Genomic DNA, 72089 nt, shown 5'->3' with positions numbered 1-72089 from the left:
GTATTACAAGACCCACACTGTTCTCCTCTGTGTGATTGTTTGACTATGCTGGGTCCCAGTTGATCTTCCAGTGCTCACTTGTTTGTACCTGTCGTGTTGCTCTGCTCGTCTTCCCAGCATGACACCCTGTAGCTCAGTATCAGGACCCTCAGAGATCAAACGCTTAGGGTGATTCTTATCAGGTCATATTCTTGTCCACCTTCCCTTTGCCTCTCAGCGCTGCGTTGACCTGAGCTGTGCACACTGCTCCTGATGGCATTTTGGCCTTTCCTCTTCTTATCACTTTGAAGAGTAGACTGTGATAAGGCAAGTCCAGCCTGGGGATAGAGGGAGGGTCGCTGCTTGCTCTCCTGACCCTGCTCAGCCACATAGTTAAAGCTAATTTAAGGTAATACAGAGGTTACCTATTCCATGTATATGGTCGCGTCTTACACACTCTCTATTAGGCAAGTGAGATATTTCTCACTTTGACTATGCAAGTTCATGTTAACAAGCAAATTGTAAAATTCGTAACATTTGTGGGATGTTTTTATGGCTTTCTTTTGCGTCAAGGGAAACAGGAGAGTGAGGACAGAAATGACGGCGTGCTCCCTGATGTTGAGGTTACACGGTCAACATTCTTAGAGAGTGGGACACCAAGGCACTCCAATAAGAATTATTGAATGATAATCCAAGCTGAATATTCATATTAGTGATGGATTTATTTTCCCTCACACGCATTCCCTTTCTTACTTTGTTAAAGGTATACGTCAGGTTTCATCAGTCAAAGGATTTGAGTCTTTTGGTTATTTCTCGCTTGGTTCCTCAGGACTCAGACGTGGGGCTCAACCTGGAACCGCTACCCTTTTGAAAGTGAAACGTGACAGCAGTCCATCTGTTTCAGTGTTGCGTGTATTTATGAGTGTGCAGACCATAGGCAGACAGACAGGAGGGGGGAAACGGTGTCCAAAGTCATGACCCTGTCCTGACCTGGATGAAGGAAATGGTCACGCTGCTCGAGACAAAGCAAGACTTGGAGAGAGTCTGAGGGGCTGGCCACCTAACCTCTAAAACAATGGAGCCGCGCTCTCAGACTGTGGGCCACACAAAGGCCAGTGGACCTCCCTCCTTTTCGCTCCCACATCGCAATAGAGCTGGCATTTCACACTGGCCTGTGAACAGCCATTCAATCAAACTACTGTTTAACCTGACCCCCGGGCCTACACAGAAATCAAGATGAGTCTGGCGGGATGTATTTAGGTAAATGACCTCATCGACCCTCCAGTGAGCCATTCGCCGGTCACTCTGCACCCTTTTCTTTCCGCAGTCCTCACTACTTTTGGTGTGGTGACGTGAAACATAATGGATCTATATGCTCTTCTTTCTGTTAGGTCTAGAGAGAATTCAAATAAATAAAAAATGCTTGATTTTTGTATTCTGTGACGACTGTTAGGAATGAATGTGAATATTATATTCATCAATACCTTGTAATCAATAGGCCGGCCAATAAAAAATGTGTCTAGTGAAGAGTGCAAGAGAGGGCAATTGCTCCCTGGGGAATAAGACATCACCAGACCTTTCGTCTGGGTCAACTGGCCTGAGTGGCCTCGAGCCAGGGCTGAGGTGAAACCACATGACCCTCTCTCCTCTGAATGGGCTGCTCCTCCCTCTACCTGTACCTAGCCTGGATCAAGGTGGGGGGCTGCATATCAAACAGACTGGAGCCTTTGATGTGGATGGAAACACAAACACTGATTTGAGCAGAGTCGTAACAGCTTATTTGTCCCCTTTAGTCATTCACATGGTCCCTGTTGAATCTGTATACCTTCAAAGGCTAACTGGCTGCATTGAACAGAGCTACTGTAGCAGCCATGGAGGCTCAGAGAGGGCTCTGGCCTACAACTGTTGAGGGTCCGCACGGAAAGGCCATCTGGCTTCCTGTTCCTTAGATTTGATATTGATTTATTGGCTGTACACAAGAAGATAAGGAGACACCAGCTGCCAGTAGGCCAGAGTTCTTAGTTCTCCTAAGGATCCTCAGAGACAATAGACCTCCTTAATTGTCATCTGCATCACTAAAATCATTAGACATTGTGGTGTTACACAAGAAAAAAGAATGAAATCAGTTTGATACATTTGTTTTTAGAAATTCACAATAATTAGAATCAAGACTCGAGAGACATTTTCTCTTTATAGCTCTAACACCCTTAATGTGATGAAAATAATCAATTACAAATTGATTTAACGATTTGTTGTGTTACTACATAAGCTGCATAACTGTTAACGCCTGTTCTTAGTTATTTTTATTGGTATGCAGGACTACAATAGGATTAACAAGGATTACAATAAAGCATCTTCTCGCTATGAACACCATTCCCTGTAATGAGGTGCAAAGTTGTATTGACTATTCCTAACAACCTTTACTGGCAACCATTCACAGTTAACCCATTATAGAAACAATTAATTCAACTTTGAGCTTCTGTGCATAACACGTCTCCCCTTCCTGTGAAGTGGGCCAGAGACTGTGTGGCAGTGTGGCCCGAGCCCCACCGGAGGACTAGAGGTGTCAACATAGTGCCACAATGAATTCTGCTTTGGTCCTGCTTCTCTCACCAAACTCATCCCCCCACCCATTCACCACCCACCCACCCCCCATCCATTCTTCCCCTTCCCCTCCCCATCCAGCACAACCCTGTGATGTTGCTGTCTTAGATAATGAGGTGAGAATTTTATTGCACCAGTCTGTGTGCCTGGCACCAGTCTGCGAGGAGGAGGGGACAGGGGGGGCACAGATTGTGTGCATCTTCACTGGTCACAGGCGCCCTCTGTTGGGTGCAATACAGCTCCACACTGGAAGCGCTGCGGATCAGATTGTATCAGGTCTTCTTAGGGCACTTCACTTCAAAGTGGGAGATCAAGGCCTGATCTGCGCATGACATCCACAGCATGACAATGCCTCAGCCAGCCTCCACCTGCTGCTACAGTATATGCCAGTCCCTGGGACTCAAAGACATACAGGCTGCTCCCACGCCACTCTCTAGAGGAAATACTTATTCGGGGAGATGGGCTGAGAGACAAGAGAGAAATATACATACAGGAAAAGGCAGTGCTCTATCTGCATTCCATGTAAATAGTAGTGGGCAAAGACAATGTAAAGGGCAGAGGAAGGTCACCACATGACACTTGGGGGACACTTGAGACAGGGTGGCAACACATTCTATGTAATGTGTCTGTCCTGTTAGTCCGTTCGGGCACTAATTGATAAGACACAGCAACATGAGCACACTTCACACCACTTATCTTCAAGACAACCTTCCCATTATCTCTTGTCGTCGGGACCACATTATGACAGAGAGATCAAAGGGGCTTCCAAAGCTCTTTCAAAGGAATCACTGAGTCATTTATTGCTCCAAAGAAAAATCTCATTCCCTCTGTAACATTATTTAGTTGCTGCACGGATCTAAAGCTGGGTACATTGTAATGTCAAATTCCACTGATTTTCTTTTTCTGTTGTGAGTTGGAGGTTTCAAGTGGGCCATGTGAACCTTAAAAAAATGTAAGAAAAAATATCTTAAATATTCTAGAACAATTGCTGCAAATGTGTTTAATTACTTTTCTCTTTGCACCCCAGGGAGCAGAAATTAGTTCTGTCCTTAGATTTATAACTTCAGCTTCAACTACTGCTAATAAAGTGATTCTGAAAAGTGTGTTACAACCCAACCTTGATTTTGGTTCTCTTATTTTATGGACAGTATCATGAACAGTTGGGTACATATATATTTATTTTATTTATTCATCCTTATTTGTCTCCTTTTTTGTCTGTTTGGATTGATTCTATCTAAAAGTTCAATAAATAAATGTTCACAAAAACCTTTGAAACAATCGCCACTATAACCCCACTATGTCAAGGGCACTAAAATTGATTTTTAGAGGGGAAAGCTACTAGGTCTGTCCCATTCACCACTACCAACCACATCCTTTTCCACCCCCAATTGGCAGACAGTGCAGGAGTGAGTGAAACCTCTTTTGAACAGGCTGTCATTTCCTCTGGTGGGCTCTGTTATTCCAGCGGCCTTTGTGAGTGAGTGAGCCAGCCAAGTGGTCCAGCCAGCAGCCATAGACTGGAGGCATATGATGTCAGCCCAGCAGGGGAGGGAGGCACTATATCGGCAGACAGAGACAGGCACAAAACAAACACTTGTGCTGTAACATGATATGAACACCAAAAATACTCAACTTACACTGTAAATGATATACAATCAAACACTAGAAGTTTGTAAACTGTCAAGTAGTATCCAAAATGTGTCTCTGTGAACTGGTGCACAGATGTATTGACAAGTCAGAAGATACTGTCAGGATCTCACATCAGTGGTCAAACGCAAGTCTGTGCATTTACTCAAGTACTTATATACATTTCATGCTACCTTCTACCAACTTATTCACTACATTTCAGAGAGAAATACAGTACTTTTTACTGCACTGCATTTACTTGACACTTTTAGTTACTATTTTCAAATTGAGATGATTAATACAAATTATAAATCAACTAATAAATAATAAATACATTAAAATGAGCTCCACCTTTACTAGCTCCAACATTAAAGTGGTGATTCTGAACACGTTAATGATCAGTAATTAGAGTCCAATAATATATAGGATTCTGAAATGGACAAGATGCATAAAGTACTTTTACTTTTGCTACTTAAAGAATATGTTGCTAGTTGCTACTAATACTTTTGTACTAAGTGAGATTGTGAATGTAGTATATTTACACCAAGGAAATTGCTATACTTTTAAGCTACTTAGTTAAAGATCTGAACCTTTTCCACCACTGGCAGGCAATTGACATTGTACAATTTAAAAGTTATATAGAAAAATGCTTTTGTTAAATTCAGACTAAAGATGAGTGATTAAGAGTGTGAGATTTCTAGCCTTGGATAAGCATGTTCCCTTTTTTGGTACTAGCTGTTTGTGAGCCAACATGTTCAGAAAGGGCATCTCATCAGGACCATACATAACAAACAAACAAACCAACCTTGGAAATATGGTTGCCTGTATGGTAAATTGAGTGGTTGAAAGATTGTGCCTGGGCTGCCTCCCATTACAAGTGCCAGACTCAATTCATGGTTTATATCTCCCTCTGGTGGTTGAAACTGATCAGCCAGTAGCCACTGGAGTAGTGTGGTTGTGTTTACCTAGCCTGATTATCAGCCTGAAGCTGCGTGGAGCTGAGAGTGGGCGGGGTCTAGGTCTGGAACCAGGCTAGTGTTTACCTGCAGAAAAGCACAGCCCTCTCCCTGGATTTTGGTTTTCACTGTTTGTTTTGGTTGACCAAAAACATCTCTGCACCACCACACTACTCCACTGGCTGATAACTGCTGGTATAGAGGGAAATAATTGTAAACTAGAAAATGTGCTCCTCGGAGCACAAGTCTCCGCCAGCAGACCCGTGCTATTTTAATAGCACGGGTCGTCTTGGTAGAACGGGTCGTCTTGGTAGAATGCGCGTGGTTTTTGGTGTTCTGCAGGGGCGACTGAATATGTAGTGTCTGCATCTAAAAGATGTTCTTCTTGAAGCAATGTGTCATATGGGAGTCGTTGTAATTGACTGGTTTGTTCAAATGCTTGTCTGTCTTCTTCATCTTCATTGTCTTGAACAGTTTCAGCAGTTAATAATAATAATACCTGTGATTTATATAGCGCTTTTCTAATACTCAAAGTCGCTTTACATGTTAAACTAAGTAGAGCAAAAATAAAAACAGAACTTTAATAATAGAATACAGAGAATAAAGTTAAAAAGTTAAAAAGGCTGCAGAAGGCCAGGGAATAAAACCAACAAAAGTTGAATGGCAGTTGAAAAGGTGGTAGGAGATCAGGCTAGGTGGGAAAAGCAGTTCTGAAGAGGTGGGTTTTGAGGGAGGTTTTGAACACGGCAAGGGTGGGGGCGGTTTTGATGTGAGGTGGGAGTGGGTTCCAGAGGGTGGGTGCTGCAACGGAAAATGCCCTATCACCCCAGGTGTGCTTGGTTTTTTTGGTGGGGAATATGAGGAGGTTGGCATCGCTGGATCTGAGGGAACGGGTGGGGATTGTTGATTGGTGTGTTTGATCTATGTCAGTTTTCTCTAGTGCTACATAATGTATTTGATCAAGGCGGCCAATTGTTACAGTATTAAGACTTCGGCCTTGTTGTGGGATCAATTCAACTCTATAGTCCTCTTCTGTGTTACTGTTGTAGATGAGTATGCTTTCTTAGCTTTGGCCTTCTGCGCCTTTGCTTGACCAATGTTAGGTGTTCTCAGAGAGACACACACACGCACGGACGGGTGATTTGGACTGGAAGGTACTGTTCCAATCAAGACTGATTGATCCTGTCTTACCTCACTTCAAAAACGTAAATGGCTTTTTGAAGTGACACACCTATTTATAGGATTTTATTTCGTCATGCATCCCTCTAGCCAATCAAAGGCAATGGTGTCAACATATTGACACGTGTCACGTGGAGCTTGACCAATGTTAGCTTGGCTAACAATGTTTGCTCACACACGGCGGGACGAAGCGAAAACATACTCTCCACCTACGGCGGAGACAATAAAATCACACCCAGTGTGAAGTGGGCGGTGTGGTCATCACAGTGGTCATCATAGTGATGGAAGCTCACTTCAAAAAAATATGCATTTTTTGAAGTGCATAATCCTATGCATCCTATTATTAATGTCATCATGTGTCTCGCTAGCCAATCACAGTGCTGAATAGAGTCAGCCAATAGAGTCAGCCAATCACAGTACAGCTAGGGGTGTACTAATGAGCCAATCACAATACAGCTAATGAGGTGTCCCAACCCCACTTATAGGGGCGGCTACACCGCCCAAAAATGTGTGTGTGTTGTGTGTGTATATATATATATATATATATATATATATATATATATATATCAATCAATGAAAAGTGCTGTATAAATAAAGTTCATTATCATTATCTTCGCAAAAAGTGACCATATTTGGACCAGGTGGTGGGGGTCGGGATAGCTATACCCTGATTACCTGTAGCAAATCAATCACAAAGTGACCATGCCCTAAAAGCATACCCTGCTTTATTGTCTATCTTACTCTAAATGGGACCATCATATAAATGAACATCATGTTGTAATGAAGAAGACTTGAAACTAGTGAGTGAGAACATAAACTCATTAGGAAAATGTTTACTGAGGTAATAAATCAATTGAGAAGTAGTAGCTGTAGAATACAACTCTCGTAGACGTATTTACGATTCTGACGTTTTCAATCTACGAGAGTTGTAGGGTTCACGCCCCATGGAGACAGGGACTTTCTGCACTATGCCCCATAGACACTCCATTCCACAGACGGCATTAAAACACTTCTTTATTGAAAGATATGGATTATTACATTAAACTACTACCACGTAGAGACAGTTAACAGTTGGGGCTTGGGGGTAAGCACATTTATTTTCAATTTGTACATGTTTGGACTGGAGTGTCTACGGGGCATAGTGCAGAAAGTCCCTGTCTCCATGGGGCGTGAACCCTACAACTCTCGTAGATTGAATACGTCAGAATCATAAATACGTCTAGAGTTGTATTCTACAGCTAGAGAAGTAGGGTCATTTTCTCAGTCTTCAACTGACTGTCGCCCGCTGCTGGCCATGAGAGAGAATGCAGGTTTAAAGGTGCAAGACAACATTCAACCACTAGATGTCCCTCTCCACTGCATATCACAACAACTCAGTGGCATAAGCCTTATGCCATGAGAGAGAATGCAGGTTTAAAGATGCAGGACAACATTCAACCACTAGATGTCCCTCTCCACTGCATATCACTTATGCCATAAGGACGGTTCCTTATTCAGGCCATGTGGTCAACCATGAAAAAGTTGCTTTTCGTTCCCACTACTTTTACAATGCATTTTTGCTTATGGTGATTGTTTTGCTTATAGATGTATTAATATTCATTTTGACAACACAAAATCTCTCTCGAACTGTGATTTATAAATACGTGTACCTATACTCAATTTAAACCATGAAATATAACAAAGCTTTAAAAGAAACGCTTCAACTTGAGTGATTGGCACCCAACAAAATTAATCATTATTACACATGGTAAATTTTGCTCAACACATGTTTCATACATTAACAATGTCAGAACCTACTGTGTAGGTGCCCCGCCCCCAAAATTTCCAATAATGCAAAAAATGGACAATACTAGAATAGGTGCATTACAGCTCAGAATGAATACACAATATGGTATACTACAATATGTATTATATGTGTTAATGTCACAGCATGTCTCATGAGTAGATCAGAACCCCCCAACCACCCCCTGGATGATTCTACCGTACAACTCAAACTCAGCCCAAAATTTGCTGTACAATTATGTGTTCACCTTGGAAAAACTGAATCCATTCTCTTTGGAACCAAACATTCCCTCAGTAAGATGAAGGTAAATGACTTCAAGGTCAAAGTCGATGACACAATCATCTCTAGCAAAGAAGAGATTACCTATTTGGGATGTATTCTTGACAAATACCTGACAGGTGAAAGCATGGCAACAAAGGTGGTCAAAAGAGTAAACCAGATAACCAGATTTATGGGCAGAGTTTCCTCTTTTGTCAACCCTCAGGCCCCCAGGACCCTCTCAGGGGCCCTGATTCAGCCCCTTTTTGACTATGCTTGCTCCTCTTGGTACTCCAACACCTCAGTGTCACTGAAGACTAAGCTTCAAACCTCCCAGAACAAACTGATTCGACTACTTCTCGGACTGGGGCCCATGACCCACCTCTCTCCCACTCATTTTGCCAGCCTAGATGGCTCAGGGTGGAAGACAGGGTTAAACAACAAAAAATGGGACTGGTCTTCAAAATTGTATTATACAAAAGTATTATAAATGTAATTGTGTGATGTTTTACATTCTTTTTGCCTAATACAAATTTCAATCAATCAATGTTATTGTCACAGAATGTCTCATCAGTAGATATGAAATCACCCACGTCCCTATTTCAACCCCACCCCTTCTCACCCCACCTTGCCCAACCCACACACAGTCCACTGACAGCACAATAATTTCATACAAATATTTCCTGCTAGGCCTTGGGCCTGCCGCACCTCCCAACGGTGCCCATGGTGGTGGACTATGCATGTCCAATTGTGGCAGTAATTGATGCCTGCAGTCGTACCAGGTGTTATTAGCTCTTGGCACCAGTGTGTGTTCAGCACTTATTGTGATCCATACCTTCTCAGGTTGTGACTCTACCAGCGCCTTTCATGGCAAAGGCAAAAGATATTTTCTTGTGAGAAAGCAGAATACCTGACTGCGTTTAAAAATCAATCTAGCAGTTTTAGCCTGGACCAGTCTACCCAACACTGTCTCACCCCCCAGTCATATTGTGACTTAGAGAACAAACGTCAACATGTGAGTTGAAGGGGGAGCCATTAAGGCACATGTTGACTTTTCGCGACTTCGGCACTCTAGGAATGCGGAAGTCCAGTTTTTTCTTTTTAAAGATTTTTTTTGGGGCTCTTTATGCCTTTATTGACAGGAAACAGGGAGAGAGAGATAGGGAGTGACACACAGCAAAGGCTGTCGGGATCGGGACTCGAACCCGCAACTCGCTGTCAGGCTACATTGGAACCTAGGTGCCCGGACCGGTCCGGGGCAAGGAAGTCCAGTTTTTGACGGTCCGACAAAAACATATAATTGGTCCTCACTAATGAGAAAATTGTAAAATCTACTGGGTCTGTCTCATCAGAGGGCTGAAGGACACTTCAGCAACCCGCCTACCAGTGACATCATTGTTAGGCGAGTTTTTTCCCCCCCAAAAAATGATTTTTATTAACACGAGAACAATGGCTTCCATCATAGCATGCTAACTTTCCGGGAATAGAAAGCCTACAGTTTCTTTCTGTTAGCTTGGATTCCCCAACGATGATGTCACTGGTAGGCGGGATTCTGAACTGTCCACAGCCCTCCTCTGAGACACAGACCGAGTAGGATTTTTTTTTACCATTATATTATAATGAGTATTAGTGAGGACCAATTAAGATTAGATTAGATTAGATTAGATTAGATTAGATTAGATTAGATTAGATTAGATTAGATTAGATTAGATTAGATTAATCAATCAATCAATCAACTTTATTTAGCAGACACATGGTCCAATAAGAACAAGACACATAAAAACATGTATAAGTACAAAAATAAAAGAAAGTACAAAGTCGTAAAACATCAGCTATAAATAAGGAAAGGGTACCAGTGTTCCCAGAAAGGAGACTGATATCGAGTAACACTGTGGCAGGGATTAACCAATAATCCAATAATAGAGTTCTGAGACTCATTCAAACGACACATACATTTATACATTAAATTTCTCCGAAGAGCTTGAAAAGTGCTAATACCCAGGTTGCAGAACAGCTCACTAGCACTGCTCCACCTAGGTTTTCTCAACAGTAGACGCAAGCAGTCATTATAGGCAACCTGAAGTTTATACAAGCTAGCCTGCTTAAACTTAACCCATAGAGGGGCAGTATACAAGGGAGTACAGTAAGCTCTAAAGAGGTTAGCCTTTACCTCAACAGAACAGAAATTAAATTTCCTCCCCAGCATATTAGCTTGAGCATAAAGTGTTCGACGCTGCCTATACAGATCATCATCATCCGTCAACTGGTCTGTTATGACATGTCCCAAGTACTTAGCTTTGCTACACACAGGTAGCACTTGCCCAGCAAGGTAGAAGGATGGAAAGGAAAGGTTTTTGTCTTCCCTTGTCCTGCATGCCATGACCACACTCTTTTTCGCATTGTATTTGACATCAAATGTTACACCATACTCTGTACAAATGTTAAGCAGCTGTTGAAACCCAGCACTGCTGGGAGAAAGTAACCAGGTCATCCGCATACATAAGGTGGTTAATTAGGGTGTCCCCAATCTTGCAACCTGTATTACAGTAATTTAACTGGACCTTGCCGGACCCCATTACTGACAGAAAAGGGAGCCGATACCCCACTACCCCATCTGACCTGCATGCTCTGGTTAGCATACCAGTATGCCAAGATGCGTGTAATGCTATCAGGCACTTTGAGCTTTAAAAACAGTTTCTGGTGGTTGACCCGGTCAAAAGCACGTGACGCATCAACCAGACCAACTAAGACAGAGGAATTCTGGCTTCTATATTTTTCAATGACTTCTTTCAGTGCATATACATAGATCAGTACCATGCTTTGCCTTAAACACATACTGATTGTCTGTAGTATAAAAAAAATCACACCCTGTGTGAAGTGGGCGGTGTCTTGCTAGCTAATCACAATACTGAATGGAGTCAACCAATCATGTACAAAAAATAAATTCATTTATTGAAACACTCTTTATGATGGAAGAAACCATAACTTAAAAAAAAACAAATTTATGTTTTTTTTTTAAAGTTATGGTTTCTTATATAGGACTATGCACATGTGTCATGTGACACTGGCCAATCACAGTCCTGAATAGACTGTGATTGGCCAATCACGGTGCAGGGTTAGGCGGGGTACATTTTTGGCCAATCACAGCGCAGGATTTGTTGTACAAATATCCAAACCTCACTTATAGGGGCGGTTTCACCGCCCAAAAATCACACCCAGTGTGAAGTGGGCGGTGTCTTGCTAGCTAATCACAATACTGAATGGAGTCAACCAATCCACCCACAATGTGTGATTCACTTAAAAAAAAACATAAATGTGTTTTTTTAAGTGCATAGTCCTATTTATAGGGCTATGCACATGTGTCATGTTTCTCTAGCCAATCACAGTCCTGAATAGACTGTGATTGGCCAATCACGGTGCAGGGTTAGGGGGGTACACTGGTGGCCAATCACAGCGCAGGATTGGGGGGTGCAAATATCCAAACCTCACATATAGGGGCGGTTTCACCGCCAAAAAATCACACCCAGTGTGAAGTGGGCGGTGTGGTCACAGTGGTCATCACAGTGATGGAAGTTCACTTAAAGAAAAGTAATATTGTGGACCAACCATTGTACACCCCTAACTTAAAAAATACCATAAATGTGTTTTTTTTAAGTGCATAGTCCTATTTATAGGGCTATGCACATGTGTCATGTTTCACTAGCCAATCACAGTCCTGAATAGACTGTGATTGGCCAATCACGGTGCAGGGTTAGGGGGGTACACTGGTGGCCAATCACAGCGCAAGATTGGGGGGTGCAAATATCCAAACCTCACATATAGGGGCGGTTTCACCGCCCAAAAAGAAGAAAGTCTATCTAATAAGACTCTTTCCAGGACCTTGGACATTACACTAGCAAGAGCTATAGGTCTGTAATTGTCCAAGCTCCCCACCTTGCCAGCTTTGTCTTTAATCACGGGCACCAGGGTGACAGACAACATGGAATTTGGCAGTACCCCGTGTGTCATAAGTCCAGTAAGGCAGATAGCCAGAAGGACCGCAACCTTAGGACTGGCATGTTTAAGGTGCTCAGCAGTGATATTATCAGAGCCACTAGCTTTATTATCTTTTAACTGTTCTATAGCTTTGCGAACCTCATTAGCTCAGAAACCAATGGCAGAACTACTATTAATGTTGTCCAATTCATATGGGTCACTTTTGACACAATTAAATGCCTGGGAGTAGTGTTCCCTCCAGAGCTCTGATATATTATTCTCCCCAGAGACACCCTCCATGTTGCAAGGTAAGATAGCATTATTTCTGTTTAGAGCTCTCACCTCCTTCCAAAACCCATTTACATTATGGCCAAGTAGCTTGTCAGCCATAGAATCTGCTCTCATTTTAGCCTCGTGCCTACTGATATGGCGCACAGCTGATTTAAAAAGAGTATTGGTATTCTTTTTATGGTCCAGGACTGGTCCCTGTCTGGGGCGACCAGCCAGGACCCACGCCTTATGGGCCTGCTTAGCTTCTGCGTGATGGGCTGCCACATACTTGTTCCACCCCGGCTTTACTTTTTTGGTACTATTCTTTTGCAGATAAAGAGGTCTGCTGGCCTCATACATAGCCCCCACTATACAGTCATAGAGAGCACAGAGGTCCTTGCTATGATTATTTACAGTTTACATCGGCACATAAAATTGCATCATAGGGCAACAATACATCACTGAACAGATCATTAGTTCTCCCAAAATAAGTCAGTACATCATTTTTTGAGAGTTTGGACCAATCTAGTTTTGTTTTAACGGCACTATTAACCTCTTTGGTCATTTCAGGAAGTCTGTCCACATCAAGCACTACCACTACAGGGACATGGTCTGACATGGATACCTCATAGACAATCTCCATAGATTCTACAATAGCATGTGCATCAGCAGTACTGATACAATGGTCGAGCCAAGAAGTTGTGTGCCATGCTTCACTTCACACATATAAGTGTAACTTTCTGCAGGCAACAACACCTGACTGGATATTATGAGGTTATTATCCTCACAGAAATTAACCATATGATTAGCAAACATTGAGTGCTTATCAGAGGTCGGCATTCATGTCACCCACGACATAGACACAGGTAGTTTGATTGTCTAAAATAAGAGAATTAATAAAAGCTAATCTGTTCAGGTATTCATCCTCATTCTGTTGACTTTCATAAGGTGTATAAACATTAAGTATAGTGACCACTTTGTTGTTTACTCTACACTCCACAGCTATACACCAATCTGTGTCAAGTCTAATGACCTTAATCATAGAGTCAAGCTTTTTGTGCCATAAAATGGCCACCCCTCCGGGGATCCTTCCCCTCACTATACCCAAGGTGAGGTCAGTTGTTGACTCCCCCACACCATGAAACTCGTCATTAAAACAGTTCAACTGTCCCAAGTCCTGTTTAGGTAGGAACGTTTCCTGCAGGCACAAGATGTCACAGCATTGCAACAGTTTTTCCACTTGTGCGCGTCTGGCAACGTCTCCTGCACTGTTACCAAGGCGCAGCCCCCGACAGTTAAAAAAACCAACACGCATAGCAGACTAGGCGTATTGATCGGCCGTAAGCCCATTCTGCACATTATTACTTGCTTGCACGTTGATCTTCACTGCAGCCCCGACAGTCCCAGCCTTGCGTGGTTCATAATACCGTCGAATGAACGCTCCTTCAGGCCATAGCTCAGGGGCGTACATCTCCCCAACCTCTTTACATTCCGCAGTCACTTTGAAAGATCCAAATCTGCTATGAGCACTGACAATCTTGTGACATGTAACCTCACGATTGAGCTTGTCTTTAAGATACACAGAAAGCGAGTCAGCATCCAACTCAGGACAGAACTTGGTAGCAAACACACTCACTAGTTTGGTCTGCACCGTTTTGATGCTACTCACAGCACTGGTGCCGACGATGGGAGCAACACCTGGCCTCCTGGCCCGTCCATTGGTGTTGCCAGCGGTTCGCGACCCCCTTAGAGCAGAGGCAAGCCCCGACCCCTGCTGGGGCCGGCCCTTTTTCACAACCAGGCTGAAGGATGGGATTTCAGGATCGATAGACCTTTTCACGGTCCCCGAGGCCGTCGCCACCTCTCCGCCCGGACTGCGTGATGATGCCGCTCTCACCGCAGCCTGGTTCGCCGCACTCATCCCTGGTGTGGTCGGTGTTGTCCCCGAACCATTCGTCTCCGGCTCCGTCGCACTCGTCCCAAGCGTTATGCCACAGCTGGATACCTCGCTCCACAACTGCCGCGTAGCAGGCTCCAGCCCCGGGTCATCAAGACCCGCAGCTCGCTCAGCAGGGCGGTGCTCTAATGCTGCCACCCGGTCATTCATATGCTCGCATACCTCTGTCTGGAGCTGGGTGACACGTTTCAGGGAACACACTTCCGCATATAGCTGCTCCATTCTCCGTAGCAGACAAGTTGTGTCAATGCTGGTAAACGACACCGGCGGTAAATCCTCCAGATAATGTGATACAAATCTAGGTATATTCTCCCCAGATTCGTTCAACACTTTGAGACACAGTTTGATGTTATTCACGTCTTTATGCAGCCCTTTGTGGGCTATGTTCCTCTGCGTGGTAGCAGGGCACAACTTAAACAACACTTTCTTAGACGCCTCAATCCCCTCTGTGTCGAACGTATTAGTAGCCAACAGTACGATTTCATCTTGGCTCAAAGTTTTGATCCTTGCATAGAGAAAGTGTAGTAACTCATCCTCCACAATGATTTTGTCGTCAGTTGTTTTGTAGACTTCAGGTTTAAGCCATGAACGTTTGAAAGTCGGAGCTGGCATGCTGCGACCCTCTCCCTCCGCCATCTTGGAATTATTACTTGCCTTAACTTGTCAGATTAGATTAGATTAGATTAGATTAGATTAGATTAGATGTCCTTTCCAAAAGGGACAGTGTTTTGCTCGGGTCAATGCATACATTCAAGACAAGACAATATACAAATATACACCACAATTTAAGTACTTTGATTCTATAAAAGATAAGCTAAATGTAATAGTGTCTTTAAAAGAAGGCAATGTCCTCTGTATGCTTTCATGTGTGTGTGCATGTATGTATGTCCATGGAAGCTATATTAGCACACAAGTCCAGCTCATCCAGGTGCCTGCCTTCGTGTGTGTGTGTGTCTGTGTGTGTGTGTGTGTGTGTGTGTGTGTGTGTGTGTGTGTGTGTGTGTGTGTGTGTGTGTGTGTGTGTGTGTGTGTGTGTGTGTGTGTGTGTGTGTGTGTGTGTATGTATGTGTATGTGTGTGTGCGCACCTGCGCTCACACGCATATTCATGGAGGGCATTAGCAAGCAAGTCCAGTTCGACCAGGTGAGGTAAATCAGGTATTAGGGGGTTTGTGTTTATCAAGGAGCATAATGGCAGAGGGGATGAAACTGACACTGCCCTTTGCCTTCTTGAATAGAGAGGCACCATAGATAGGTTGAAATAGATAGGTTGACAATGGGTCAAGTCGTCCTTTAAGTATCTACAGTATGTCCCCGACTTGTGGTGCCCTGTACCAACACTGCAAATGGGCAAACTACAAGCAGCAATAATGAGACATTCGCTGAAAGGTATAATGTGTGCCCCTTCACCGGTTGCCAGTTGGCAACGGATAGCACATTGAGGATGGGGAGTTACGTGGATGACAGGATGTCTACAAATCATGAAAGTGTGTTGCAGGCATGCCTGGAATTTTGTCATTTTAGGGGCAAGGCCACTTGGCGTTGTACATTTTTTGAGGGCACAAAGGCCAAATGCCAGGGCAGGAAGGCCAGCTAACAAGATTTTAGTCCATTGAAAGAATTAATTGAATTCAAGGGTTAAGGATGAATTTAATATGTAAACTATCTGCAGTGAAATAAATAAATAATGGTATTTACATTCTGATCCATGCTCAGCCCTGCACCAAAGTCACTGGATTGCATTGGTTTAAAGATGGGGACTCAGGGGAGTTAAGAATTCAGAATCACAACAAAAGACACTGGTGTCTACATGACAATAAAGAAACACTGGCTTCTACATATTGACAAGAAAGAGACAGAGGAGAAAGTGGTACAGTCAGCTGGGGCATTAAGGTCATTGTGGCCTCAGGGGCACATTTTTTGAGGGGCACAAGGCCAAACTGAGGAGAAACGACGGCCATGGCCTTTGTGGTTGCAGGTGACAGGTTGACAGGAAGATGTTCCTGTGTGTCTGCAAGACACACACAACACACACAAAAGCATTGCCACGCACAGCTCCAATGTGATCTGATCTACTAATGAGACATGCTGTGACATTAACACACCTCTTTCCCACAAGCAACAGAAAATGTCTTCCTTTTGCATTTGCCATGAAAAGCACTGGGTAGAGTCACAACCTGAGAAGGTATGGACCCCAATAAGTGCTGAACACACACTGGTGCCAAGAGCTGATAACACCTGTTAAAGCTGACTGCAGGCTTAGGGCTCTTGATGACTAAAGAGTCATATTCCTGTGCAGCAGATATACATGTAAAAACACCCTGGTGGGGTCCACCCCACCCCACCTTGAGGTGGGGTGAGATGGAGTGAGATAGGGTGCAGTGAGAGTGAGGTGAGTTGTGTTGAGATGGGGTGGGGCAAGGTGGGTTGGCTGCATATAATTGACCGCAGCATATTTTGGGTTGAGTTGTAACAATCATCCAATTTTGTGAGGGGTTCTGATCTACTCATGAGACATGCTGTGACATTAACACATTGTTGCATTGTAATAAATATTGTATAGTATACCATATTCTGTAACGCATCTATTCTAGTATTGTCCATTATTTGAGTGTTTTTTAGATTTGTCTTCCTCTCATTACACAGTAGGTTCTGACATTGTTTATGTATGAAACATGTGTTTTGAGCAAAATATGTGTAATGTTTAATTTTGTTGGGTGCAAATCACTCAAGCTTTACTATATTTCAAGGTCTACATTCACATTTGAGTATACTAATGCATCAATACTTGTCTCATATGTTAGGTACACATAAATGACAGTTTGAGAGAGATTGTGTGCTGTCAAAATGAATATCAAGAAATCTACAAGCAAAACCAGCAGCATAAGATTTTCGTTTTTTGTGATTCACATTTATGGCTTGTGACAAAAAACTGCAGGATATTTTCGGAGAACTTTTGAACCAAAGTCCACAAGGCGTATTGTCAACGCAAAAATGCATTTAAAAAGTAGTGCCTAGACGTGGAAACGAAATTCATTTCCTAGGCACTTTTTCTTAGTTTACGACACAGCAGTTTGAAGCATTAACGCAGCAGCTGCCTCCAGTTGTCTCTTTTAGGGAAAACAAGACTGTGATGGTCATGTAGGCCTACATACATACCTTCTGCTTATTATACTATTTGTATATTTTACGTCTTTGATTTAGATTTTCTCCTGGCTCTCCGTCTCTTTGCCGCCACTCCTCCCTCCTGAATGAACATTCAGCAAAAATAGCCAATCTACAAGCTCACAAGATGGTGGTTGCCAAATCAGGCTTGGTGGTTTGCAGAGACTGAACCCCCCCGCCCACACACACACACACACACACACACACACACACACACACACACACACACACACACACACACTCACACTCACACTCACACTCACACTCACACACACACACACACACACACACACACACACTCACACTCACACTCACGCGCGCACACACACACACACACACACACACACACACACACACACACACACACAGTGTCAGACCTCAAGCTTTGTTGTGTTCTATCTTGCAGATAATGTATGCACAAATACATGTCCATTTTTATCAATCAAATCAATCAACCGATCAATAAAAAAAATTAATTAATTGGTTTATTCACACACACACACACACACACACACACACACACACACACACACACACACACACACACACACACTCACACTCACACTCACGCGCACACACACACACACACACACACACACACACACACACACACACACACACACACACACACACAGTGTCAGACCTCAAGCTTTGTTGTGTTCTATCTTGCAGATAATGTATGCACAAATACATGTCCATTTTTATCAATCAAATCAATCAACCGATCAATAAAAAAAATGAATTAATTGGTTTATTCACACACACACACACACACACACACACACACACACACACACACACACACACACACACACACACACACACACACACACACGCATCATTTTCATCATGATTTGTGTGCATGGGGTTCTCATCTTAAACAAGCTTAGTGCTTAATGAGATTTCCAGTTTAGTAGACCTTGTATTGTGAATTTGTACTTCCATGTACTGTTATGTACTGTCATGTACTGTTTCACATGTCTTCCTAAATAAAGTACATCAATCAATCAATCAATCAAATTGATGAACTTTTTTGCATACATGATTGATTGATTGAATCAATCAATCATGTATGCAAAAAAGTTTCGACCACCAAAAGTGGACCGATCACTACCATCTAGTGGTCTGTTGCTGGAATGTAACCCTTTTGCTGGCGCCTTGTGCTCTTTCATATTCATTACTGACCAGTGACGTGCACTGCGTGTCCCGTCAGTGTCACATAATACCGCCGCTGGCTCAACTAGTCACAACACGGATACCTGCTTAATCCTATATATAGATGTTTAGGTAAACAACCGCTGTGTCCTGCTCGTTCCTAGACGACGATCATCGAATCACAGTCCTTCGGATGAAGAAGAAGCACTTTTTCGCGCAGCAGCCATAGCAGTAATAACAACAATGGCAACCGTTACGGAAGACGTCCGACTGACACATTATCAAAGCTTGTTGTGCGTCGGTTTCGCCGGATTCTTCAGCAAAACCGTCACGTCGCCTCTGGAGGTGGTGAAGATCAAGAGCCAGGTGGGCACCTTTCACTGCAAGAGGGGCTTTTGGCAGAGTTTTGTGCTCATCTGCCAGAACGAGGGACTCCGAGGACTGTGGAAGGGAAATGTGGTCTCCTGTCTCCGATTGTTTCCTTACAGCGCGGTTCACGTGGCAACGTACAAAAAGTAAGTGAATGAGAGTCTCAATGTATTTAATAAACGTGGTAATACAGTGATGGTCTCATATTATGAGAGACCATCACTGTATTACCACGTTTATTAAAACATATATACAAATATTAATATGTGTAGCATGTGGGACACATTCAAACTGTTAACTACTGGACAAGGGAAAGCTGTATTACCACGTTTATTTATAAAAGATATATAAATATTAAATATGTGTAGCTTGTGGGACACATTCAAACCGTTTGTTTATCTACTGGAAAAGAAAGCTGCAGCCTGCCTGCAGCTATTATTCTTCTGTTGTTAGAAAGTCAGCTGAAAAAGTGGATAATGTTTGAAAAATCACTTTGAACGTGCGACTGCATGATGTTTATTATGTCATTGTGTCTAATTTGGACTAGGGAAATGTATGATGTACTTTATATAACTCATATTATTAGCAACCACTGACAGCTACAGTACAAAAACAACATACTTCCTGTTTTATGGTATGTGTCACGCCTTCACTTTTGGACCAATCAGAACGCTGGATGTGCTCGGACGATTTTGGTGTCATTGCAGGGCAGAATAGAGCGTGACAGCTATCGATCGTAAACAGCCTATAATCAGGGATATAAATAATAGAAAGAGGTGTGACACGCGTCAACTGATACTATGCTATAAATTGAGTAGTTTTTTCGCTGTAGCCCACGTCAACATATAGCACGTGTAGCCTAGTAAACAACACCCACCACCCCACCCACTCTGCAAATGATTGTTCTGTTCTGTACTGTACACAATTCCTGGAGGGAGAGAGCACTTCTGTTTATGAGTATCTATCCCACACGTGGCCTGGATCATATTAGATGGTTAATTAGCATACTAATGAATAATAATAATAACCTTTTAGTTTTGTTGATGCTGCTTTTCAGATACCCAAGGCACTAAATGTGCTTTCTGGATGCATTGTCAGCAAATACAAATAATGATTTTATTTTATTTTATAATTAAATTAAACAGCTGCAGCAAGTACATTAGTGTACAGTTAGCAATATTGCCCCCCCACCCGAACCCACACACATGCCTGAATCCCTCGGCTGTCCCTGCCGACGCCCCACACCCCCGCACCCTGGGAGTCGCTGCAGATATCCCTGCCTAAAATCTCCAGTCATGACCCCGGCCGACTCCCTGCCTGAGAGTCTGCTGCTGTCAGTCCCTGCCGACGCCTGCAACCCCCGGCCTTCTGTGCTGATGCCCCGCCGGAAAACCTCTGACCTCCCGCCTGAAATCCCCCGGCCTTCTCTGCTTATGCCCCGCCGGAAAACCTCTGACCCTCATGCCTGAAACCCCCGATCATGCCCTGCTGCCTGCAAACCTCTTGACCCCCTGCCCGAGACCCCCATCCAATACAAAACAGATAGTATCTCTCGCTATCACCACATTCTGCGGAGTCAGCTTCACTGTACAGGCCTGAACACACAAAGGTTTTTTTCCGGGCAATTGGGCCACCAAGAGGTGTCTGTGCCTGTTGGGGGGTAGTCAGGTTTTATTAGTGGAGCCCGAACACCTGATGCATTACGTTGAATCAGCGGCGTGAAGAGGAAAAGCTTTTCACTCCCATTTTCCCCTAAAAATAGATTATGTGCGAACCGGTAATTCTTTTTTTGACCGCACACATCGAGAGCGAGAGAAAGATGGTGATGGAGAGAGAGAGAGAGACATTTAATAAAACGTGCATATTTTATGCACTAATTTGGGTGGGAAGGGGATACAAGTCAACTTTATACATAATTCATAACAGTAAAGGGAGTTATGTGTCACGCAGGCGCAACACAGTGGCAGTCAGCTGACAGTCATCTGTAGTCTGTGCAGTGTGTGTGTGTGTGTGTGTGTGTGTGTGTGTGTGTGTGTGTGTGGAGCTACTTTTACCCAAGAGACATGACGTCATCCGATCTCACCTCCTGACATAGTCACAGTTATGTCAGGACAAGACAGCTTGGTCTGTTCACAGGCATGAAATTAGGCTGATTTCGTAGTTTGTTCTCTTGTTTAGGTTAAAAACTATACACAGCAGATTAAAACATGGCAAACTAGTAATCAATGCAGCTAATACAATTAATTATGGGTGTGTTAGATATGCCTATAGAGCCGTGGTGGGTGTGCCAATTTAAATTGCAAGTATAGTCAACTGCATTGTCAGAGCACATTGACAGACACACCTAAATCTTTTTAACCTGAACTGGTAAACAAACAGCAAAATCAGCCCATGGTTTAATCCCGCATTAAGAGTGAGATGGGCCTGATTGGCAGGCTTTTGAAAGCAAATCAGGCCCATTATAGTGAGACACATTCCATACATTCCACATTCCACTGCTGCACGGGCGCCACCTCTCGGCCTTCCCCCATATAGCCTCGCTTCACACCACGACCACAACCCACTACCACACAATGATCAGCTGTTAAAGGACCATAGTGTCACTACATGTCATTTTCTATTGCCAGATAATTATATATATTTTTAAAGATATTGTCAATGTGTTTGTTTACATTTTGTGAGAGCTACTTAAGTATGCATTGCATACACAAACATAAAAACAATTATGACAGGGGCTACTAATGGCTAGAAGTCTAAATTACACTGCAATGGCCGGCAGTGGCTCAGAAGGTAGAGTGGCCACTCGGGAAAGGGAAGGTTCCCCGGTTTGTTCCCCCGGCTTCCCCTGAGTTATTGTCAAAGTGTCCTTGAGCAAGACACTGAACCCCAAACTGCTCCCGATGAGCAGGTTGGTGCCTTGCCTGGTTTCCTCTGCCATCGGTGTGTGAATGGGTGAATGTAATACATTTGGTATAAAAAGGCAGTAAGGCACTATATAAATGCACCATTCACCATTTTTAACGTGACTGAATGATTGTCTCTTTCCCGTCTTCTGAGTGTTTATGTATTTTCTTCCTTCCATCTCCAGGATAGTCCACCTGCACATGGATCATTTGGGATACATATCTCAGTGGAGGGTCATATTTGCTGGAAGTGTGGCGGGCATAGCGGCCGCCCTGGCAACATACCCTCTGGAGGTGGCAGAGACAAGACTCATCGTTCAGAACTGCAGGGAGCCCACATATGTTGGTGTGGTTCACACTCTCTCAAAGATCTACCGGGGCGAAGGACTTCTGGCACTTTATAGGGGCTTCTCTCTCACAGTCTTGGGTAAATATTGCTCATTCATTTGTTTCCAATTGGTGATCCTAAGGTTGCCGTGTACCTAGAGATAAACAGAGGTGGAAGAAGTACTCACATTTTGTACTTAAGTAAAAGTATCAATACCACAATGTAGAAAATACTCTGTTACAAGTAAAAGTACCAGTATTAAAAATTTACTTGCGTAAAAGTACAAAAGCATTGGCATCAAAATATACTTAAGTACTAAAAGTAAAAGTACTCATTATGCACAATGTCCCATTTCACAAGTTTCCAAATGTATCAAATCCTTTGAAAATAGCAGATCTACAAGCTCACAACGTGTCGCAAAGCGACGCGTTGTGAGCATGTAGAGCGGCTATTTTCAAATAGCCAAAGTATATAGGTCTGACGTGGTTAATGTATGTTTTACAAAGTAACTAGAAACTAAAGTTTTCAAATAATTGTAGTGGAGTTAAAAGTACAATATTTGGCTCTGAGATGTAGTGGAGTAGAAGTAAAAGTATTGAAAACTGGAAATACTCCAGTAAAGTAAAAATATCTCGAGTAGATGTACTTAGATACTTTCCACCACTGGTGATAAAGATAATTGATTGAAGGTAGACTGTTCCATCGCTGACCATTTATTTTCAGATTTTTTGTATGTATTATATGTAGCTCTATATGTTCTTAAGATTTGCAACCTGCATTTTCTTTCACTACAGGCGCATTCCCCTTTTCTGCTGGGTGCTGTGCTGTCTACATGAACCTGGATAAGCTGTGGCAGCAGCCTCTTGTCCGTTTAACTTCACTCCAGAACTTTATGATTGGCTGTCTTGCTGTGGGAGTGGCCCAAACCTTGTCCTACCCATTTGAAACTGTCAAAAGGAAGATGCAAGTAAGTACTAGTGATCTTGTTCATTGAATTTAGGCTATTGTTTCTCACTCTTTTGCCTACAATAATTTTGTGGCTTTATTTTCATAACGGTGGGTGGGAGTAGCAAAACGAAATCTCAAGAGTTAAACTTATGTCCTCCCATGCCTCCTGTGCTAAAGGAGGTTTAACCTCTTGAACCCCAGCATCCATATTGTGGGGGGAACATTAGCCTCCCCAAAAAAAACAGATCTACAAGCTCACAACAGGTCGCATTGCGATGCGTTGTGAGCTTGTAGATTGGCTAGTTTTGGCCAAGAGATTTGGTGTAGACTGAAAAAAGCGGTCCATGGGCAGAGCCAACTCGGGTCCAGTTTACTAAGTCTAGAAACCTTCCCAATTTCTCAATGTGGTTACATTTTGAAAAGTAGTGAAGTTAGATGGGTTTCAATTTCAGAAAATGTAATGAATACTACCCCATGAAAATTATTCAGGAGATGATGTGTGTCTGCACACGCACATGCATGTGTCTGTCTGTCTTCCCGCAGCTAATCTTACAAACTACTTGGTGGATAAGTGTCATATTTCTCGTGCATGCTATATACAGTATATATATGTATGTAGCACCAGTTGTGTGTGTGTGTGTGTGTGTGTGTGTGTGTGTGTGTCACACACACACACACACACACACACACACACACACACACACACACACACACACACACACACACACACACACACAAACACACACGTGTGAACAAGTATAACTGTGGGAGTATAATGCAGGGTGTTACTGATGTAGAATTTGCATGCACAGCGAGTCCTCCCTGGATAAGCACAGGTTAAAATTTACTCTGCCGTGTCCTCGTCTGTACTACCGACAGCACACATGGTGAACAATAGGTCTTCAAAGGGCAGAATACTACATCCGGTTTTATCAGCCTATTATTAGCTACAGTACCACAAGGTTCAATAGCAGCTGAGAATGCAAATGTACTCTTTGGTCTGCTGAAGCTATAGATAGCCAGTAACTATCACACAGTCGGCTAGTTGGGAGTCACTTGTTTCCAGTATATCAAATAACAAATAACAAAACTACTTTCAGATATGATAGTTACTACAATGATACCTTATCTCATGATATCTATATAACTTGAGCCTTATCCACAGTTCCTCTGTCATCAAGGGGTCAGAGTTAAGTGTCAGTGAGAAGAAATAGACAATAGAAACGCAATCTTTGTAGAAGTTAGTAGATTAACCTAGGTATTGTTTAACTGATGAGTTTGCTTAGCATTCCTGTCCAAACTTTGGTTTTCATTGGCGAAGACCCACGACTGAACGTGTTCTTCCTTTCAGTGATTGTTCATTTTAAGACTGATTCATTTATCTGTGGTGTTTATAGTTATGGTTAACAAAAGGTCATACAGTGTGATTGTAAAACTCAGTAACAGAATGATGCTATTTCCAGCAAAACAGTCATGTGATACCAGTTTTGATCTGTTCTGCCCCCCCCCCCCCCATTCTATTCTGTTCGGTGCTACGAATATTACCCATTCCTTAACAAGTAATATCCTTAAGTGTAATATGCTAGGCTATTAGGCCACTGGTGGTCATCATTATCCATTGAAATATTTTGTATTCTCTTTGTGGTGGTTCATAACTATCACAAATTTGAATGTTCTTAAAGGTAGGGTAAGTGATTTGCAATTATTCAAATAATTGCGAAATGGGTCTATGTTCTGATAGTGCTCGTTACTATAGAGTGTCCTGTCCATATAAAAAGTCTCCATGTCTCTCCAGCTCTTTATAAAACAGAAAATGTATTTTGTAGTTTTTTTTTTAGTTTCATTTCCAATTTTATCCAACCAGGACAGAGAAATCAATCAGGATATAGATTAAACAAGTGAAATTGGAAGTGATGACACTAAGAAATGAGCAGACAAAATTTTAACTGGAACACTATACAAATTAAGCTTAAAAATGGGTACTTTCTCCTGATTGGCTGAGATTTTGACACCTACCGAAAAATGTATTTTCTGTTTATTAAAGAGCTGGAGACTCAGGGAAACATCTGTTACTGAAAAAACACTCTATAGCAATGATTACTATCAGAATATAGTATTTTAACCTTTTAACAAAATACTTTTTGTTTTAACCAAAAAATATCACTTACCCTACCTTTAAGTTATATTGTTACCCACATAAAAATAGAAAACAATAATCATGGTATCTTCCTGTTGTTAAAAGCACATTTTAACTTTTGCATTACTGAAGCCAGAAACTTACATTTTCCTTCATGGCATTGGTGTAATACACAGAGTTTGTCACGATCACATCTGCCATGAATCCAACTGTACTTAATTAATCTGTCTTCTTTTAATGTGCCACCTTATTGGAATTTGGTTAATTAGATACCTCATGACACTTTACTGACTCACACTCACTTTTATTCTCTTCTCAGGCGCAGAGTGCCCGGCTGCCCCATTTAGGTGGGGTTGATGTCCATTTCAGAGGAATGATGGACTGTTTTAGACAGGTGATAAAAAACAAGGGCATCTTTGCACTTTGGAGTGGCTTTACTGCCAATGCAATAAAGGTACGGTATGGTATATTTTTGCTATAAATTGCTATACCTTACATTGTTTGTTTATTCATATTAAGCAAGACACAATTGTACCCATGGCTGTTCATATCATTAGTGTGAGCTTGACGTCTTATGACTCGGCTCAAGCTTTGTCATATGTTACACACAAGCGAAAAGGAACTGATACACAATGAGAGCGCAGGGACGACATCGAAATCGTACTTTGTCTGTTACATTAAATAATTACAACCTCTGTTCCAGACAGCAAACTCAGCTGAATTACACGTCCAGCTGAGTTCAAGGGACGTCGCATTGTTAGCTTGAAATTTATTTTAGCCAAGAGACAAGGCAATTGAGTATAAATTAGACGTGTGGGTGTGGGGAAGGGGTTTGGAAAGCAATGCTCTACGTGTAATTCATAAATGTATGCCACAAGGCAGCTTCTATTTCTGGACTGGTATAGCATGCTATGTTCTGTTATTCCACCTCCAAATGTCATTTGATGGCAGTTGTACGGACCCTGAATCCGCGTTGTGAGGTTGTAGATCTGCTATTTTCACTACTTCAAGTCTTTTCTTTCTCCCTAAATAAGGAATTTCTTGTCATGAAATTCTTGTTTGAAAAATGTTTGAATTAGTTTTTAATTCATGAAAAATTTAAATAATTATAAACAAAATGTAGGAAATAAACAAAAGGGATATTTACTTGCGACCCATACAAATGGGTCCGCGACCCACAAATGTGACCCACAAACCCAGTGTTTGGGGAAACGGTGTTCTAACGTCTACCCTTCCTTCACAGATTGTTCCCTACTCTGGCCTTCTCTTCACCTGCTTTGAGATGTGCAAGCAGGTGTGCCTTTACCGCAACGGGTACATCGTTTCGCCGCTGAGCTACAAACGCAAACCAGGGGTAGACCAAAGCCTGAGGCCTTACGAGTTGGAAGAGGGGAAGCGCTACATGAAAAACAGGAGCTTTCGGTCACAGGAGTCATCTTGGTGAGACACGGCGCGAGAAATCAGGCTTCTACGGAATATACGTACTCCTCACCTCACTGGTGAATATTTTTTAAAGACATGGACTGGCCAAAATGGGCCTTGAATCTTTACTAGCTTCTATGGCAGAAGCTAGTGTCAGTCACAATCCTATTCTCCCGAATTTCGGCTTTCACGTGTTCATGGCAATGATGTTGTTGACTTTGACTTGACATCTACTATCATGTTTTTCTATCATCAAAGCTCTACCTCTATCACAAACAGTTATTCTTCTGACAGTATTATGTCTCCATGTATTAATAATCTTGGTCTGACCATGGCCCTACATGGTACAAAGCACAAACTTTATTACTGTATATTATTTTTTCTTATTTTTCTTAATATGTCTGTAACTACTATTTGTATTTTAACCATAGTAACATGGTTTGCTACGTGGTTGTAATGTGCCTTGGGTGTTATTATTGTTTTATATTTTTGTAGAGTTTTTAGAATAGCACAACGTAGCCTTAATCCAGAAGAGGAGACTGATAATTTTATGAGGTTATAATGCAGTAGGCTAGAAAAACATCCCAATCTAAAGTCAAGGTGCTGGACAAACACCAGTTCAACAGTAAAATAAATAAAGTCTGCACACCAGTTCACAGCTCCACTTTTGTATTGCTGCTATTCAATGTTTCGATCACAAGATCTTCAACAGGAAAAGATCTTGTGATCGGAATGTTGACAAGTAGCAATACAAAAAAAAAGTGGAGATGAGAACCGGTGTGCAGACTTTATTTATATTACTAAAATACTGTAGGCTCCCTAACATTAGTAAGCCTGACATTCAGGCTGATGTTAAAATGAATGAACGAGTGTAGAACAGTAATTGTTCACATTTCATGTTGCTGCTTGCATGTTTCACCTGTACAAACACTGACATTTTTATGTGTTGTTTTAAAAAGATCATCATGCTGGTGAAAAATACATTTCAATATGTTACATTGATTCTTGCCTGTCAAAATATCATTGTGGGGTTCTAATAAACCATCGCATTGCATTGTTGTGAGACTTGTTTTCTTGGGTCCATGGTCACTAGTGGTTAGTATGACTATCATTTTGTTGCCAAATACCAATACCGTTCTTTTTTTATTGTTTTAAAAACGTTTTAAAATAGTGAAAATGGCAGATGTACAAGCTCTCAACGTGTTGCACATTGTGAGCTTGTAGATCTGCTATTTTCACTTCTTTTGTGTGACACTCTTGTATGATGAAGTAGCTAGGGCATTAATTTACTAAAAAACATAAAAAGTTGAAATATGGGAGTTACAAGGTTTCTGCCCGACAGCAGTACTCATACCACCACAGCATTTACCCTCAAATCATTTGTCTGACACCTATGATCCAACTTTTTACACCTGTTCAATGTCACTAATCCTAACTAATCCTATCTGAAGTACTGCACGCTAGTGTTGCATTTCCAACTAACCATGTACAATGGTTCAAATGCATTTTTGCTTTTACACCTCTCAAAATATGTGGTTAAATATTTTTGCAAAACTGTTGATTGGGCTCACAGGTTAATTGGGTTCTTAGCTTTGATTAGTCTGTTCATTTCAGCATGTACAATTTGATTAAGTCATATGATTAAGCCTACCAATTGTGAGAAACTGAAGATTGGAGGTCATCTCGTATTAACTGGAGCATGACCTTTCCTTAATAGGTCTCTGGGACCCTTGGGGGCTCAGCTGCATAAAGCTGACATTTATTTGACATGACCTTGATTGATCCAGTTCAGAACATGACATAGATAAACCCAAATATTCAATATAATGGTATCCTCCAATTCTCAAACCGCAAAACAAATATGAATAGGTTGTGTGGGGCTGCTGGGGCGGCAATTGCCAATTCCAAACTTGCTATTATTTGCCTGACTTGAGAGTCATGAGGAAGACGCCAAATCGGAGTCCCAAGGACACCTTATCCCCGCCCACAACTTCACCAGCTGCACCAATTACGTTTGAGAGTCACCAGCTGCGCCAATTAAATTTGAGCGTGAGGCTTACGTTTTTTTCCTCGACTCCAGACTGCTTAAAACCCTCTGTCCAAGTTGGCAGAGTTCACTTCACCTCTGTCGGCATACCCCACCGGTCGTGAGTCCTTCGGTTGAACGGGAAGACACTTGACATCATCTTCTTCTCCTTTTCGGTTTTGACAACATCTGAAAATGAATGAGACGGTCGTTTCTTTCGCCAAGGACTTCTTGGCTGGTGGTATTTCCGCTGCCATCTCCAAAACAGCTGTTGCTCCCATTGAGAGGGTGAAGCTTCTTCTCCAGGTTAGTAGCAGTGTTGGAAAAAGTACTCGCATGTTTTGCTTTAGTAAAAGTATCAATACTGCATTTTAGAAATACTGTTACAAGCAAAAGTATTGGTTTACAAATATACTTAAAAGTAAAACTACTCATTCTACAGACTGTCCTTTATACAGACTGTCCTATTTCACAAGTTTCCAAATGTATAACATTTATACAAATTGGCAGATCTACGAGCTCATAAAATGATCTTAATCTACAAAGTAACTAAAGTTTTCAAGTTGTAGAGGAGTAGAAGTAAAAGCACAGAAAATTGGAAATACTAGTAAAGTAAAAAGAACTCCTCAGTGCAGTACTTGAGTAAATGTACTCAGTTACTTTACACCATTGGTCAGTAGGCTAGGGGGGGCAATCAAACTTGGGTTTCTTGGCACTGCAGTTAATTGGCATGAGCAGTCAATTAGCAGCACCTGGGCTGTAATTTGACAATAATTGACACCTGTCTGTTGTGGTGGTCTTAAAGGTGACGATAATCATCCACTTACTTGTAGGCTACAGCACATTTCATATACCAACAGGTGCAACAATAATGTGCTTCACAGAAAAGGATCATTTAAAAAGGGCAAACATTTTTAAAGATGTATTAAAAAAACAGGCCAATAACGGTTGTGTTCATTTTTAATTTAACACATTCGCATTGATTGTGTCAAATGACCAAGGTCAAAGTGGTAGCAGCAAGTCTCCATGTTGTTTGAAAGTTTGCCAGTTTTTAGAGGGGCAAAGTCTGTGTAATCTATGCATGGTGCAGCCAGGCTCAAATCACAAGTAGGAGGTGGGGCTTTGAATTGGTGAATGGATGCCATGAACGTTTAGTAGTAGTAGGCCTAAACGTGATTCTTCCAGACAGCCTTGCACAACTCTCCTTTTATAAGAATTGCTTTGAACTATCATATTTAAATTGTTATATTTTGGGAGTTGTCACAGTTCAAACCTCAAATGTTGAGGTTTGAATTGTGATTCCTAAAATGGGATAAAAACAATCTATGACCCTTAAATACTAGGCTGGTTGAGAACAGCCCATTTGTAAAAATATGACTAATGCTGAAAGTAATCTCCAAATCCTTTTGCTTTTATTACAGGTACAACATGCCAGCAAACAGATCTCAGTGGACAAGCAGTACAAGGGCATCGTTGACACATTCGTTCGTCTCCCCAAGGAACAGGGCTTCCTATCATTCTGGAGAGGAAACCTGGCTAACGTCATCAGATATTTCCCTACCCAGGCTCTCAACTTTGCATTCAAGGATAAGTACAAGGCCATTTTCCTTGACGGTGTGGACAAGCACAAGCAGTTCTGGAGGTACTTAGCCGGCAACCTGGCTTCCGGTGGTGCTGCTGGTGCCACTTCCCTCTGCGTTGTCTACCCCCTTGATTTCGCCAGAACACGCCTGGCCGCTGACGTTGGCAAAAGCGGAGCACGTGAATTCAAAGGCCTCAACGACTGCTTGGTGAAGATCTTCAAGTCTGATGGCTTCAAGGGCCTGTACCAGGGCTTCAGTGTGTCTGTGCAGGGCATCATCATCTACAGAGCTGCCTACTTTGGTGTTTACGACACAGCCAAGGGTAAGTTCAAATTATTTATTGGCAAGATGTACAGTAGGGTTTGGGTGCTTTCTTTGTGAATTCTTGAGGACCGCTTTAATCCTCTTGTGTCATTTTTCTGCAGGCATGCTGCCAGATCCCAAGAACACACACATTGTTGTCAGCTGGGCAATTGCTCAGACTGTGACTGCGTGTGCCGGTTTCATTTCCTACCCCTTCGATACCGTCCGCCGTCGTATGATGATGCAGTCCGGACGCAAAGGAGGTAAGTTAAATCTGACTAGAAAAGACAAAACGCTCACGCAAAGTTTGGCTCCAGTTTCCAAAGAATTTATTGCACCCACAAAGTGCCCATGTACACAGGCAGTTTGTGTGCAATACATTCTTTGGAAACCTGAGCCCAACGGTGTGCAAGCGTTCTTTTGGCTATTGTTTTTTGTTCAGCACCTGCCCAACTTCTGGGCTTAGATGTGCGTGTAAAAGTTAGATCTGAAACATAAGGTTGAGCTTTTTTTAAATTTATAAAACCATGTGAGGTTGGAGGAGGTGTGACGTGTCTTTGTCTTTTCTAACCCCTCAGCGGACATCATGTACAGTGGCACCATGGACTGCTGGAGGAAGATTGCACGTGAAGAGGGTAGCAAGGCTTTCTTCAAGGGAGCCTGGTCTAATGTGCTCAGAGGCATGGGCGGTGCTTTTGTGCTGGTCTTGTACGACGAGCTGAAGAAAGTCCTCTAAATTATTTTGTATGTCCACTGTTCATGTTGTGAAGTCTAACTGTAACATACCTTGTACATTTGGAAGGACTTAAAATGCTGCAATATTTATAGGGACCAGCTAGTATATTATTACTAGTTGTACCGGGGAATCTGTTTTGAATTAGTTTCTTGGCCCATGTTTTTGTTTATTTTGTTGTTGCCCCTCACCAGAATGTCATTCCCTTAACACAGGAACCTTGTCAGGAAAAAACTTAATTAATAAAAGCAACCCACTGAGTGAATCTCCTGCCTGTAGCACTTTTGTGTTTTTAAGTGTGTAGCAGAGTAACCCTAACTGAAACCCATTCGACTTCTGCTGGATGCATTGGGTTGTGAGTGTGCAGTCAGTGTTGTGAGTAGTAGTGTTAAAAGTTTGGTTTCAAATCCAGGTTATTACATGGGCATTGCTGCACTGGGTGGCATTTTGCCACACTTACTCCTGGCTTCTTCAGTCTAGTTTCTTAATGAGGCAAACTTTCATTTATTTCTTAAAATGACTCGCGCTAAGGAGTTGCTCCTTGTTTTGGGGCATGAGCCCATGTCAGCTGCAAGGTTTAAATGCTGTTGACTTGCAACCAAGTGGTCCTTGCAGAAAATTACGCATTTTTTGCTAGTTTGAGGAGCTTTTTGTCTTAACAATCATTGTGCATGTAAAAAAGTTGAATAGAATAGTGGTGTGAATGTGCAGCAGAGGCCGTCCAGGATTGCCTGCCTGCGCTGCTGTGGGTGGTTCCACATTTCTAAATATACTTTTATCGCCTGCTCTGACTTTAATATGGTGTGATAAGAAAGGACTTTAACCTTGAGCTGGTGGTGTGCTATATGCCTGCCTGAGTTTTTTTTTTAAAACAGTCACAGGACTTCTGTCGAGCAAGGACAACACACTTTGATATTCATATGTTCTCAGAATGTAATCGACTGTAAAGGATGGCACTACGTGCTAGGTGACATTTGAGTGTCTGTCGATATGTCTGAACTGTCCAGAGTGACGACACATGATCGCACCAGTTGTAAAGTAGCATGGGGATCTAGCCAAATGTCTGTCAACATGGACTAGAGGTGAGTATTCATGTCCTCTCTCAACTATCACAGGGGTCATATTGAAGCGTCATGATCCGACTTGTAGTAGCTGGCTATGAACCTCTTCCTGTCTCGTGACTAAGGATAGGTCTGTGATGACAACTCCCGAGAAGTGCTCTGCACAAAGTAATGGTTACACCTGACAGCGTATATACATCTACTCCAGCAAGCTTCTGTATTTGGAGAGTAGCGTGCAGTGTAGTTTGAAGAATTTCTTGGCATGTGAATTGGCAATTAACACCACGGTTAAGAGGTTTAAGTGTAGGTTTTTGGCATTTTAACGCATTAAGACCTGAGGCCGATTCTACAAGTTCTGTCGGGTGGAAACTATGTCCAAAACTGCTACTTTTCAGGATTAAAATTCCAAAACTGCAAAAGGAGCAGATCTACAAGCTCAAAACACGTCTCTTTGCGCTGCATTTCGAGCTTGTGGATCTGCTTATTTAGATTTTGTGTGCCACTGTAGTGTGAAAGTTAGAATATGGAGATAAGAGGTTTCTACCCGATGGCAACGATATGCCTTCCAAATCAAGAGGTTTCTGAAAAACTTATGTTGAGATATATATATATATAAAATAACAGATGCTAAAATGACCGATGCTTTATAATGGGTTAAGCCACATCATTGTAGTATTTTTGCATGTTTCCAGGGATTTGAGCATGTAAGTAATGCATCAATGTTTTAGAGTTTAACTAACTTTGGATGACTAAATTGATTGGAGATGTTATAAGATTGTTTGAGTGACTGAAAATATATGGGTCTCAGTTACCCTTTATTACTTGAGCAGTAGTTTATTACTCATTTTAGTTTAGAAAATCTCAAATTCAGGCAGAAACGGTCTGTCATGAAGCAAAAAGGTCACTGACTGTGCCAGCTGCCTAAAAATAAGTAACTCACTGTATTTTGATCATGCTAGCTTGAAGCAATTGGAAATGTAAGGTATGACTGGCTGCTGGGCAATGAACCCATCATTTTGCATGTGATGATAATAAGAATAATACAGTACAGGCAAAATCAGTCAATAAAACCTAACAAAGGGTTAATAAATAAATATGACTGCTATTCTGTCAAATAAAGAAAAAATAATCCAAGCAGAGATGGGCAACCTTTTGGGAACAAGCTTGTAGATCTGCAGTAGATGCCCACCCTGGACCTAGGATATCAAATTGTTTGCCGCAGACACATTTTGGTTGTGAATGTAGTACATGCACATCTTTCAGGAAACTTGGGATTAGTTATATAATCACCATCTTCAAAAGCATTTTGTTAGAGATCCTATTTTATTTCATGTTGAATCATGTCATAACAGTAAAGTACTGTTAATCATACTCATGTTTATGTCAATTCGTTCTCACTACTACATCAGTAGTAGCCTGGGTGCGTGATAAAATCAGGTTATTCCTTTTTAATATATTTGTAACATTTGATTCATGTCGATGTCCATGCACAGATAGCCTACAGTATGTGGCTCTGCAATAATGGGGCATTATTGAGAAAGGTTTGGTATGACCTCATTGAATAGCATCAGTAGCTGCATAGAATAGAACAGCCACACTATGGGTGACAGATTGAGTAGAATACATGGAAGAGTGGGAGTAGGTTTTGAAGTTTTGCTCTAGTATTAAAAGTTGGATCCATATTTACAATACTGATTCACAAAGACCTGCTTTAAAGGTTTCTCTAAAATCTCCACGAGGGCAATTTGTTATTTACTATCAAATCTATAAATCAAATGTATAGCTCACCTATAAAAACAATTGTGTGCATAATATTTCCCTACAAACTGTAATTACTCGTTTCTTCCACAAGGTGGAACTGTGGGAATAATAACGAGTGAAGTTCCAGAGGAAGGGTTAGAATTAAAGTCATAGTGGAGCGAAATTCACAGCCTTTACTTTTTAATGACATTCCTAGGAATCTGAATCTCTTGTAGGCTAGGATAAGCATATTTTCAATCCCTTCATCATTTCAAGTGCACCAACGTTGAGAATTATAGTCTTAGTTAAAAACAACTACAACATAAAATTAAATGAATTAAAAAATAGTGATACAAAAAATCACTCAGACTTCCTTAGTACAATGATTTCCATGATTCTTTCCAGTCCATTCATACAGTAGCCTATGTGTATGATAACATTTCTAAATAACATTCACTGGAAGTGGATATTCTATATTGCTCATGGTCTGTTGGTGAGTCTCAATGAATGAGTATTTAGGCATGACACCTCACTCACTTGTCATAATAGTTTATTACAAATATTTGAGTTGTACAAAAAAACATATACAGTATATTCAATCAATTCTTGACAAAACATAATTATCATAAGAAACAATGGTTGACAGATGGTGTTTTCTGATGGAAAGGGAGGCAACCATCTAACCCACTGAAGAAACAACTATGCTATACACATACACAATATGCAAGTTGTACTGAACTATATCTGAACTGTCAATAAGAAAAATATGTTTAGCACCCATTCTTGAGAATTGGGACAAAACCTTTATTTTTATTTAATTGGGAAAATATATTTTAAAAGATCAAAGTGTTGACTATTAAACCATAATGGGCCAACCTCCAACAGTTTTTCTGACGGAGTTCACATCTGACGTAGTCTGACGGATGTTTTTTTCATTCCACAGCACAGTCGTAGTGAGTACGTTTTCAAGTTGCTTAGATTTCTATTAATGCTCATGGAGGGGGGGAGGTGGGGGGGTTAGAAGGACTGATGGAGTTGACATGTTATGGTTGGGACACACCAGATAGTAATATTATTTAGTGCATTTATCAACAAATAAAAAGCTTACCAGAGCTTCCACAGCTTTCCTGCCCTTTTAAACCAGGAAGTGAGACAGGGGACCTTAGGATATAGCTAAACCTGTTTATTATGGAGTTGACATTGATCTTGGACACAACTTTAAAGGGCAAAACCTTTTACAAAAAAACACTTGCAAGTTGTGAATCCTTGTCTGAGACAAGGGTGTTTTCTGGCAGAGTGCAAGTTTAGATGTAGAGGAGTCTATATCACTTGGAGCATTGGCCCTTCTTATCAAAGTAGGTGTAGAAAGCCTCTGCAGAAAGGGATGGGTGGGGGTACCTGTGCCTGTGGAATGGTTAAGGAGAGATGAGAAGGTGGAAAAGAGCTTACTGGGTTAGAAGCAGAGGACTGAATCTTAATATAGTGGAAATAGGAGTTAGCATTAACAGTGGATATTAATGAGCAGGAGAAGTAGAGAGGAGTTTTGTGCCACTTCCTTTTAGCTGCCCTGAGACGTGTTTACTCAGATGTTTCTCTCTTATTCGTCCATATGCTCTTTCATCATCTCCATCACCTTTCATCTCCATTTCCTCCTCGTTATATATGCTAGTTCTCTGTCTTATAACTTTTTGTAACTTCAGGTTTATCTCCTTTTCTCCTCAGGTCCTTATATTGTATATATATTTTTTTCATTCTTACCAAACAAAATTCATCCAGACAGATACCATAGATTTAAATACTCACATATATTCTTCTATTAATTCACAAAAAGATAACAATAAAAAAAAATACATCCGCAAAAAGTCCTTTATAGCTGTGCCCCTAAAGTCTTTATGTACACCAAAAACTATGGTAATTTCTTATGTAAGTTGTATTGTATTGTATTGTAAGTTGTATTGTTGCAATGTATTCTTCTAAGTTGTGAAGTTGTATAGATGATTGTTATCTCTTCTTTAAGAGTGATGTGACAATATTGGATTGATTGTTTGTTTGCTGTATGGGTTGTTTATGGTATATATCTATATGGTGTTCATTTTCTTGCAGTGGTAATGGGCTGATTGGTTGGTTACCTCTAATAGGCCAACTGCCTACTTATAGCCAAGATGGGCAACCTGCCTCACTCTCAATCTGATGTCCAATGTCTGTTTGGACTTCTCTCTTGTTGTCCAGTCTCCATGGTCTAGTCCATGGACAACAAGACCTGCGTCTAAATCTAATGGCCAGACCACACCAATGCAACTAGTCGCAACTCTTTGCAACAAAACAGTTTTAAGGCCAGTCCACGCAAGTAGTTGCATGTTGCAAGGAGTTTTTGATTGATGTAGTTTATTTAGTAAGACATGAGAATATGACAGTACATAACAGTACATGGAAGTACAAATTCACAATACAAGGTCTACTAAACTGGAACTCTCATTAAGCACTAAGCTTGTTTAAGATGAGAACCCCATGCACACAAATCATGATGTCATATAAGAGGCAGACAGATATACACACTACTATACAGAATGTCATACAATCAGCTTTCAGGTTACTGGTATGAAGAGAGAAAAAAAAATAAAAAAATAAAAAAAGTTGCATTGGTGTGGACTGGCCTTTAGGGACAGTCAACAGTCTTTGCCCTCACCTGACTGAGCTGCTTTAAACCAATGGTTCCCAAACCTTTTCTGCTATTTTCACTACGTCTTAAACTTTTTGGGTTCTTTAAAATCTTTACAAATAATATGTATTTTTAAATGTAGGAAACGAAAAAAAGGGGATATTTACTTATGCATAAAAATGTACTTATCCATAAAAATTGGTTTGATTGATTGATTGATTGATGTAGTTTATTTAGAAAGACATGAGAATAGTACATGACAGTACATAACAGTACATGGAAGTACAAATTCACAATACAAGGTCTACTAAACTGGAAACCCTCATTAAGCATAACGCTTGTTTAAGATGAGAACCCCATGCACACAAATCATGATAAAATATAAGAGGCAGGCAGATATACACACTACTATACAGAATGTCATACAATCAGCTTTCAGGTTACTGGTATGACGAGAGAAAAAAAATATATAAATATATACAAAAGAGGAAAATGAAGGAGGGGGGGGGGGGTAGGTTAAGACAGGGGCCATTTTCGAATTGCAGCCTCCTGAAGGTGTATCTTTAGGGCAGTTTTGAAAGTGAGTAGGGTTTTACACTCCTTTACTCCTTTTGGTAGGGTTCACGACCCAAACATGGGTCCCGACCCACTGTTTGGGAAACAGTGCTTTAAACCCCCCTCACTGGTCTGGTCTCTGTCATTTTTGCTGATTTGTTTATTTATTTTATTTTTATTTATTTTACAGTGTATGGCTACAGCAAAAGGCTAAAGCCAACATGTTGCTCTCTCCCCCCCCCCTCTCTCTCCCCCTCCCTCTCTCTCTCTCTCTCCCCCCCCTCTCTCTCTCTCTCTCTCTCTCTCTCCCCCTCTCTCTCTCTCGCCCCCCGCCCTCTCTCTCTGTCCCACTTATCTGCTGTTTTGAGCTGGAACAGCAGCTATTGCTCAGAGCGCTAGTCAGGGGAAAGCATGTCTGAGAAGCGAGTTATCGTCTACGGTGGAAGAGGAGCGCTGGGTTCAAAACTTGTTCAGCATTTCAAATCCAAAGGATGGGTGAGTGACTAACAAACGTACAGTGCTTCAGTATAGCTCCTTTTTGTTGCTCGTTTGGCTATACTCGAAAGATGCGTAAAGCTTCAAGCTCTTATTTCAATTTGTAATTACATTATTTATTTACCCCACTCTGTCCCTTTCTCACTCTGTCTCTGTTTACTCAACAGTGGGTCGCCAGCATCGACATCAATGCCAACGAGGACGCAGATGAAAATGTGCTGGTCAAGTTGTCTGAATGCTTCACAGAGCAGGCGGGACAGGTAGGTTTTTCCTTCAATAGTGTTAATTGGCTGGTATAGGTTGTATGACAGTCCATAAGTAGCCTATTATGCTGGACAACCCTACATCTTGGTATGCCTATTTTTACATTGACAATTGCCTGAGGTGAATTGCAATTCATAGATTTTATAGGCTACATAATTTTCAAGTCCAGTATGGAGTCCTGCATATTTATTATTCTTTATGGCTAATGGCTAATAATGAGATGTGTTGTCTCTCTGTAGGTGACAGCAGATGTGGCCCAGTTGCTAGGGCAACAGAAAGTGGATGCCATCTTGTGTGTGGCTGGAGGCTGGGCCGGAGGAAACTTCAGTTCCAAAGGTCAGAACGTGATGCACATGCCTTCATTCATCAATTATTTTATTAGCCATTGTTCTATCGATTATTGTTCAATGAATCGAATAATCGAGAAGCATATATTTAGTTTATAATTGACTAAATTGATTAGTCTGATTAACCACTTAAACCCTATTTTATATTATTTTATATAAAATAGCAAAAATATTCGAGCTTGTAGATAAAAAAAATGTTCCCCCAAAATTGATTATTGTTATTAAAATCAATTTAGTATTTTTGTATTTGATTGATTAAATCGATTTGTTCGATTAACTGTTACACCCCTATTTGCAGCCATATTAAACTGTACTAAACACATTTCATGTGTGTGTCTCCATTAGACTTCTACAAGAACACAGACATGATGTGGAAACAGAGTGTGTGGACTTGCACCGTCTCCAGCCATCTAGCTGCTCTCCACCTGAAGCCTGGAGGTCTGTTGACTTTACCCGGGGCTAAGGCGTCCCTCGCTGGCACAAGTGGTAAGGACAAGCAAATGTAGCCCACGATCGTGTTAGTGATCCCACGTGATCAGTCTGTCTGGCAATGCCAGGCTAAAGCAAATTTGTTTAAATGTCACTGGTCACGGTGACCAGGGTGCAGCTATTATATCAAAAGAATGTGTATGCATGCGTGCACAATGTACTGTCTGTACATGATATTGGCTACTATTATCAATATGATGACGTTTCTGGGCTTACTATTCGGGAAACCTTGTTAATCAGTTTTCAGTTTCACCCAGCTGATGGCTGCTCAGATGGTTTTGATGAGCGCTCATGGGGGGAGCAATTAGGGGTTAGGTGTCTTGCTCATGGGCACGTTGGCACATAGCCGGGGCCGGCTATGTGTGGGAACGGCAAAGAGATTTGGTGTTGAGGGAGAAAAATTAGGCGCCCATTCCGGCCAAGTATAGAGACCCCTGGGGGACTCCAGTCAACGAAGTAGATAGGATTTAAGTGGTTAAGTGGTTACCTGGCTGAGCCACTGTGCAGAGTAGACACCACCAGCTTTTGATAATTTGACAGACAGTGGTACACGTCCATTGCCAAATCCACAAATAACATCAGGAGAGATGATCAAAAACACTTGAGCGCTCACTGACTATTGAAGCATTGTGGAGTATATGGGTTCATCCTGTGTCCTCTTCCTCTGAAGTTTCCTATTGTCTAGTAGTTCAATAAAGAAAAAGAAAAAACAAATGCAAGTGGTCTGCCCACTTGGAGCAGGTAATAGCCATTGACATACTCATTAGTAGCATGGGAAATTGTTCCAGACTATTAGGAAGAACACAAGACACTTTGACAAAAAACTGATGCTGATGAATCTCTCTCTGGTGGTTGTGAAATGTGGGCCTCCTAGCCTTGTTCGCAGAAAAATCCCCAGTGTTAGTTTAACTCTGAGAGTGTAAACGTTGACCCAAATTACTTACTTACTTACTTAGAGTTAAACTATGATGAGGACTTTGTTGTGTATAGAGAGTAATAGGAGCACAGTGCGTTGTCTGAAAAAATTGTCACCTGACCAGCTTGCACCCTACATGCCTTACCTCAAGAGTAATCCATTGCTACAGTTTAACTTGACACCAAAATGTGTCAAGGATATGAACTCGCTATAATACGATCTAGTTGAGACTGACTCTGTCAAAGCGCAGACCTCTAGAGTTATGATTCCAACATTAATTTAAGTCATAATGTTTATATTCTCTATTGCGTTCTTGACCATTGTAGTCATGTGATATAAACCTTCTGATTTGATTCCCTGCTGCACTCAGGCTGCTGTGGTGTGGACTCATGTGATGGTCCCACCCCCCTCGTAACCAATCCTATCCATGTGACGTGTTTATGTGTTTTGCACATTTAATACACTCAGGAAACTCATTGTGCTTCGTAGCAAAAACACCTAACATACACACCACATGCACAATGCAAATTTATAAGACAGAACACACAACACACAAATATACTGCAGCACATGAGGGGCGAATTGGGGTGGGGTGCGATACAGACCAAGGCCAGGCTAACCATATTGCCTATAAACCCTGATGATGTGCTTAGATCCTACAATACAGTATACGACAATACAATACAAACCCTATCGCTCAGCAGTCACAGCACAGCAGACAATCCCATTGGCTGTCGGTCCTGAGCAGAGGGTGACTCAGCAGTTCTAGTGGATTCACCACATTATCCTCCTCACATGTGGACCCGGTTAAAGGACATGGTGCGGTTGCTTTGTTCAAATGGAGAGCAGCTGTCGTCAGGGGATTGCAGAGCTCCCACTCCATGTGTACACTTCCATGTAGTGATGTTTTGATGTCATGTGAATCTTCACAGTACAAAGGGGCAAATACTTTGTGCTCTGACCCGATGGGATCAAGGCAATGTCAGTAAATTAAAAGGTGCATAGTCTACATATAGAGTAAATGGTGTGGTAGGTGTACTGGCCTGATCTTATTGTGACTTTTCCAGCCCAGTACCTCACCCTGATGTGGGTATACTGTATAACAGTAGTAGTGGGCATTACTTAGAAGTAGGAACACCTGCACCCATTACCAGGACTGATTGTTTTGGAATATGTTTTTTAATATATTTGCATTGAAACATGTTAATTCTTTGTGTATTTATTTACCCCAAATTCATGCAGACAAATTCTGCTTTAATACCAGGTCACACGAGGCAACGTTGAGAGACAAATATTGAAGAAGTGTCCCAACAGACGTTGTAGAGAAGCACAGGGACAGACAGTGCTATTCTGTACTGATCCTCCCCTCTGTAGGCTTTGATCAAACATGTTGAGCAAACAACAATGTTGATCTAATGACCAGATCATCTGTGCTGAGGAAAGCAGGGGAGGAGATTGCGTTGACAGACACCGACTGAATTAGGGCAACATAGATAGACTTAAACTAGACTGTGCTTAAAAAAACATATTTTATATATATATATATATATATATATATATATATATACACACACACACACACACACACACACACACACACACACACACACACACACACACACACACACACACACACACACACACACACACACACATATATATCTTTTTCACATTTACATTGTTTTGGCATTTAGCTGAGTGACGTAGAGTTAGCACAATAATAGAATCAGCCTCACTCATCAAGACATTGCAAACAACAGCAAGTAAGGATCAGAGTCGCCATGCTCTGAGAAATTTCCAACACAGGATTTTACTCTGCAGGATAATGGTAGGGCTGTGTCTTACTGGAAAAGGAGATTTGAAAGTTTTGAAGTCAAGTGAGGGTTAACAAACCATGTGAGTGACCTTGTGACCTTAGCCTAATATGTATGATGTGGAATTCAGCTTGAACCTCATAATGGTCCCCTTGAAGCCTATAGTATGTGAGCTGGGTTCCAACAATTTTGGTACATGGTACCAGTTGTTTTTATTGATTTTCAAAGGGACAGTGAGTTAGTAATGGATGAGCATGATAATGGAAAATACACTTGACACCCTGAAACACATTTTCCACTCTAAGGAAAAATAAACAGTACAATTGTTTCCCCCGCAAGGACCATACTTTCAGACCTAAAACACAGGGACAAGATTTTTACACCATTAAGTGTAACCTAAACCAGGACATGATTCCTTCCTGTCAAAATGAGTCAGTAGTTCTTCATACTGATGTGACTGCTGACTGACTGACTGCTGGCTGACATACTGACTGCATATAAATGATAGAAACATAACAAAAACATATATTGTTTTAGCACAAAAAAAAGAAAATACCTCACTGGCTGTGTACAATCGAAAGGGAATGAGTCCAAATCAAGTGTGCCCAAGAACTGGCAGCGATGAACAAACTGCAATACAAATGTCAGTTTCAGGTTCATTTAAGCACTAAAGGGGTAGTTCACCCCCAAAATGACTTTTTGTAATGACCGGCAGCGGTTTCGGTAGGAGACACAAAAAGTCTCCTTTGTGTCTCCTACCGGAACCGCTGGTCATCAAATTATTGGCTTAGGAATGCGACAAAAACAGAAGAATATCCATGAATTGTTTAAAATTTTAGAATCCCCCTATATTTTATACGGGGATTATGTACATATAAAAAAAAAACTGATACTGATGAGGGAGACCACTGTACAATCCAAAATAATAGTTTGAATGCTTTCAAACAGCTTTTCTTTAGGCAAACAAACAACGTGCATGCGGTGCATGTTTGCAGGCATGTCTGTGTATATGTATGCATGTGTGTGTGTGCGTATATGTGTGTGCATGTGTATATTGACTCACACAACCCCACTGATTAGTTTTTGGTTTCAATCTTGATTGATGTATTTATCACAGACCACACCCTTACCACACCTGCCTGTATTCAAGTGATCATAATGTGACCCCTTCTCCTTCCCTATATATTTGACATGATTTCACATGCTTACCATTGCGGCCTGAGGAAGAGTTCTTGTATTCGAAACGTGTTGCTGAGCAGTCTGTAAGATTTTAAGCCAATTGTGTGTTTGCCTAAACAAAAGTTGGAAAAAAATGTGCTGTTTGAATGCATTAAAACTATTATTTTGCATTGTACAGTGGTGGTCTCCCTCCCTCAATTGTTTGTTTGCCTCCTTGGGAACCCTAGCACTCTCCACTTTTTTGTGTGGCACAAAAACAAAAAACTTGAGGAAAACACACCACCCCTTTCCCCCATTGGTCAATTCTTCAAAGGTCGCTTGGCATGTCTGTCATGTGATTGGCAGAGGGAGAAAATCTTTGCATTCTTTTCAAACCCCGTTTAAATGGAAAATGGCCACTTATTGATTCCAGATGCTTTTAACTACAAAACATTCAACAATTAAGCCAAGCCTGGGGCTCTGGAATAAATTGGTGTGTAAAGCATAGACAAACATTAAATACGAGAGAACAAGCAGCAGGGTTTGTTTTCACCCTAGCTAATTAATCAGAGCTAATCTAATTTAATCTACTACACACTTCTAATCTGATCTACACGTGTTATCTTATGTCTTATTTTAAGCTAAGAGTATTGTCTGCTGTCTACTGTAGTCTACTGTCTGGATGGATGTTCTGCGATATCTTGTTGCACGTGTGGTTCCTGTTAATCCAGGTACTTTGTTGGTTAAATTAACGTTCAGCTGTCACAAATTCCTTGTTTGAACCGGCTTTTGGCAATGAAGAGTTGCTGATTTTGATTCAATTTCTAATAAAGGGCACAAATAACATACAATTACTGATTAACATTCTACAAGATAATGTATCCTGTCTGTCCAAGCCATCATATGCGTATGGTGAAAGGCAGGTGTTTTGTATGATTGATAAAAAATTCAGCAAATATTTTATCTTTAGCCACCTCTCTCCCCACCCCTGTGACCCATTCAAAGGGGTCATTATTCACATTCGGTAATGTTGCATGTAGTCCACGGCTGTGAATGGTGTTCACTGTTTTCTGTCGCTTCTGGAAGCAGAGTTTCCCTCAGAACGATAAGATTTGACATTGTACGATGTATTGTGTCTTGTATCCTTAGGTATGGTGGGCTATGGCATGGCTAAAGCTGCTGTGCATCAGCTGTGTCAGAGTCTAGCTGGAGAGGACAGTGGTCTTCCCTCTGGGGCCACCGCTGTGGCGATACTACCGTGAGTACTGCTTGCATGCTATATGCAGCATAGGTGAAACATATTATGATCAGAGCACTATTCCTATCACAACATGCTTTGTTGTCCAAGTAAGTTTGCACATGCAAGAAATTTTACTTGGTGGGTTGCTCACAAATCTCACTTTCAACATAATGCAAAATGTTTAGAAAGAAAGAAAGAAAGAAAGAAAGAAAGAGATAAAAAATATGGATAGGGACGCTAGGTTTCATATATATATATATAATAAATACAAATGTTTAAAAGAATAATAGTGGGTATACATATTCAGTTGTTCATAAGGTTTTAGCTGTTTAGAGTGTGCCTTAAATTCTAAATTGACATTTATAGTAGTCCATGATTAATACGAGCCACTAGCCAGCCACAACCGTCAAATAATGGCACAGTTTGGCTATGGCTTGTTCACTTAAACCATGTTCACTCTAACATAGCAACCAATAGACCAATTATTTGTTTACCAACATTGTGACTGGACGCACAGGTGATTGTTTCATGCAATCAATTCCCAACATATTGTTTCGGGGTGCGCTGGTTTCAGTTCATTCAACCTCCTCTTTTGTGTTGGCTAGTGAGGCGCGTCCTAGCGAGACATGACAGAATGGGTTTCATTTGGTGCCGGCCTGCGCAAGCATGGTTCTTATCAGTGTGACGTTGTCTGTTAAGGGGTCTATAGTAAAGTGTGCAAAGATCAAAACCACAGTGCCTTAATATTAGATGCAACATGTGTCCCTATAGAACGATCATGTATAATGTAAAACGTGCATTTGCTACTGCTGGTTAAGAAACACGAACCAGGCAGAAGAGGTAGTAGAGGAATATTGAATCACTTGTGGGTTGCACACTGTCTCTTTCACGTGGCTGACTTTAATTAATATTATATCATAGCCTTACTGATTTGTTCACTTAAAGGGATAGTTCACCCCAAAACAATATTGTTTTCTATCGATTAGTCACCCCATGGAGACTTGAATGCATGGATATTTTTTTTGTTTTTGTCGCATTCCTAAGACAATAATTTGATAACCAGCGGACTGGTAGGCAGAGGTTCCGGTAGGAGACACAAAGGAGACTCTTTGTGTTCCTTCCGGAACCGCTGCCGGTCATCAAATTTTTGGTTTAGCAATGCGACAAAAACAAAAAAATATCCATGAATTCAAGTCTCCATGGGTTGAGTAATCGATAGAAAAAAAGTCATTTTGGGGGTGAACTATCCCTTTAATGTTGACTGGTATTTCTGCATTGTCATCATGAGAATCTAGTTTTGGAGTATTTTTCGGGGGTGTATCTTCCAGTGCTCTACTCGGTCGCGTTTCTAGCAATCAGAGGCTGAATGGAGTCCACCCCTCCAGCTAGCTGTCACATCTGGTCAGCATTAGCCCCATGACTTGCATTTCTGCAACAGCAAACCCCTCTCCACTGCTTCAGCAGAGCAGTAGTCCAGTTATCCTTTTCACATTGTGATAGAAAATGTTTGATGTTTGAAGTTGTAGGTTTGATTATTGTGTAAAACACCCAAAATGCAGTATGTACGTACGTATTACATTACAGTCATTTAGCAGACGCTTTTATCCAAAGCGACTTACAATAAGTATGTATGTATGTATGTATGTATGTATGTATGTATGTATGTATGTATGTATGTATGTATGTATGTATGTATGTATGTATGTATGTATGTATGTATGTATGTATGTATGTATGTATGTATGTATGTATGTATGTATGTATGTATGTATGTTATACACCATTACAAAGCCTACCTTAATATGTTTAATATGCTTAATATGTTTACTGTTAAATACTAGTTTCTTAATGCTTTTTGTTGTCCTTCATGCTTCTTCAAGCCACACAATTCTAATCATAAATGTCTCGGAGTCAAAACATAATGCATTAATTTTATTATGCAAGGTACCTATTATTACACAGTGTGAAATGCTGCAGTCTGCTAGCTGTTTCTCTCCTCCTCTCCTCTCCTCTCTGCTTAGCCAGAGCTGCTCCCTGATTGTCATCTGGCTTCATTTGACAGGGTTACCTTGGATACGCCGATGAACAGGAAATTCATGCCTGACGCAGACTTCGGTTCCTGGACCCCATTGGAGTACATCGTAGAGTGAGTGTTGATGTCATCGCTGTTACATCGCTGTTGTTTCAGAATAGTTCTGTCCAGGCTGGGCGTTCATATTGTGAGCCATAAATTAGCAGCTTAATTTGCAAGTTATAACATGGCTGACCAATTTGAATGGCCTTATAATATCATGCTCAGCACAATATGTCTACCATATGCTTTATATTGGACAATGCCTACGTATCATTTGATCAGTATAGATCAGTTATCAATTACTATTAGAGTAATGGTTGATCATACCTACTGCTGAAATTATTTTAATATGTGACTAAAAACATAATACAATACAACACAAAAATGTGAAGGAAGTGAAATGTCACTAATTCACCACAAGATGGCAAAATGGATCCACACAGGATGCTCGGTTTGTCTCTATCTGTCTCTATGTTCAGTTATAAGCAAACAAATGATCTGCTTCTTATCTATTGTATCTCTTTACTACACACTGATGATATTAATTTGACTATTTATGTTATCCGCTTAAGTAATACATTGTGGCTTTGATGACGCATGACACAAAACAACGCCAATTTCCAACTGGATTAGGAGCCAGCTGTGATCATAATATAAAGTCTTAAGACAATTATGAATAATTATCAATTACAATTAACAGACACGCTGACTTGTATCGGAAACAACAAAGTGACAATATCAGGTACATCATGTTCAAACCATTAAATCAAATATAATTAATTGTGTCAGGAGATGTCGTGTCTTCTGGATTTCCCCGACTGATTAGAATTACAACAGCAAACGTGGGAGTCTGAATTAATGCCAGACTAGAGTAAGATGGTACATTGAGACATACAGTAGATTCCCTGTTGACTTCCTGTCAGTTTAGAAACCAGAGCTCGCTCTCTCTCTCTCTCTGTGTGTGTGTGTGTGTGTGTGTGTGTGTGTGTGTGTGTGTGTGTGTGTGTGTGTGTGTGTGTGTGTGTGTGTGTGTGTGTGTGTGCATGTGTGCGTGTGTGCGTGTGTGTGTGTGTGCGTGTGCGCGCGCACGTGTGTGTGTGTGTGTGTGTGGGGGGGGGGGTTGGGAGGCCAGATTAGATTAGATCTGATCCAGTGTGATAATCCCTGAGAAAAGAGATGGATGCAATCTGGAGGGAGTTCTTGATGATGATGATGATGAGATGAGGTTGAGCGACATGTTGGAAGAGGGGGTTAACCTGTTTCTCACAACAACAAAAAAAAGCATTCAGTTAAATACTGCGTCATATTTTTCCTGTAAAACATTTAGTAAATTTTATAAAATTTCATTTATCATTTCTAAAAAAAAAAAGTTTTGTGTATGCAGCGTTTGGAAACAAAGAACAGCTTGGTTGTGAATCCATATAGTTTCATCTAGATCTAGTTTTCTTTTTGTATTTATTTTACTTTATTTTACTCTCTCGCTCCAGGATGTTCTTCGACTGGGCTTGTGGGAGGAGCCGGCCAGCCTCCGGCAGCCTGATGCAGCTTTTGACCTCTGGAGGAGAGACCAAATCTGTGGCCACACAGTAAACAACACACACACCTCTATGGAGATGGGAGGTGGAGAAGGTGGGAGGGGGTGAGGCAGGCTGAGGAAAACATAGAGAAGGAGAAACGAGGAGAAGGAGGCAGGGAAACAGAGGCTGAGAGAAGGAGAGAGAGGTGGAAGGAGAGAGAAAAGGAGGCAAGGAGATATTGAGGTGAGGTATAGGAGGGAAGGAGGTGAGGTGGTGATTTAACCCTTTAAGACCGGGAAAGCATCATTTGTGTCCTTTTAAGATTTCTTTGGGCTATTCAAAAATAGCAGATATACAGGCTCATAGTGCTATGAGCTTGTAGATCGGCCTTTTTTTTTAATCGTGAACATTTTAGCAAATCTTGAAATATACATTTTTTTAAGCGAACAAAGATTTGAGTTACAAATGTCCGCCTAAAAAAAAATCATAATTCAAATATTTTCACAAATGTTCATGATTTAAAAAAAATAGCAGATCTACAAGCTCATAGCACGGCACTCGGTGCCTCGCTATGAGCTCGTATATCTACTATTTTTGAATAGCCAAAGAAATCTAAAATGACAGAAATGCGTCCCCCGGATTGAATGGATTAAGGCAAATTTACACTTTGTTGAACGACAGTGTCGTATGACAAGAACAACATATTTTCAACAGAAGGTTTGTTGTATAACATGGTCATTTAACAAAGTATCTAGCCTAGGGGGTGGGACAGGGGGGTGGCAGAGAACAGGGATGCAGGGGAATCATCTCCTTACAAAAGCAGCCTCACAGTGCCATCTAGCTGTGGTTTACAATAGCTGGTTTATAAAAAAAAATCAGTTGAAACATACTTGACTAAATTACCTGGTGAGTGTTAAAGTAAATCTAGATACGTTACAGAAACACACATCAAACCAATCCTTAGTGGGGGTGATTTAGTGTTTATTCTTTTATATGAATGAAACACGGAATAATATTCTTTATCTATTCGGTTGTGACATTTCATAGTTTGAGAGTGGTGGGAAGCCTTAATACACATAAAACCCACCAGAGAAAAAAAAAACCTTTGAACAATATTGTGCCTGTAGTTTTCCATATGTACAGAAGTAGTACATTATGTATGTAACATGTGTCTGTGTAATTATATGTTTGTATTGTTTCATGTTTAGCGCCTCTCCTACTGTGAAAGGAACCCAATGTTGAAATAAGCCGCTGTCTTCTAACTTACGGACAATCTGTTCCAGAGTGAATTGGCCTCATTGTATACTATATTGTTTGGTACTCTATTTCAAGTGCCCCTGTCTTAGTTCTGTGTGTTTGTGTGTCAACGAGATGTCTAGTTAGTGTCATTATTAGTAATCTCTCTGTATTTGTATCACATTTACAGTAGTAAATCATCAAAATAAAGAAATATATGTTGTATTAAGCTTTGAATTTGGAAACTTGATGAGACTTTTTTTCTACTCTATTTTCCACAGATTCTGTATGTTGTGGAACGCACAGCTGTTGATGGACACAATTGGTGTTGCAGGAATCAAAGCTGTGGATTTATGGTTAGTCTATATGGAAAAATCTATAAACTGTATTGCCAGCATAAGACTATAAAATACTGTACAAGTAATACAAGTAATTAAACCTAATTCTGAGGACACTAAAGCAAATAAGAAAAAGAAGCATATGGAGTTCAAATACAATCTACTATATATTTATAACCATCACTAAATTATTCATATGAAAACTATTTATTTTAGATATGCAGTTCCCATATGTAAACTACATACAAATTACACCCAATTTATCGCATCTCCATTTATGTGATTTATGTGAAGTTGTCATATCTTATCCCACCACCAGATGGCACTCATTCATAACCCTCAATGACATGGAGACAATTTTTTTTTTTTAACAAGAACCACTCTGTTAATCAAATGGATGAGTTCATTCTTGGAACTGAACGGGTACTGTCATGCACATGGCAAGACCCGTAACACCTACCTACCTGCAAACACTGTAACATTCTGATTCCTCAGCACAGAACACAGAAGATTGCTTTGCATCCAGGCCACTCACCTTGGCAAATTACAAACCTTCAAAAGCGAGAAGGGGGGCAACCCCCCGCCCCCCCCCCCCAAAAAAAAACATAAATTTAGCAGTTTGATTATAGCAGGTAACGTAGATGTTTACAGCCTCTTCCGCACTGCATAAAAAACTTCTTGTTGCTGACTCATATATTCACACTTAGCAATGCACATAAATAGACCATAGAACAATTACTGGGTCTCCGTCTTAAACTCTGCAATTTCTCCTGGCTGGCCACGGTATGGGGTGGGCCGTCGAGGAGCCCACTGCAATAAATCACTACAGCGAGGATTAATAGGAGCGGTCTGGCTTACTGTGGATGATGTGTATTTATACTTGGTGGCATTGCAATTCATCTAGTCTAGTGTGTGTGTGTGTGTGAGGCCCTGCGGCGCATTCAAGACGCCAGCGCATACATTAGCTCCCATGATGCCAACGTTAGAGTGATTGCCCATGGGGATCCCCCGCTGTGTTTATCGCTGTAAGGGTTTGAGCTGATCAAAGATTATCGCATGTTTAGGTGTTGCAAGATAGCATGTCACCCAGGTGACACTTATGCTATTGTTTTGTGTTATGTGTAGGCTGGGCTTAATACTGGAGATGCGTGGGTATTAGTGGGTGGGTAGACAGTTTTTGGCTCCAGACCAGAAAAGATTTTGTGCCAGGGACCCCCATAAGAGAACATTTTTCAAAAATAGCCAATCTACAAGTACTGTAGGTTGGCTATTTTCAAATAGCCCAAAAAAATGTAATAGGGTGTTCGGACTGTTTCTAAGGACCCCCCTGGAACCCCCTCAAAGACCACTGAGAACCAGTGTTCTGACCCCCTCAAGGACACTTTTGAGAACCAGTGTTCTGACTACAGTGTTTGCTTTTGTGGGACTATTATTCTGACAATGGTTATTTATTGACTATCCCGTTCACTTGAACTTGAGCTTAATAATATGATCGTCTGTGGGTATGAGACAAATGAATAGATATGATCTCAAACACTGTTGTGATTTTGCATCCTTACACGTGTGCCCTCATAACAGACGGAGCTACCCCATAGTAAACGTGATGTAGCATTAGGTTTATTGACACGAGTATGGCGTCACAGATGAATTGTCTGCTGTGAGGCAGAGAGAAGAGTGTTCTCTTGTTCCGTACACAAACCCCCCTGGAGGTGAATTTCCTGATTAAAGAACCCCTCCTCTCTGCTCCTCCCATCCCCCTCAAACCCTGGTTGTTAGTGTGCACGTCTGTATATGAGCGTGCACTTCACGTGTTTGCATAATGTGTGTGTGTGTATACAATGCATGCAGCATGAGTGGTTGTGAACAGCATCCATGCACTTGTTTGTGTGTGCATGCAGGTCAAGTACACGTGCGTGCCTGTGTGTGTGTGTGTGTGTGTGTGTGTGTGTGTGTGTGTGTGTGTGTGTGCGCGCGCGCACACACACACGTGTTCGTGCGCGCGCATGTGTGTTTGTGTGTGTGTGTGTGTGTGTGTTCATACATGGTCATAAATAGATGTTTGCAATGTCTGCATACATGAGTATATGATTGTGTACAGTGTGTGTCTAGTGAGTGCATGTGCACAAACATGCCTATCCGTGTGTGGGCGTGCGTGTGCGCGTGTCCACACGGACGTATAGTGAATATTTTAAAGGGGTTATGTCTGAGATGGCGGGGTGCCATGTGGAAACCATTGAATCCAGCAAGAAGCAGTGAAACACGGAGGGAGCGAGCCAGATGGTAGTGGTTAGCCCCTGGCTGCTCCGGGTAACATGACCTGCAAGGGAGGAACCCCTCTACCTCCCCATGACCAGCCTCCACATGTGTTGCGTGTGAGTAAAAGTCTCCCCAAAGCAGGGGAGACGCCTCTTACTTGACTTCCTGGCTGCCTGCCCCCTTGGAGCTGAAGCTGCTGTTTTCTTAACCACAGGATCTAAAACAACAGACACTTCAGACACAACAGACACAGAAAGACGAGTCAGAGACATGATGAATCCATTGGCTTGTGGTTGCCATTTTTAAAGCCATCCTTTGTGTGCATTTATCCTGTATTTATTCTGCTTTAGCCCTTGTAGAAGTGTGACATAATGCCTTTAGTCTTCATCATGACCCTTAAGGGTCCATTTGGTTACATTTGTACAAATGGATAAAGTAAGGATTTCATTGTGTATCCTGTATTAGCACAGTGATAATCATTTAACAGCTCCCCTATTCTTGCACTTACCCTGTCTTTTACCTGGCTTAATTAATTAACAACACAAATAATACAGTGCATGCAGTCCCTGAATCTGATTTATCCTGTTGATGGTGCCAAAATGCAACTGTAGTTTAGCACCAGGAAAATGGGATTTATCATGGCTACATGTATACATTCTCAACTCCCCAAATACCATATGTTGCTATCAGGTAGACACCTTGTATGTCCATATTCCATCTTTGAGGAAATCAGTGCCCCATTTCATACTTAGTCGTATGACAGCGAAGCCGATCTACAAATTCACAACGCAGCACATTTGACAAATTATATATTTAAAATGACTTCTATGACGTGCCCAAATAGGGACACTAGGTTGAAAGTGGTTAAGTCTGTCTGTGGGTTTAATAAATATTCAACGAATGAAAAGTGTTAACAAGGTTTATGCCCGACAGCAACGCATAGTAAAATGCATGCATCACGGTGGTCAACAGACGCGTCAACTAAATCAGACAGAGATTGAGATAACTGTTGAAGCGGATGCTTTCTCCTTTATGAGACATACTTAATGTCAATTTAATGCCATACAGCAGCAAGCCCATGTGCTTTTCAGCATAGACACTTAAAAATTACATTCCACCAGGACTGGAACCACTTCAGTCATCCTTTCATGACTTTTATAAAATATTTAAAGGACAAATTTATCAGCCTCCTCTTTTTCCCCCTTTTGATAAATAGGACGTTTAGGTCATAAACCATGTGAAACCATCCCACTCAACCTAGATTGTAAACAGCCTTGATTCATGATTCATGGTTGTGTAAGCTGTCATTCTAGCCGTTTCAGAGGCAAATCGTCACAATATTTAATGACATGACAGTCGTTGCTTCTGGTTGCACCCAAATCGTCCTCTAGATGGCACTAAGCCATAAATGAATCAGTGATAAGAGGCAGTGTAATTAAAAATTGAGTGATAAGTTTTTGATGTAATTAAATGGCCCTTCGTGCCAGTAACTCACAATGAAAGGGTCAAAGAGGATGGCCATTTTATTTCTGAGGGGGCTAGACATTTAGACCTGCAACAGTGGAGATCAAGGCATGCAGCAGCGCATGGATGGCTGTAAGCATCTGCTCACACTGAGATGTGCTGCACAATTTGAGATGCATGTCAGTTAACCACTTAACCACTTGAACCCCAGTATCCATATTAAAGGAGTAGTTCACCCAAAAAGTAACTTATTTTTAATTAATTACACACCCCATGAAGCCTTGAATTTAGAGAAAAATATTTTTTTGTTTTTGTCGTATTCCTAAACCAATAATTTGATGACCGTGGGTGAACTACTCCTTTAAGGGGGGGGGGGGAGTATAGGTTTAACGACTTAAACCCTCAAGACCAGGGGTCTTCAATGTTTTTCAGGCCACGGACCCCTTAGCTGGGAGAGATGAAGCAGGGACCCCCACTATCTTGAGCCAAACGGAACACTATCGATTTATTGATCATTAAAATAAAAATGCTCTAAAAAAAAAAAAACACTTTCCAGATTTTCATGTGGGCCCTGATCCAGAAAAGGATGGGAACCACTTCTATATACTATACTTCATTGACTAGTGTCCCCCAGTGGTCTATACTTGGCTTGCCACACTTCCCCACCCCCCCCAAAACCAAATCTCTTCGCCGAAAATACACAATCTACTAACTAGTGAGCTTGAAGATGTGCTACTATTTTCCTATTATGACATCCCGAGAATAGGAATGCTAGGGTTCATGTGGTTAATTAACAATGATTCTATGATTCTATTCTTACAACTGCACAATTCTAATATCTTTTTTTTACTGAAAATATAAATAGGAAATAGTCATAAAGTCTTGAAGCTTGTTGTTGAAAGGCATGCACGCACGCACACACTCACGCGCACGCACACGCACACACAGACACTCATTGAACCCCTGCACACTCTTAACACCATTGCGTTGGGAGCACTTTTAGTTGTTATTATATTGAAGTTGTGTGGAACCATGTTCTCTGTGACAGCGTGTCAATAGCCTGTCGGGTACACACCAGGAAAATTTACTGTGACAAAACTACATGACATTGGCTTACAAGAATGAATCGTAACTGGCAGACAGATGTGTGCAATCTGTGAAATATATACTATACTGTACAATCATGATAAATAAGAAGATACACTGTTATGTTCTCTGAACACATATTAATTGTGAATAGAGAATATTGCCTAGTGTAAACACCAAAATGAATTGACAAGCAGTCACTTAACTTATAAATTATTTCATCATCCAGTCAAAAGGTTCCTACTGTTCCTATATGTTTGCCCATATAACTCACTAGGATGGTACGGATGACCCATAAAAAATCTGTTCACCATGAGGATTTTACACTGACAGAGGTATTTCATTTCACTATGCCCTATATGTCCTTTACTGTATGTGCCCTTTCTGTGAGGAAAACTTTTCAGAATGGCTCAGTATATGAGATTTACCGTATATAATATGATCTGATGTGTTACTTTTTATAGAGCAATGGTTATAGATAAATATGGTCTAGTTTTATCTAATAACCTGAATAATGTTCCACAATGTGCCAGCTTCATTTGGACAAATTAGGCGTCTCATTTTCAAGGTGGTGGATTTGTCATTTTGGAATGTTTATTTGTTAGGATCCCCATTAGCTGTGCCCCAAAGCACCGCTAGTCTTCCTGGGGTGAATCAGTTTAGTGAGAGAGGCGGACTAGGGACTTTTCTTTCTCCCCAATTTAGTCGTTATGCCAATTAATTCCTCCCCGCACACATTTGTGCGTTGTCACTGCTGTTGTATCACTCCAGTGAGGAGCCCCCACCGGGAGTATGTAGAGCCTTCGTCTTACTCCTCCCACCCAACACTCCCTGCTGACAGGTGCCGCCCCAGCCCGTAGGATTACGTGCAGTGACAAATATCACCCTCCCCACCCAGCGTCCCTCCCCCCAAACACGGGCCAATTGTGTTTGCGTATACACGCTTGACAAAGCCGGATGCGCCACGGTGGATTTGAACACACAATCAGTGGAAAAGTGCCAGTGGGCAGGCACTTTACCACTGCGCTACCCGAGTGTCTGACTCGAGGTTTTTCTAAGGTCCAGAACTAGTGTTGGACTGTTGTGTTCCTTTACCTTCATTTATATCCTTTAGCCTCTAAAAACCTTCCAAGTTTAAATAGAAAACATTCTAGGGTCATATTTGTTCCATCTTTCGCCGGGTGCTGCGGTTCCATCCAGAATTAAAGGTTAGATTCAAGAGATTCAAGAGGGATTACTTGGGTCTGGTCCGCTGGTGTAGTGGTCCAGGCACCTAGGCTCAATGTAGCTTGACAGCGTGTTGCAGGTTTGATTCCTGATGGCCTTTACTGTGTGTCACTCCTTATTTCTCTCCCCATTTCCCCATAAAGGCATAAAGGACCCCAATTTTTTTTTCCACAGACCATGCTAACAACATTTACCATCTAATAACAAAATAATAATGATAAAATGCTGGATGTCATAAAAAAAGACAAAAATGAAAAAGTAGGCAATAGTACAGGTAAGAAAGAGAGGTAAATTTAAGATCTCATTAGAATCAATGGGTAGTATGCTAAATATGGGTGGAGGATAATATAGTATCTAGATAGAATGTGCCATAAAGGCATACACATATACAGTGCCTATACACACACACACACACACACACACACACACACACACACACACACACACACACACACACACACACACACACACACACACACACACACACACACACACACACACACACACACACACACACACACACACACACACACACACACACACACACACACACACACTGTATATTTCCAATGTAAACACCCGCCAGGTAAACCTGTCACTCCATCCCAGGCCCAGAAGCCAGGGACCACTTTGTCAGAATATCTGACATGCTCCTGTTGAATACGGCGCGTGTTCATACCCTTTCCAGGAGACCGAGCGAGACCTTTGCCTCTCTAAATGATCCATTAGGTTACGGCAGCCTTTACACAAAGCCCATAAAGCCTCTTATGAGATCTTTAGAAGATGGAACGCTCCGTGACACCAGGAAGTGATCTCGTTGATAGGTGAAGTATGTAGACATAATGCCTAATGACATCCTGACAAGCTTTGAACGCGGAAAAACCTTTTTGATGTCTCGAACGCTTCCCCTGAGATGTCTGTGTTGACAAGTACAGTACTGTAGTAGGATGGAGATACCCACCACCCCTCCCCCCGCCAATACACTATCACTGGAATATGCCTATGCTGCAAAATACCGAGTGTTAATTTATGAATGTCTTACACTCTCTATAGTCTTAGTGAAACAAACTTGAGTTGAACTGTACTGAGACCGCTTTTTTCCGTCTACACCATCTCTTTGCCAAAAATAGGCAATGTACAAGCTTGTAGATAAGCGATTTTTGGTGAATGTTCCCTTCAGAATAGGTATGTGGGGTTGGGGTTCAGGTTAATGTTCAGAATTATACTGTGTACCATTGCTGTTGGAAATATAAAATTGAATATTGCTTAAATATCCTCATTTATGCTTTGAATTTCATGACACATGGGCCCCAGATAGCTAAACATATAGTATAGTATAGTATAGTATAGTATAGTATAGTATAGTATAGTATAGTATAGTATAGTATATGTATACAGTTAATATCAATAATTAACTATAGTTCATCCTCTCTACGTACTAATTTGATTCCGAGGTGTAAAGAACGGTTACAGGGGTCGTTACTTATTGAACTGGAACGAATGTGGTCATCCGTTCGAAACAGCCCACTGGCAAGGGACCTCACTGTGGGCGGAGACTGCAGACAGCCGCCAGTCAAATCCAGGTCACTCACTGTTGAGGTGGGTGGGGGTTCTACTGTATATGGGAGCAGTGTTGTGGTCGACTGGATTGAGACTTTCCATATAGCAGCAACGGGATCTAACCAAGATAAGCCTCTCGGGAGTTGTGCGGTCCTCTCTCTCTCTGGCCAGATTACACGCACACACACACACACACGCACGGACGCACACGCACGGACGCACATACGCACGCACGCGCACACGCACGCACGCGCGTACGCACGCACACGCACACGCACACGCACGCGCACACACACACACACACCTCTCTCTTCTGTCTCTCTCTCTTTCTTTGTCACTCTGTCTCTCCCAACTTTATTGTCCTGCGTGTCAGTCTTTGTCTGTCATTCTGTGTCTCTGTCTATCTTGTTTTTGTCTGTCTAGTGGTTTCTGCTTCATTTTGCCTCTGACTGCCCCCCCCCTCACCCCCCCCCCCCCCCTCCCCCACACCCTCTCTCTCTCTCTCTCTTTCCCAGGATGCCATGAAGTATCCCAGGGTCCAGAGAGATCCAAGTTTGGAGATTTTCGGGTTTGTTCTCGGGGTTTTGGAACTAGAGCCTCCTCTCTTGGCTCCCGACACATCTGGTTCTCATTCAGACCCTGGGTCTAAGTTCAGGAACAGGCGGAGGATGGAGGGTAGAGGAGGAGGAGGAGGAGGAGGAGGAGGAGGAGGAGGAGGAGGTGGTGGTGTTCAGGACCTAATAGTTTGGGCTCTTTCATATGTATAGTTTATTCTTGTAAACAAAGGGTTAAATTTCAAGGTTTAGCGATCCAAAGTTCCGCAGAGTAAAAGAGACCCTTGCTCTTGTTCTCTCCTATAAAAGTGAGGGTACTTCATGGTGGTGTGGTGTTTGGTTGGCAGCTTTAAGTCCTTGGTTGTCAAAAACGATAACTAGAAGAGTGGGTAGCATTAACTACCGTATTCCTTTATAAATAATTAATATATCATTCACAAACTGTTGATGAGTTATTAATGACTTGTGAAATGTTTGTGGTTAGTTGGTTAATGATTTAAAACTGTGCCTTATAGTTAATAGATAATACTACTACTACTAATAATACATTAGTTTAAGTTACTTAACTAATTACTTCAAAATTCATGAATCAAGGTTTATTTGTCACTTCTCATACAGGTACACAAGCACCAAAATGCAAATGCGTGAGGTCTGCAAAATACTGTACCATGCAACATCAACATAACAACAATAGCGATGATAAAGTTAGAAGAATAAAGATAAGTTCAAGCTTGATTTTTTTGGGGATAATAGCAATAATAACATCAGCATAACAAAGAGAATGTGCAATAAGCCAAACCATGTATGCAGATACCTTATGTATGTATATTCAATAGCAGCAATAGCACCGATTTTTTTTTATTCATATGTTCCAATGTGTAAGAATGGAGTCATAAATCATTAACAATAATGCTATACTGTGCTGTACGTGGCCTGTACTGTAAGCTATAGAATGAAACAGACCCAAAATGGCAGTAATTTAATATTATCATAATGAACAAACTAATTATAATAAAGTAATAGGCCACTGTGTGGTTGTGGATTGCCCTGTGTTATTGTGCAACCCAGCAGTTGTGTGGTCGGAAGCGCACACACAGTGCACTTTTACTATTTGCATGTGATTGTGTGTGTGTGTTTGTTTGTTTGTGCCCAGAAGAGTGCGTTCCACAGAAAGTTATTTATGAGTTTGTTAACTTGCTTGTACTGTAGATATCACCAGGCTTTGGAAATGGCAGAATATTATATAGTTGATACAGTTTGTGGTTGGCCATCATTCATTCATTCATTAATTATTATTAACTTTAAATTGTTGAGACTAGCTTCAACGGAAGACTATGTAATGTGCATTGTACCACCACATGATGGCATTTAATGACAATAATGAAATGGACACCGTTGCTATTTTCAAATACCCTGGGATACCCTATTATCGTATTATCTTACCCAACTCTATTGGCCCCATATAGCCACAAGTGCTTGATCTTTCATCAAAGTTTAGATACATTTCTGCTTTATGATGTCCTCAGCTTATAACTGAGTGCAATTTGTATATTACTTGATCCATTATTGTATTAAAATCTCCCCCATCACTACTGTAGGTATGCAACAATTAGTGATTAGTATATGTGATTAGTAATTTCATGGAACACAGTTCCATCTGATGTGCATATACTGTATATTGATATTAAGTCATTAGGTTGTTATTAAGGGTGCTGATAGTGATACCATATCTCCCGTACATGTCTGCAATATCTCTTGAAATGGCAAAGTTCACTTTTTTGTGGAAGATAGACACACTTGTAGTATTGTGCTGAAAGAAACTTGTCCAATCCAATCCCTTTTTTATTGCTTCGTATTGGGAGAGATGAGTCTCCTGCAGGAATTGTATTGGCTTTTTATTATTATTATTTATTTTTTTACTGTGTAACGTTTTCAATTAAGCAAGAGTATTTTTTTATATAATCTTTCACTGTTCACAAAAAACATTCCACATAAATGTTTTTTTTGACAACTTCTCTAAACACTATGAAAAAAATGACACTCGCACCGAAATGACGTAGGCACCGGAAATGTACAGGAAATTTATTTATTTATGAATGTATTTTAGCTTTAAATAATATAGTTTCTGACGTCGTGTTATTTTTCATCATTCCTTCCCAATCAACAAACACTGTAATGCCATGAAATGCTCATTACTGTACATGAAATATACATTTCCAGCAGCACTTGACCATCCCATTGTGATGCTGCCACACATGTGTGAAAGGGTTTATTTCCTGTCCATGTTTGGGTATTTTAAGACACATAACATACTTGGTGATAACAAAGGGAACATATTGGTTAAAAATATGGTTGAATATTTAACACCCAAATGAAGTGTAGCCTACAGGGGAAATAATTGTGTAGTTTTGTTTTGATGAACATATCCATTCATTCTCGGTTGTCGGGGTTCATCTCATAGAGGGGGCTGTGGGGAAAAAGCAGCACATGTAGTAAAAGTTCCAGGAAGTGATCGCTGGTAGAAACGTTCCAGGAAGTGAGGTAGCAGGAACAGCAAACGTTCCAGGAAGTGAGGCTGTGGGGGTTCCATTTTGGGTGTGAAAGAGTGTTTGGTAAGACACTCTTTTTAAACTATAGCCTGCCCTACACTGGAAATTAAGAAGATATTCTGATGGTGGATGTTGTGAACTGAAACAGATTAAAGGAACAAAGGAATCTTCTGGAGCCTCCTGACATATAGAGGTTGGGTGAGAGGAATGTAAGTTTTCTTTTTAAAGCTACAAACCGTGACTTGTATTTTAATGAATAAAGTGTTATTTTAAACCATCTTTATGGTAGAGTATGTTACTACAATGGCTAGCTTAATGTCAACACGACCGTGGTAAAAAATAAAAAATAAATCTGTGGGCCCGGATCGCTGGGCTTGCGGTCCGGGCACCTAGGCTCATAAGCAGCCTGACAGCGCGTCGCGGGTTTGAGTCCCTTTCCCGACGACCTTTGCTGTGTGTCTCTCCCCTCTCTCTTCCTCTTTCCTGTCTATATTCACTTAAAAAATCTATCAATAAAGGCAAAAAGGCAATAATAAATCTTTATACATTTTTTTTTTAATATAAATCTCTGTAGGCCTACACATAAACGCAAAAGCAAATTTTACATGGAAGCGTGTACCTGATTAGCAGCAGGTTAAATTCGGCAAAGGCTTTCATAAAAGAATATACAAAAAATATATTTATTTTAAGGTTGTTTCACAGATGTTGTTTAATTGTACCACTCTGTCCATGGACTACCCTTACATTATTGATACGATGTTCGGAAATAGGTCAAAAATAGACAGTTTGTCCCGGCCGGCAAATTCTGGATGGCAGTGCTGGGACTGAGCCTCCCGGAGCCTCCCGGAGCTACAGCAAAGGGGGAGGTCACAGATTGGGTTAATAAAAATAAAAAAAATCTGTCAGACTGTAAACCGCTGTTTGCAAGTGGATGAGAGACCCAAACGTAAAATGTGTATTTTGCTAAATATCCATGCTGTGGACATTAGCTGGTTCATTAGTCCAATTCATAGTCACCAAATAAAATTACACATGTGTCCATGCAGACATATAGTGGACCTGATTTTTAGTGTCCATGCACACCTGTCCATGAGAAATATTCTATATAAGATAGGCCTCAATTTCAATCCACTGGACTCTCCATAGTATTGTATGTTTCTGCTCCCTGTTTTAAACACTAGGCTACATAAGCAACTTAAGAAATGGTTCAATGAAACAGAACCCGGCGTACTAATCATATAGTTGACCAATCAGTAAGCCTTTTGACTCATTGACTGCCGGAGTAAATTTAAATAAATAATTCAGACCCTGCTAGCGATTTTTAGTTTTTCCTTACCTTTCAACTAGTCACAGAATATTTATCTCCAGTACGATCGATTGCTAAACATGGAGGTTTCCCTGTGCTCTGTGTTTAGTTTTCATTGCGACCCTCCGTTCGCTAGTTAATGGCAGTTGAGTATAGCATATAGCGAGACATCGAAGTGAAATAATATGAAAAATAACTGATATGGACATTATGCGTACAATTTTGTCTGCGAGTCATAGCACACATTTTTGTTGTTCTTGATAGAAGCATTTAACCATTGTCACATGTGGGTCAGAATGCGTACAAACACGCTGAAATATGTTTTCCAGAGTGAGGGATTCATACCAAAGTGAAACAGACATGAATAACAAATAAAAAGCGGGCTTGTGTGATTTTGGAAAGGTCTACGGGTGTGCCTCGGCCGAACATAGCATTGGATGAGCTTGTGCCTTGCTATATGCCAGTAGACCTGATCCAAGCAGGTGGGCAGAGGACGCCACAACATGCACGTGGTGCTTGTCCACAACAAAATTGCAGTGCACAGCTGATTTGCAAACAACACACCCCCCCAACTGCAGCAATCCTCCCACACCGGTGCACGGCGAGTCCCTAAAATACCAAACTCACGCAGGTGGGGAACAACATGCCACTTCAAAATTGTCAATTCACCATCCACTGCATGCCTCATGTCAATCCACCTCCCCACAAATTGGGCTTGTTGAATTGTCTCTTGAATTGGCTTGTTCAGAACTTTACTGACTTTATATAACACGTTAGATTGGACTTCTTTCTTTTTATTTTTTACAAGATGTTCATTGCAGATTCTTGGTTAACGATGCAGTTCTAAAGGATTCTGTGCACTATGGAACCATTCAAACACATTTCGCTTTTCCAGGTTCCCTTCTGTTCATAAATGAGGGGTTTTCTTTGAATCACGACTTTAAAAGACCACCGTACTTCATTATTCATGTTAATTTATGCAACAGAATATTCAACTAATGAAATTTTTGAATATATAAGTGTCTCCCGGTCCAGAGTAATGAGATATGCCAATAATAATATGTAAATTTGGTGAATTATTGAATAGGCATGACTGAGGAATTCATATCAGTTTGCATGTTTATTTCACAGATCCATCAATTTTTTAGAATGCGTCCCTTGCCCTATCCAATAAGTAAATCTAATCAAACATAGAAATCAATAATTCAAGTGTTTGTGTGCTTGTGCGTTATCGGTGTCTTGAGTGTTTTCCTGTACATGTTTATTGTGTGTGTGCGTGTGTCTGTGTGCGTGCGTGCGTGCGTGCGTGCGTGTGAGAGAAAGTGTGTGGTACAGTAAGGTTTTATTTACATGCTTTGCCACCAGCACTATGATGGATGCAAGTTTGCACACGAGAGAACTTTATGAACAACACCTTTATTGTTGACTCCCACTCATTTTACCACAATAACCTTAGATATGTAGGCTATTAGTAATACAAATTCTAGTGCTAGTAGTACTATTACTATACTAATATTAATAATAGTAGTAGTAGTAAGACTAATCATAATCATTATCCTCATAGTCATAATAATAAGCACCTTTTAAAAAGTAATTGTATGTATTTAATTTATGTGTGTCAAATAATCATTCAGGAATATTCAGATTTCCATACACCTGCAACCCAACCAAATCTGAACTGTTAATTTAACTCAATGCATATTTGTTATTTGTGTCCATTGTCACTTTTAGCAATATAACCTAGTGTAGGACAACCCAATCAGATCGAATGTATGTGTGTGTGTTTGTGCGCGCGTGTGCGTGCGTGCGTACAATACGTGCGCGTGTGTGCGTCGGAAACCTGTAGGTGATATATTTATATATTGTCATACAACGGTGAACACATCACGATACGACACGTTGTGAGCTTGTAGATCGGCTATTTTGTGGCGCGCGACACCACCGTATGACAGAGTATAAATTTAAAAAAGCAATAGTAGTTCTGATCTGGCAATGACAGCCTGTACCAAATGTGTGTTTTTTTTCACCCCCTTTCCTTCTCCGTTCCCCTTCCTCATTTGCAATGATTATGTTATCAGGGCAGCCAGGCAAAAGGGTGGAGCAGCCCATAATTTCAGCCCGGGATTAGGCTGAAATAACGAGGTCACCAAGTTACAGTTGCCATGGCAACGACACATCCAAGAACACAAGATGCCATTGCTTTAAAAAAAAAAACATAGAAAAAGAAGGAAAAAGAAACATTGCCCAGGATTCTCTCCTCTCTCTCTCTCTCTCTTTCTCTCTCTCTCTCTCTCTCTCTCTCTCCTGTATATCTTCTCTCTCCCTTTCCTTCTCGCTCTCTCTCTCTCTCCCTTTCATACCCCTTCTCCTCTCTCTCGCTCACTCTCTCTCTTCCTCTCGTTCTGCCTGTCTCCGGGTTTTTTAGGCAGACAGGAGAGGAGAGAAGGGGAGGAGGGGGGGAGCGGAGGGGAGCAGTTCACTTCTCTCCCTCTGTTTCCCAAAGCCTTTTGTTTCTGAACATATGCAGAATAATAAATTCACTGTTGAGCACATTTGCATCTTTCTGGTATTCATATTCAGTGGGAGGTCTGGTTGCACTCTCATTTATTTATATATCTTTTTTTTTATCATAGATGTACCAGTGTTTTAACACTCATTAGAGAGCATGCCAAAAAAAATAACCACAAAACTCTACTCCATGTTGCATGTTTAGCTCATTTTGAAACAAAATAAAATACCTGTTCAAAGGTGATGGAAATTGGCACAACGAGATAAAAAAAAGAAAAGATTGGTTCCTTCATCTCAAGAAGCCACTGAGATTCAAGCTTTTTGTTGTTGCTGGAAAACAGTTTGTCTGGCGCCACTAGCAGGCCATTGATTTGGATGGGAATTTGCTGGAAGCTGTTGGCTCCCATTCAAACAGCCATCCATTCCCATGTTACACCTGGCTTGCTGGTAGCACCCGGGCCTGTTCAGCAAACTAACTGAACAGTATCCACAGCTCAATAATCAGCCAGGTCCATGGATAGCCTGCTCTCAAGCACTGTAATATACAGCAGCATTATCGATGCACTTTGGATTGTTGCCTATTATAGAATGCGTCAAAGTGCATTGTGGGGGATTGTAGATTATGTGAGAATGCCTGGCCTGTACTTGTCTGGATAAACTCCAGGTATAAATTCTTTAGCTGTCAAGAGAGTGGCTAGCTGGTTGTATTGCGGAGCATAATAACAATAGACCACCGTCCATATTGTACGGAAGAGATACAACTATTCTGACTGGTCCAAACTCTAGATGTAGAGCATTTGCAATCGGGGAACATCCTGTCTGGGAGTTAGTTCTGTTTCTTCTTCAGAGAGGATCTGAGAACTGAAGGCTCTCATATTGCTATTATTAATTTCTTTGTTTTGGAATCCAATACAGTTGTAAATTAGATTTAGGTTCTGAATTGTGCTGCTGGTATAGCAGTAATAGTATGTCAGTAGTAACTGCAGGTGAAACAGCAACAGCAACATAGTAGCAAGTGGAAGTAATGGTGGAGTGATATTAGTATTAGGAGTAGTACCACAGGCAGCTAATAGTATTAACACCCAGCAGCTATAGAGCTTAGAAGTCGACTCCATCCCTTTTCCTGGCGGACCCTGGAAACACCTGGATGACACAATCATTTTCCCATTGAGCTGAAACATACATTTGACTGACTGAAATATTTGAATATTTAATTATAAACTATATTTAATAAATACCCTTTTTTGTGGATTTCAAATATTTCTTGACACTGAATCAAATGTGTTGTGGTCATGATTCACCAGGAGCCTGGCTGGCTTGGTTCCAGGCTTAAAATAATTTATATAAATATGTTGAAATCTCTATGGGAAAAATGATTGGGTTTTCTATCTGTGGCCGCCACTGCTACGCCCTTTGAGGATATCTTGCATTTTATGTACTAATCTTTAACATATCCACAGTAACAATGCTGTGTTTAAATCAAATAAAAAAATTATACCGGTTTCAGCGAGAGAACTCTGATGCCTAGCATCCCCTGGTGTGCATCAGCCACTCTGGCAGCAGTAATTATTTCTGGTAAGGTTAGCCTTACTGGCAAAATGTCGATGTCTACAGTGTCAGTCGGTGCCAGCGCTTTGATTTGAACGTATTTTCATTAGTCGGAAAACGGAAGAGAGAACATGAATGTTTTTTTTTGCTGCCCTATGATTGCAGTTGGATGCAAGGGGAGAGAGAGAGGAAAATAAGAAATGTTTTATTTCAATAGCCTACACTTTTTGTTGCTGAAAATATGTTAAAAGCCCTTTCAAGAATTTTGTGAACCCATACCCTTCATGCCTTACCCTTCTGGCTTTCTTTATCTTGAACTTCTCATGGGCTTCCCTACCAGGGCAGATGCAAGCAGCTGTTGATGCAGTTGCAGCCTGGGGACAGACCTACTGCCTTGCAGCTAATGCTGTAAATACAAAGGGCATGTTACGAGCCTCATATAGAGCCTCAAAACAGACCAACACCTCCTCCTACTGTTTTCGAACGACCAGGCAGTAGAGAGCATGGTGGATACAGTCAAGCTGTATGTATATGCAGCTCTCTTCTGACCTTAAATGGGATGCACAAGTTCAGTTCATGCTGAAGAAGGCTCGGCCCAGGGTTCATTACCTAAGTGTGTGGCCAAACTAGCATGGCTCTGCCCTCAGATGTGCTGACCCAAATATAAGTTACCTTTATCAGACCAGTCCTGAAATACGCTTCGCCTGTTTGGGATGGCCTCCCAAAACTCCTGACCCAGGATTGGGAAAGACTGCAGAGTCTTTCCAAATCCACGTCATAACAACTGATTCCTTCCCTACCCCGGAGACGAGGAGAGAGGACAGAGGAGAATCTGATCGACTGCCGAGACTAGAAAACAGTCCACTGATCCAGACCATGTCTGCAAAAACAAATCCCTACAATCTAAGAAATGGGAGGTCACGCACAAGAAGGCACCAGACGTCCTTCCTCCCAAGAGCATACAAGCTTTACCAGAAGTAATAGGAACTTTTTACTGTTTTAAAATATATATATTATTTTAGAGCGGTCCTCTTTTATCTGTAATAAACATCCTAATTCATGCTGTTATGCAATGATGTTTTCTAATAAACGTTGACAGTTGATCTGTCTCTGCGCAACATATGCTACAGCAGTAACGAGTGATTAATGTCCATTCCAGAGCTCCAACGCACAGAGCGCATCATGCTTTAACAGGTGGTTAAAATAAAGAACTTAACTAAGAGGACGAGCATGTGATTATTAAGTTATAACAGATGTGTCTATGATATAAATGAGGAGAGGTGTGATGCTGTACTGCATGCCCAAAATATGCCAGCAGCAGCACGGACAGTAGTGGTTCACCTCCCGTTTCCTATTTCTTATCTCATTACATCATTATAAGACATTATTCTGTTCCCATAGATGGTTGCACACCTTGACTTCGCATACGAGCAGATCTGTTTCCTCTGCAGAAACTCGTTCGCTTCACTGTTATTTAAATAGCAACGTGCCGTGGTGCAGGCAGATCTCACTCTTTAGGGGTTATGACACCAATAATCTACGTTTATGTTGTTTTTTTTTAATAATATTTATTGTGATTCTCTTGACATATATGCAGTATCTGCCCCCAAAATGCCGGTTCCTGACTGGGGGTTGGGAACCTCTGTTATAGAGGTTTGGCCAAGCCGGATGAACCCCTAGTTGTTCTTTAGATAGATATATAAATATCTGCCTTCTGTAGGGAGATATATTGTGTTGCTCTGAATTCACTTTGGATCACACAAGTTTCACTGTGAGATCTCAAGACTGGAATTGGCACTCTGAAATCGTTTAGTATAATCGCCAAGTGTGGGGTCCTGCACTTTGACTGATTTGTCTGGCGTGTGCGTTCTTACGATTAAAATATTAAACAAATCTGTTAAATCTGTTATGTCTGAGGTCTCCCATGTTTTTACAATTGGATAAGATTTTAAAATGCTCTAGTGTGAACCCAGCATTACCAATATCTTAGACAAGGGGCCCTATTTTCGCCAGTGCCTTACCCATTATCCCTAAACTTCTTATTTTTAAAAACAGTTTTGAATAGTTCAAATAGCCAATCTACAAGCTCACAACGTGTCGATGTAGATCGGCTAGTTAAACTATTTGATTTGATTAGATTTTTTTCCTAAATAGTAAAAAATGGCAAAGAAGTTTAGGTATAATGGGTAATAGGGCCCTAAACCTCCAATCCTCAATCAAGGGTAATGCCCATTCAACCCTCTTGAAATGTGTTACAAAGTCCATTGCAACCCCCAGAATCTTAGGTATTACTTGCTGATGATGCAATTAGTTCTCAAGAGTGAAAATGTATGCTTTTAACTGTGTTTACCATACCCCTATCCCATAGTTACTTGAATGAAGAGTTCTAGAATTCTGCTCGCAAGAAAACTTAACAGAACATGCCATTTGGTTCAGTTTACAGAGATATTGCATCATAAGAAAGCTGGTGAAAAAGAGAATATCATTAACTACACTATTCACATGGTTGCAAACAAGAGGTGATTGTAATCAAGACAAACCTGGCTATATATATGTTGCAGGTATTTATTTTTTACTGTTAATAAAATGGAGCAGTTAACATTTTATTTAATTAATCATTCAAATCTTAGTAATTTCTAAAATGACTTCTGACATATAGTACACATGTCCTGAGAGAAATGGACCTAAATCGACCTTGGTTCATACAGTGCATAATAAACATCCCCTCCTGTGGTTGAGAAATTGTTTAAGATGGACAACGTTCTAGTAAGAACACTTATTAGACGTGAATTCTAGCCTTTGGGACGCAGCCCGTTCCAAGAGAGAACTAGCCGGGAACAACTACTGTAGAACAGGCTATGGAGCGAAAATACAATAAAAATCACATGAATGGTAAGGGGCAGTGATATAATTCAATACATAAACATTGAAATTGGCAGCAGTCCAATAGTAGACCGGTACAATCAGAGGGCCAGGCCTACATCTGTATATTAATCTAACTAACCACTTTAAACCTGGAGTCCCTATTTTTGGCATGAATGTTGAACTGTGTTCAAGAACGTTCAAATGCATTATGAGCTTGTAGATCTACTATTTTCGCCCCCTTTGTTCCAAAAGATGTTCATTGGCGGAGTTAATCATTTGCACACATAGATAGAATTAACTACAAATATACTGTATATTTTCATCAATGTCTTCAGAGACAGCCCTGTACAAGCTGTATGAACAATGAAATGTGTTTCTGTAAGTATGAAGGTGGTCGAGTCAGGGAAGAGTTCCTCTTAACCACTTTCAAACTGGTGGCCCTATTTTGGGCATGCCATTGAAGGTAAAAACTAAATTGCTACAACAAAAATTGCAGTGCTTTGTGAGGTTGTAGACTATTTTCGCGATTCGTCGTACAATGAAGTACAGTATTACGTATAGAACTTAAGTGGTCAAAAGCTATTACTTTCTATAGTTATTGCTGCTTCAGACCCTGCTCTAACGTTCCACATTTTATAAGAACGCATAACTTTTTTTTGGCATCAAGGTTTTTCATAAAGTTTTTTCTGCTACAGATTTCCTCCCTAATAGTGCAGCTTTAAATACACGCATGGATTACAGTTCAAATTGATGCAGGGTGTTTTTTCTTCTTTGTGTTTGTATGCATAGCAGAGAAACAGTCATTGTTTGGATCTAGAATATTCTCTGCTTCCCATCAGGTAGCAGAGAGATGGGCTGTGTACAGTATGTGTGTGTGTGCTTGTGCGTGCATGCGTGTATGTGTGTGCTTGTGTGTGTGTGTATGTGCATGCCCTTATTGCATGCCCGTACGTGATGTGTGTAGTTCTGTTTGAGTCTTTGCTTATGTGTGCGGGTGTGCATGTCCATGAGTGTGTGAGTCTCTGTGTGTGTGTGTGTGTGCCTGCCTGCCTGCCTGCCTGCCTGCCTGCCTGTGTGCGTGTGTGCGTGCGTGCGTGCGTGTGTTTGTCTGTGTGTGTGTGTGTGTGAGCCTGTGCACAGGGCTGCAGCTATGCCTACGAGATGGGGGATGGGAAAAGCACAGCGAAGAACTGGCTTTCTTTCATTCTCTTCTCAACATCAAGTTTGGTCTCACATCAGACCCCTCCTCCACCTTGCAGAAGCCTCGCTCTCTCTCTCTCTCTCTCTTTCTCTCTCTCTCTCTTTTTCCTCAAGCCACATGGTTACTGATTAAAACTACTGGTTTATTGATTGGCTGAGATATGATCGATATGGCTGTTTATTGATTACCAAGTAGGCTACTACCATGTGAAGTACAGAGCCATATTGATTACCTATAGATGCACCTTTTTATGGATTCATTATGGCACAGGTTGCTGTTGGTCCGCTATATAATGGTAAATATTGAGTAGCTACAACATGATAGATAGTTAAATGAAAATATGATAGTTTTTATTGACTAATTCACAGATACAGGTGACTGTGGCTTACGTTAACATGATGTATACAGATGTTTATTGACTATCTGAGATTAGATTCATACGGGTATTGATTTTATGCTGACTATAGTTCATTATAATATGATTAACCACTTTAGTCCTATATACTTCATCGTACAACAAATAGTGAAAATAGCTGTTGTGAGCTTAGGTCTGCTATTTGTGCTATTTTTTTACATAGAAATGTGGGACGGCAAGGTTAATGTGGTTAAAACAGCCACGTAATTCTTAACATGGAACATAATCCACGTTCTCTCTACCCAGGCTGGGTCTTCTTACCCCCGTTTTCATGCAATGCAGCACTTGCTCAATCAGCCCAGCATGGAGACACAGCCAGTGTAGACGCACACCCCAGACTTTTGAGGGGGCTCAAATTCAGGGTGCAAAAACAGGGGCTGGGCAATTAACAGAAAATATCTAGAAACTAACATTCAGAGACAATAACTGACTTAATCTTGCTCTTGTAGGTTCATTGAATAATCAAGGTTTTAAAAAATATATATCAACAAATTGACACGAAAATAATGATACTGTTTTTTTTAATAACCAACTAAATCGATTAGTCTGATTAACCACTTGAGCCCGGTATTACACTTTGTTGTATAATGGTGGCATGCAAACATATTGAAAATAGCCAATCTACAAGCTCACAACGCGTTGCATTGCGGCACGTTTGTGAGCTTGTAGATTTTCTATCTCCAGTCTCTATCTCCAATCTTGACTTCAATTTATTTTGGAAAGAACTAAAGGGTGGTTACAGGGTTTAGAGCTGATTAGAGCTTGGCCATATATATATATATATATATATATATATATATATATATATATATACATACATACATACATACATACACATATACATATACATATACATATACATATACATATACATATACATATACATACACATACACATACACATACACCAAGGGGCCAGCCTGACATATTTACAATGAGGCCGATACGGAAGAGAGGCAGTTCATGTGAATGGCCTGTATGGCGCTGTTTTACCCCTGCAGGTGTCAGAAGGAATATTCTCTCATTGTAAGCGGATGGGTTTTTGACGAACTTTAGACTAGATTTTCTTACCTTAATAGAAATTGTCATAAATACTATATGCTTCCAGTCGCTAGTTTAAAGTCTCCTTTCAATCATCATGATATGCGTTTTGCTAAATTATGGTCCCATTTATTCTAAAATGTACGATAAAGTAGGCTATGCTCCAGGAGGGGCGGGATGATTTGATTGACAACCTACACAACCAATAGCATTCATTCCCCGCCCCCGCTCTTGATTGACAAGCTACCCAACCAATAGCATTCTTTGGGGATTGTTTTCCGGTTCCCTGGTCACATGTCTGGTCTCAAGCAATAGCGTTTGAGCTCAATGGTATATATTAAAGATGGCGGATTGCACGTTCCTGAACAATCGGCTTCATTTACGGTCTGTAGAAACCAATGGCGTGACGCTGTCCATTTCTTTTTACAGTCTATGATATAGACACACACACACACACACACACACACACACACACACACACACACACACACACACACACACACACACACACTAGGGGTGCAGCTATTTTCGGTTTAAAACAGAACTGCACGGTTCAATATGTCATAATGAACCGTGGTTTTTCGGTTTTGCAAAAAAAAACGAAGAAAAAAAACATCACTCCTGGAGTTTACCATGACCCGTGAGTGAATCCAGCAGGTGTTGCTCAGCAAAAACAGCCGATCCACAAGCATCACGATACGTTGAGAGCCTGTAGATCGTCTATATTCTGCGGGCGACACCATCAGATTAATAAATTAGCATAATGATTAGCCTACCTGATGTTGTTGTCCTACCACTTAGCTCATTAAAAGTTGTTATTTCCGTCAGACCAGTACCAACAAAGTACTCCATGACTATAGATAGGAACTCTTCTGGTAAGCATTATTAGCATAACATCCTGAAATCCTTATGCAGAGATTAAATGCTGATGTTTAATTGCCTTAAACTA

The 72089-nt window shown here is 41.0% G+C and overlaps 3 protein-coding genes across 4 annotated transcripts; all 3 read left to right on the top strand.

Moving 5' to 3' along the window:
* The first annotated feature begins 18961 nt into the window (after window positions 1-18961).
* slc25a43 (solute carrier family 25 member 43) lies at window positions 18962-28066 on the top strand. Its single transcript, XM_080416039.1, has 5 exons — window positions 18962-19420; window positions 22363-22604; window positions 23300-23472; window positions 25910-26044; window positions 26834-28066. Exons 1-5 carry the CDS (start codon window positions 19149-19151, stop codon window positions 27032-27034), a joined length of 1023 nt encoding a protein of 340 aa, XP_080272165.1. The 5' UTR covers window positions 18962-19148; the 3' UTR covers window positions 27035-28066.
* A 1042-nt stretch (window positions 28067-29108) lies between these two features.
* Window positions 29109-31998, top strand: slc25a5 (solute carrier family 25 member 5). Its single transcript, XM_080415842.1, has 4 exons — window positions 29109-29344; window positions 30460-30943; window positions 31047-31187; window positions 31503-31998. The coding sequence occupies exons 1-4, from the start codon at window positions 29234-29236 to the stop codon at window positions 31658-31660; spliced, it is 894 nt and encodes a 297-aa protein (XP_080271968.1). The 5' UTR covers window positions 29109-29233; the 3' UTR covers window positions 31661-31998.
* Window positions 31999-38039: 6041 nt separating this feature from the next.
* Window positions 38040-49427, top strand: qdpra (quinoid dihydropteridine reductase a). 2 transcript variants are annotated; one of them, XR_013932218.1, is made up of 8 exons: window positions 38040-38167; window positions 38335-38427; window positions 38671-38767; window positions 39124-39264; window positions 44305-44413; window positions 46458-46541; window positions 47957-48388; window positions 48430-49427. XR_013932218.1 is itself a non-coding variant. In XM_080415736.1 (7 exons), exons 1-7 carry the CDS (start codon window positions 38084-38086, stop codon window positions 48057-48059), a joined length of 711 nt encoding a protein of 236 aa, XP_080271862.1. In that variant the 5' UTR covers window positions 38040-38083; the 3' UTR covers window positions 48060-49427. The 2 variants fall into 2 exon arrangements, 1 of the variants encoding a protein (XP_080271862.1); XM_080415736.1 differs by having other exon boundaries at window positions 47957-49427.
* The last annotated feature ends 22662 nt before the right edge of the window (window positions 49428-72089 follow it).

This window comes from Gymnoscopelus braueri (genome assembly GCF_963280865.1).
Source record: "Gymnoscopelus braueri genome assembly, chromosome: 20".
NCBI classification, from domain to species: Eukaryota; Metazoa; Chordata; class Actinopteri; order Myctophiformes; family Myctophidae; genus Gymnoscopelus; species Gymnoscopelus braueri.
This window is presented reverse-complemented; position numbering and strand designations above follow the sequence as displayed.

What these genes read in the sequence shown, in the direction of transcription:
- slc25a43 (XM_080416039.1), top strand. Translation starts at nt 19,149, where the DNA reads ATGGCAACCGTTACGGAAGACGTCCGACTGACACATTATCAAAGCTTG. An exon ending in CACGTGGCAACGTACAAAAA is followed by an intron (nt 19,421 to 22,362) that starts GTAAGTGAATGA and finishes TTCCATCTCCAG; the next exon opens with GATAGTCCACCTGCACATGG. An exon ending in CTGTCAAAAGGAAGATGCAA is followed by an intron (nt 23,473 to 25,909) that starts GTAAGTACTAGT and finishes TTCTCTTCTCAG; the next exon opens with GCGCAGAGTGCCCGGCTGCC.
- slc25a5 (XM_080415842.1), top strand. Translation starts at nt 29,234, where the DNA reads ATGAATGAGACGGTCGTTTCTTTCGCCAAGGACTTCTTGGCTGGTGGT. An exon ending in TGTTTACGACACAGCCAAGG is followed by an intron (nt 30,944 to 31,046) that starts GTAAGTTCAAAT and finishes ATTTTTCTGCAG; the next exon opens with GCATGCTGCCAGATCCCAAG. An exon ending in GCAGTCCGGACGCAAAGGAG is followed by an intron (nt 31,188 to 31,502) that starts GTAAGTTAAATC and finishes CTAACCCCTCAG; the next exon opens with CGGACATCATGTACAGTGGC.
- qdpra (XM_080415736.1), top strand. Translation starts at nt 38,084, where the DNA reads ATGTCTGAGAAGCGAGTTATCGTCTACGGTGGAAGAGGAGCGCTGGGT. An exon ending in TCACAGAGCAGGCGGGACAG is followed by an intron (nt 38,428 to 38,670) that starts GTAGGTTTTTCC and finishes GTCTCTCTGTAG; the next exon opens with GTGACAGCAGATGTGGCCCA. An exon ending in AGGAAACTTCAGTTCCAAAG is followed by an intron (nt 38,768 to 39,123) that starts GTCAGAACGTGA and finishes TGTCTCCATTAG; the next exon opens with ACTTCTACAAGAACACAGAC.